The sequence below is a fragment of the Ranitomeya variabilis genome, chromosome 4 (assembly GCF_051348905.1).
Source record: "Ranitomeya variabilis isolate aRanVar5 chromosome 4, aRanVar5.hap1, whole genome shotgun sequence".
Classification (NCBI taxonomy): Eukaryota; Metazoa; Chordata; class Amphibia; order Anura; family Dendrobatidae; genus Ranitomeya; species Ranitomeya variabilis.
Window position 1 is genome coordinate 706,361,470 of NC_135235.1, and position 72,089 is coordinate 706,433,558.

Sequence of the window (72,089 nt, forward strand, 5' to 3'; positions counted from 1 at the left end):
TTGGAGAAGGGGCATATTTGCCCGTCGTCGTCACCATTGGGAGCAGGGTTCTTTTTTTGTGGCCAAGAAGGATGGTTCTCTGAGACCTTGTATAGATTACCGCCTTTTTAATAAAATCACGGTCAAATTTCAGTACCCTTTGCCTCTACTGTCTGATTTATTTGCTCGGATTAAGGGGGCTAGTTGGTTCACCAAGATAGATCTTCGAGGGGCGTATAATCTCGTGCGTATTAAACAGGGCGATGAATGGAAAACAGCATTTAATACGCCCGAGGGCCATTTTGAGTACCTGGTGATGCCATTCGGGCTTTCTAATGCTCCCTCTGTGTTTCAGTCCTTTATGCATGGCATCTTCCGAAAGTATCTGGATAGATTCATGATCGTATATTTGGATGATATTTTGGTCTTTTCGGATGATTGGGAGTCCTATGTGAAGCAGGTCAGAATGGTGTTCCAGGTCCTTCGTGCTAATTCCTTGTTTGTGAAGGGATCTAAATGTCTCTTTGGAGTTCAGAAGGTTTCCTTTTTGGGCTTCATTTTTTCCCCTTCTACTATCGAGATGGATCCTGTTAAAGTCCAGGCTATTTATGATTGGACTCGGCCTACATCTGTGAAGAGCCTTCAGAAATTTCTGGGCTTTGCCAATTTTTACCGTCGCTTCATCGCTAATTTTTCTAGTGTTGTTAAACCGTTGACTGATTTGACCAAGAAGGGTGCTGATGTGGTGAATTGGTCCTCTGCGGCCGTTGAGGCTTTTCAGGAGTTGAAACGTCGTTTCTCTTCGGCTCCTGTGTTGTGTCAGCCAGATGTTTCGCTCCCTTTTCAGGTCGAGGTTGATGCTTCGGAAATTGGAGCAGGGGCTGTTTTGTCTCAGAGAAGTTCTGATTGCTCTGTAATGAAGCCATGTGCTTTCTTTTCTAGAAAGTTTTCGCCTGCTGAGCGTAATTATGATGTTGGCAATCGGGAGTTGTTGGCTATGAAGTGGGCATTTGAGGAGTGGCGACATTGGCTTGAAGGAGCCAAGCATCGCGTGGTGGTCTTGACGGATCACAAGAATCTGACTTATCTCGAGTCTGCCAAGCGGTTGAATCCTAGACAGGCTCGATGGTCGCTATTTTTCTCCCGTTTCGATTTTGTGGTTTCATACCTTCCGGGTTCTAAGAATGTGAAGGCTGATGCCCTTTCAAGGAGTTTTGCCTGATTCTCCGGGAGTTCCTGAGCCGGCTGGTATTCTCAAAGAGGGGGTAATTTTGTCTGCCATCTCCCCTGATTTATGGCGGGTGCTACAGGAGTCTCAGGCTGATAGACCTGACCGTTGTCCAGCGGAGAGACTGTTTGTCCCTGATAGATGGACTAGTAGAGTTATCTCTGAGGTTCATTGTTCGGTGTTGGCTGGTCATCCTGGAATCTTTGGTACCAGGGATTTGGTGGCTAGGTCCTTTTGGTGGCCGTCCTTGTCACGGGATGTGCGTTCCTTTGTGCAGTCCTGTGGGACTTGTGCTCGGGCTAAGCCCTGCTGTTCTCGTGCCAGTGGGTTGCTTTTGCCCTTGCCAGTCCCGAAAAGGCCCTGGATGCATGTTTCCATGGATTTTATTTCAGATCTTCCTGTCTCTCAAAGGATGTCTGTCATCTGGGTGGTTTGTGATCGCTTTTCTAAGATGGTCCATTTGGTACCCTTGCCTAAATTGCCTTCCTCCTCTGATTTGGTTCCATTATTTTTCCAACATGTGGTTCGTTTGCATGGCATTCCGGAGAACATCGTGTCTGACAGAGGTTCCCAGTTTGTTTCAAGGTTTTGGCGGTCCTTTTGTGCTAAGATGGGCATTGATTTGCCTTTTTCTTCGGCTTTCCATCCTCAGACAAATGGCCAAACCGAACGAACCAATCAGTCTTTGGAAACTTATCTGAGATGTTTTGTTTCTGCGGATCAGGATGATTGGGTGACCTTCTTGCCATTGGCTGAGTTCGCCCTTAATAATCGGGCCAGTTCGGCCACTTTGGTTTCGCCTTTTTTTTGTAATTCTGGTTTTCATCCTCGTTTTTCTTCAGGGCAGGTTGAGCCTTCGGACTGTCCTGGTGTGGATTCTGTGGTGGACAGGTTGCAACAAATTTGGACTCATGTGGTGGACAATTTGACCTTGTCCCAAGAGAAGGCTCAATGTTTCGCTAACCGCCGTCGCCGTGTTGGTCCCCGACTTCGTGTTGGGGATTTGGTTTGGTTATCGTCTCGTTTTGTTCCTATGAAGGTTTCTTCTCCTAAGTTTAAGCCTCGTTTCATTGGTCCTTATAAGATTTCTGAAATTCTTAATCCTGTGTCATTTCGTTTGGCCCTTCCTGCTTCTTTTGCCATCCATAATGTGTTCCATAGGTCGTTGCTGCAGAGATACGTGGCGCCTATGGTTCCCTCCGTTGATCCTCCTGCTCCGGTGTTGGTCGAGGGGGAGTTGGAGTATGTGGTGGAGAAGATTTTGGATTCTCGTGTTTCGAGACGGAAACTTCAGTACTTGGTCAAATGGAAGGGCTATGGTCAGGAGGATAATTCCTGGGTTGTTGCCTCTGATGTCCATGCTGCCGATTTAGTTCGTGCCTTTCATTTGGCTCCTCCTGATCGGCCTGGGGGCTCTGGTGAGGGTTCGGTGACCCCTCCTCAAGGGGGGGGGGGTACTGTTGTGAATTCCGTTCTCGGACTCCCTCCTGTGGTCGTGAATGGTACTTCGGTGAGTTCTGTCTGTGGGCTCCCTCTGGTGGCTGTGTGTGGAGCTACTAGCCATTGAGGTTCGTTCCTCACCTGGTCTCGTTTACTGCTACTGACTTCTCTATTTAACTCCACTCAGATCGTTAGTGCATGCCAGCTGTCGATGTCCTTGCACTGGTTCAGATCTCTCTTGGACCTTTCTGAGGACCTGTCTACTTCAGCAGAAGCTAAGTTCCTGCTTGTTCATTTGTTGCATATTATTTTTCTTGCAAAGTTCTAGTCCAGCTTGCTATTATGAAATTGCCTGGCTAGCTGGAAGCTCTGGGGGTGCAGAGTGGCACCACCGCACCGTGAGTCGGTGCGGGGGTCTTTTTTTTGCACACTCTGCGTGGTTTTTGTAGTTTTTTGTGTTGACCGCAAAGATCCCTTTTCTATCCTCAATCTGTGTAGTTAGACTGGCCTCCTTTGCTAAAACCTATTTAATTCCTGTGTTTGTGATTTCCTCTTAACTCACAGTCAATACTTGTGGGGGGCTGCTTTTACCTTTGGGGAATTTCTCTGAGGCAAGTGAGGCTTGGTTTCCTTTCTTTAGGGGTAGTTAGCTCTTAGGCTGTGAAGAGGCGTCTAGGCAGAGTCAGGCACGCTCCACGGCTATTTCTAGTGTGTGTTGATAGGAGTAGTGTTTGCGGTCAGCAGAGTTCCCATTTCCCCAGAGCTTGTCCCGATTCCGTGTTTAACTATCAGGTCATTCCGGGTGCACCTAACCACCAGGTCCATAACACAACGGCCCATGAATGTTCCAGAGGATGATGGAGTGCTGTCTCGGGTACAAGAATTTCAAAACCATTTTGCTGTACCTGGACGATGTCATTGTCTTCTCCAAGACATAAGACCACCTGAAGCACCTAAATGTCACCTGTTGAAATCCAAGGTACAGTACCTGGGCCATGTGGTAAGCTCTGAAGGAGTGGCACCAGACCCTGACAAGGTCACCGTGATCAGAGACTGGCCAAAGCACAACAACATCCAGAAAGTCCGACAGTTCCTCGGGTTGGTAGGCTACTACAGAAGATTTATTAAAGACTTCACCAAGATAGCCGCACCACTGCAAGACCTGTTATTGGGCCAATCTAAGAAAACCAAGGTTAAGAATACCCCATTTGACTGGAACGACAGGCTGGAGGGATCCTTCGCTCGGTTGAAGATGGCTCTCACGGGAGATGAGGAACTGGCCTACCCAGAATATGACCAACCATTTGTGCTGCCCAGAATATGACCAACTGTTTGTGCTGTACACGGATGCCAGCAACGTGGGACTGGCAGGGGGAAGGGAAGGCCAAGATCCCCCCGACTATCTTCACTCTAGGAGCAACCTCTCACACAACCATCCCCTGTAGGGACAGGAAAAAACACTGGAGGGTGGAGAAGGGAGAGGCCTTTTAACCTCTCTGCAATCCTGTCCCAATACAGGGCAAGGAAGGACGTAATGGAAAGGTGTGTCTTATAGTCCAAGAAATATGGCAAGTTCTAAAGTGATTTCCCTTTCTCATTTAATAATAAGTCTGGCTGTTCTATGTTTTTGTACAATTTGTCAATAACGTATATTGCTTCTCAGAGTTATTTTTGATGGTCAACAAAATACGATTTTCCAGTAAATATTTCACACTCTAGGCATAACTCCTCTGTGTGGGATTTTGACTTCTAATTCCTCATGTTTGTTCCTCTTAAAATAAAAAAAACTTGTATAAACCTCCAGCAGTGTCAGCACTTACGTTTTGGGGGCTCAGGTTATTATATCACCTGAGCCCTGCGTCCAATTACCGCTGGCTTCACTGTTCTCCCCTTCAGACAAAATCCAACAATAAGAGGAAGTCAAAGAGAAGTCGCAGCCCTGGCTTCCTGTTGATGTTCAATATGTCTGAGGGCAGAGACAGTGAAGCTGGGGCTGATTGGGCATAGGGTTCATGCGATGTAACAGCCTCATATGAGCCCCAGGAACGCGATTGCCGAAACCGCTGGAACAGCACTGGCACAGAAGGTGAATATGATTTTTTTTTATATTTTAACAAGGCCACACATGATAACAACCCATTTTAGAAAAATACCATTTCAGTTTAAAGATTTCCCACATTAAGAACATGAAAAAGGCTTCTCCCCTGTGTGAATTCTCTGGTGCTTAAGCAAATATGATTTCTTGTTAAAACATTTCCCACATTCTGAACAGGAAAAAAGCTTCTCCTCTGTGTGGGTTCTGTGGTGGTAATCAAGAACCGATTTTCGGTTAAAACATTTACCACATTCTGAACAGGAAAAAGGTTTCTCCCCTGTATGAATTCTCTGGTGGTAATCAAGAACCGATTTTTGGATAAAACATTTCCCACATTCTGAACAGGAAAAAGGCTTCTCCCCTGAGTGAATTCTCTGGTGTATAGCAACATATGATTTCTGGCTAAAACATTTCCCACATTCTGAGCAGGAAAAAGGCTTCTCCCCTGTGTGAACTCTCTGGTGTTTAACAAAATCTGGTTTCTGGTTAAAACATTTCCCACATTCGGAACAGGAAAAAGGCTTCTCCCCTGTGTGAATTCTCTGGTGTCTAACAAGTTGTGATTGCTGGTTAAAACATTTTCCACATTCTGAACAGGAAAAAGGCTTCTCTCCTGTGTGAATTCTCTGGTGTCTAACAAAATCTGATTTCTGGTTAAAACATTTCCCACATTCTGAACAGGAAAAAGGCTTCTCCCCTGTGTGAATTCTCTGGTGTCTAACACAATCGGATTTCTGGTTAAAACATTTCCCACACTTGGAACAAGAAAATCTGTTGTCTGCTGTTGGAATGGTTTGATGTTTAACAAAAGACTTTTCAAGGGGAAAGCTATTTCCATATTCTGAAGTTGATTTAGGAGCAGTTTGTTTTTTAATGCTTATTTTACGAATTTGATTTTCCTTTGTAGTCGGTAATGAATCAGAAGACAGGACCCGTTTCAAAGGATCAGATGACAGATCTTTGCTGTGAAGGGATGATGGTATATCTGGAGTAATAGCATTCACTTCATTTGTATCCTGTGGGATCTCAAGATTATCTGATTTAAAAATTGAAGATGTTAGCTGTCCCTCTGATCTCCTGGTACAGTCATCTGCCAAAAATAAAACCAATTATTTTTCAATTAAATATCCTCAAACTTAATATTTTTGAACATTTCTATTAAAACTGTCAATAAAAATGGCAAGTTATGTAAAAAATTTTAATTATTCACCAAGAAAATGACAGTTCTCAGTTTAATAGAAAACCTCATTAGGATGAACCAGTAGAGCATGGTGATCAACTGTTTGTTCATTCTGCCTCCCAACTATGGAATAAAATAAAAAGCCACCAAGCAATGTTATGTAGAAAAAAATATACTAACAATAAAAAGTTCTAGAAAACAAGTTCCCACTCAGGTCCATCATCTGTCAAAGGAAAAACAGAAGTTTCTACATTATTAGTGGCTCAAAGGCTCTTGAAAAGCAACATTGCTTTCATAAACCAATTCAGCAAAATCCGCTCTCCCAAAGTCAAATTTCTCCCTCGCTTCTGAGTCTGCAGTGTGCCCAAACCACATTTAGAATCAATGTATTTGGTATTTTCAGTCAAGAAATGGGGTGCTTACTGTTGAATGGGTGTTCTGGAGTAAAAAGTCAATAGATATAAATGGTAGAACGCTGGCACAAGCTAAAAATCTAACGTTTTGTTGTGCTGAAACAAGAAAATCCACAATTTCAGATAATAGACCAATATGAATACAGAGGTGTTTAAATCATCATCATTTCGGTGCGAATCTGCCTTTCTCAAGATACATCTGGTTTTACAGGTTCAAGGTACCAGAGTGGTGGAGTAAGGTGTCCATGTGCAACGCCCGCCAGGGCAGTGGGGTATTCGGTACCGGGTCCGGTACTCACGGTGGCTGCGACCTGGTCCGTGGCCCTGGGTGCCCATGTTAAAGGGAATGTCCTTAAGGGAGTTTTAGGAATAAAGTTTGTTCGTGACACCACCTGTGGTATTCGATCAGTAGGGACAGACGCTGCTTAAAGGGTTCCTCTGGGGTGATGGTATGGCAGCTAGATGGTATAACTTCCCACAGGTGAAGTAGGTGCCCAGCACTCCCGTGTGTAGATGGAGGATGGTGAGTGGTGCAGTAAAGAACGGAGGACACAGGTTTGCAGTCTCTTTACCTGGTTTACTGTAGGCTTCAGGCAACCACAGTCCAGGGCACCAGATCACGGGTACAAGCAGGGTCCAGCCAGCTTGGAAGCAAATTCAGAGTACCCTTCACCAGGTGGAGTTAGAAGCCTTCCTATTAACACGGTGGCATTGTAGTCCTTACTGCCTATGGCTTCTGGCAAGGTCCTCACAGTTCTTTCTGTCCTCCATGGAGGTTAGGACACAAACCCGTATGGCAGGTGGCTCAAGCCTTTTTTATAGGGTCTCTATCACAACCCGGGCTCTATGTGCCACTGTGCCTCCTGGGTATTAGGTTGGACAGGTTACATGTAGTTCAGCTGTCCTGCCGGTTTCTACTGTGCCTCTTAGAGTCCGACACAACCTCGGTCTTCCGGCTATTGGTGTCTGCGCTCTGTCAGGGAGGCAGCCCAATCACAGCTGTCCTCCCCAGGTGTCACTCGCCAGTGCTTCGCTCTCCTGCTCGCTCACTAAACATTGTTCTTTGTTCAGTATCTCGCTATCCAGGAGCTGCAGCAACTCTGATTGCACGGGCCCTTCAGTCCTTCCGACATTCACCGTCTGACTGCTCTCTTATCTGTCCTCTGACAGACTAGCTGCTATCCCTTCAAGCCAGAATCTATTTATAGGGAAGTTCCCCTGAAAACCAGGTTCAGAGCTCACCCTTCTGGCCTGGAGTGTTAACATGTTGTGTGCTTTGTGGTTACCTGATAGAAGAGATCTTCCTTTGCTTCCAAGCGTGATATTACTCTCCCCGTGAGGAAAGCAATGCCACTGACAACCAGGACCCTGGGGCGTCACATATGTGCCTATGGTTCCACGTGGCACATGGACACCTTACACCATCACCTGGGGACCCTGAACATGTAAAAACAGATGTATCTTTAGAAAGGCAGATTTGCGCTGAAACGTTGAGGATTAAAACACATCTGTATTCATATGGTCTATTATTCAAAATTGTGGATTTCCTTGTTTCAGCACAATAAAATGTTAAAAATGTATCTATCGTGTGCCGCATTTCTACCATTTTAATGTATTTGGCATTACGATAGTGAGAAGAACCCACTTAATTTACGGTGAGTGTGTTTTCTGGAGCACAATCTGGGCACTATGTGTTGGTTATTAAAATGGTATATTTTCAATTTTTACTCTCCAGTATCGACTGCGCGCTAATTACCAGAAAGTGGCTGTGAAGTCAAAATTGTCACTACTGCTATAGATTAACTCTCTGAGGGTTAGATTGCCAAAAATGGAGTCACTTTATGAGCATTTTTACTGCTCTGATTTTCTGATGTTTTGTCATATTAGGGCTTTTACAAATGCTGTGTCCCATCTCCTCTGGGATATGACGTCTGCTTATTCATTCTGCAGGTGGCACTGGTAATTGAGGAGACATCAGAATCAGAATCTGGGGGGGTGCAGACTGTGCAGCCACTAAGAGTAAGGAGCCTGCGCCCTGTGGTGCCATCCATTCTGGCAGTTTGGGTGTGTACGCTGTCCAGTTAAAGTAATCTGCTCCCTACTTCAGCCAATTGGAAAGCGCCGCACCCTACTAAAGCTCGAGTCATATTGCTGGAAGCTGAGAGATACAGACTTGTTCTCCTCTGGTTCTGTCCTCTGTACTCAGCTCCCAGCATGTGCATTTGTTTCCTGTTGTGATCCTGGCCAGTTTACTGACTGCTCTTGAATCTTCTGATTTTATATTTTCTCTGCCCTCTCAGTTGTAGCCAGACTACCCGACTATTCTTCTTGTAATCTCATACTACAGAAAAGCAAGTTTCAACATAGCCCAAGCCTAGGGGTCTGTGTGCAAGTCCAGATGTAGAGGGGGTTAAAGAAGTTAAAGGATGATGGGCAAAACTGTGACTATAGACAATAACACATCTACTGAAATAATCAAGCTGAACAGTCTTTTTAAGTATTAAAAAAAATAATAATAATAATAACTGGTAAAACCTTTTCAGGGTTATTAGTGTGGGTCTCGGTGGCTCTTGGCAATGTAAACTGTCGTAAAGGCCAATATTTTCTGTTACATGAGTTTCAACAAGAAATATACTTTTAAATAGAACTATTTATAAATAGTGCAGAGCTGATGTGTGATAAATTTAGATCCTAAGCATGTGGAAGAGGCAATGGAGACCTTTTTTTAAGGACTACCACGGAGTAAAAGACTCAGATAACTGAGGCAGGGCGATTCCACCACAATCAAACTATCATACAGATGAACAGGTAAAGAAAATACATATTTTTTTATTCTAATACTTCACCAACAACAATGTATGTATGTATGAGGGGAGAGCTCCAACACTAAACCAGAGTTGCAATCATTTATGGTGGACCATTGGAGCTACTATGAGTCCTGACCAGAAGAGTAGAGAAAGTGTTTGTGCTCCCATTTTAGGAGAGATTGAGCAGTAATCTGAATTCCTTAGGATTAAAAACAAATGTAATTTATAACATGGAGTGAACCCATGAAACCAGGGCTTGAGCCATGCCAACACATCTCCTGCAGGTGTGAATAAATGTATATTACAGCCATCAGCCACATACAGCTTAGAGATAGATCATGGCACAGGTGTAATGTTTTTTTATGTAGTTTATCACAATCCTTCTTGAAGTTAGTCAGTTTTAAAAGAAATTGAAAAGTCAGGATAAAGGGAAAAGCCGGATTACTTACCGGTATTGCTCTTTTAATGAGTCCACGACAGCACCCACTAGAGAGAGGGGATCCGCCCATAGGAACAGGAAACCTACAGTAATAAAATGGGTGATCCACCCTTCCTCCTCAGTTGGATTTCAGAGTACCAGAGGAACCGCCCAGTATTAAGTACATACAATAGAAAGTTATATATTCAAGAATCCTATTTCGCTATCCAATTATCCATATTTTATTCAATTTTTTACATGCACTATTTACAACTAACTTAGGGAGGGAAGTGAGTGGGTGCTGTCGTGGACTCATTAAAAGAGCATTACCGGTAAGTAATCCGGCTTTTTACCCCTTGCCATGACAGCACCCACTAAAGAGATTTTAAGAGATCCATCACCTGGGAGGGACTACTGTGCTGAGTACGGCTCTGCCAAAGGCTAAGTCAGAAGAAGATGACAGATCAAGTCTGTAGTGATTATAGAAAGTAGACGGAGTCGACCATGTAGTAGCCTTACATATAGATTCAATTTGAACGTCTGCTCAAAGTCCAGGAAGATGCCATGGCTCGAGCTGAATGTGCCTTTATACCCTCTGGAGGATTTTCATTTTTTGCGGAGTATGCCAGGTAAATCGCATCCCTGATCCAACGAGATAAGGTATCCCTCGTGACTCCATAACCTTTTTTGCAGCTCTGAAAGGATATAAACAGAGTCTCCTGTCTCCAGGACAATGTCTCCAGTCCCTAAATCTATCTATGTATTTCATGACTGCTCTTTTCACATCTAAGGTATAAATTTTTCTTCTTCTGCAGTGGCGGGATTACTAAAGAAGGAGGGAAGAAAGATTTCTTGAAATCTATGAAATTTTGCTGCCACCTTAGGGAGATATGAGGGATCCGGTTTAAGTATTAAACTATCCTGGGATATTAATAAAAAAAGTGGGAGGCTGGATATCTTCTAGCTGATGTCAGTGCTACTAGACGGGCCGTCTTTAGAGATAAATATTTTAGTGGAACTGAGTCTAATGGTTCAAATAGTGATCTGTTGTGAATTCCGTTCTTGGGCTCCCTCCGGTGGTTGTAAATGGCACTTTTGTGAATTCTGCCCTTGGGCTCCCTCCGGTGGTTTTGAGTGGAACTGCTGCTTCTTGGGTTTAGCATTAGCAGCTGCTTCCACTGATCGTCTCTCCTGGTTCTGCTATTTAGCCTGGCTCTAGTCTTCAGCCAGTGCCAGCTGTCAATGTTTCTTGGTTGGATTCAGATCTCTCCTTGGATTTCTCTGGTGGCCTGTCCATTTCAGCAAAAGATAAGTCATTGCTTTTCTTTTGGTTGTCCACTTGCTGTGGACTTAATCGTTCAGCTCATGTTATGTTTTTTCTTGTCCAGCTTGTCAGTATGATATATTCAGCTTAGATGGAAGCTCTGGGGAAGCAGATTTGCCCCTCCACACCGTGAGTCGGTGTGGAGATTTTTTGTAAACTCTGTGTGGATTTTTAGCTTTTAATACTGACCGCACAGTATCCTTTTCTATCCTGTCTATCTAGTTTAGAATTGGCCTCCTTTGCTAAATCTTGTTTTCATTCTGTGTATGTCATTTCCCTCTCCACTCACAGTCAATATTTGTGGGGGGCTATCTTTCCTTTGGGGTTTTCTCTGAGGCAAGATAGCTTTCTGTTTCCATCTTTAGGGGTAGTTAGTTCTTAGGCTGTGACGAGGTGTCTAGGGAGTGACAGGAACATCCCACGGCTACTTCTAGTGTTGGTGTTAGGATCAGGAACTGCGGTCAGTACAGATACCACCTCCTCAGAGCTCGTCCCATGTTGCTCCTTAACCACCAGGTCATAACAGTACAGCTGGCCCACAATGTGTTGAATGCATCTCAAAAGAGGGGAAAAAAAAGTTCTGAGCCATTTTTTTTTTCTTTGCAGTCTGTTTTGTCTTTTTTTTCCCCCTTAATCTCTGGGTGGTTCAGGATTCTGGCGCTGACATGGATGTTCAGGGTTTGTTTTCTCGTGTGGATCAACTCGCTGCAAGGGTACAGAGTATCCAAGACTATGTTGTTCAGACTCCGGTTTTAGAGCCTAGAATTCCTACTCCTGAATTGTTTTTTGGGGATAGATCCAAATTTTTGAACTTTAAAAATAACTGCAGATTGTTTTTTGCTTTGAGACCCCGTTCCTTTGGTGACCCCATTCAGCAGGTGAAGATTGTCATTTCTCTGCTGCGTGGAGACCCTCAGGACTGGGCATTCTCCCTTGAGTCAGGGGATCCTGCATTGCTCAATGTAGACGCATTTTTTCAAGCGCTTGGTTTGCTGTATGACGAACCTAATTCTGTGGATCAGGCAGAAAAAACCTTGCTGGCTCTGTGTCAGGGTCAGGAAGCGGCAGAAGTATACTGCCAGAAATTTAGAAAGTGGTCTGTGCTCACAAAATGGAATGAGTATGCCCTGGCAGCAATTTTCAGAAAGGGTCTTTCTGAAGCACTTAAAGATGTTATGGTGGGGTTCCCCACGCCTGCTGGTTTGAACGAATCAATGTCTCTGGCCATTCAGATTGATCGGCACCTGCGCGAGCGCAAGGTGGTGCACCATATGGCAGTGTCCTTCGAGCAGTCCTGAGCCTATGCAATGTGATAGGATTTTGACTAGAGCAGAGCGGCAGGAATTCAGACGTCAGAATGGGCTGTGTTTTTACTGTGGTGATTCTGCTCATGCTATTTCTGATTGCCCTAAGCGTATTAAGAGGGTCGCTAGGTCTGTTACCATTAGTACTGTACAGCCTAAATTTCTCTTGTCTGTTACCCTGATTTGCTCATTATCGTCCTTTTCTGTTATGGCATTTGTGGATTCAGGCGCTGTCCTGAACTTAATGGACATAGAGTTCGCCAGACACTGGTTTTTCCTTGCAGCCTTTACAGAGCCCTATTCCCTTAAGGGGGATTGATGCTACACCATTGGCCAAGAATAAACCTCAGTACTGGACACAGTTGACCATGAACATGGCTCCAGCACATCAGGAAGATTGTCATTTTCTGGTGTTGCATAATTTGCATGATGTTGTTGTGCTGGGTTTTCCATGGTTACAGGTACATAATCCAGTGCTGGATTGGAAAGCTATGTCTGTGACTAGTTGGGGTTGTCAAGGGATACATAGTGATGTTCCTTTGATGTCAATTTCCTCTTCCCCCTCTTCTGAAGTTCCTGAGTTTTTGTCGGATTTCCAGGATGTATCTGATGAGCCCAAGTCCAGCTCCCTTCCTCCTCATAGGGACTGCGACTGTGCTATTAACTTGATTCCTGGCTGTAAGTTCCCTAAGGGCCGACTTTTCAATCTGTCTGTGCCAGAGCATGCCGCCATGCGGAGCTATGTTAAGGAGTCTTTGGAGAAAGGGCATATTCGCCCGTCTTCGTCACCGTTGGGAGCGGGATTCTTTTTTGTTGCCAAGAAGGATGGCTCCTTGAGACCCTGTATAGATTATCGCCTTCTCAATAAGATCACGGTCAAATTCCAATACCCTTTACCTTTGCTTTCTGATTTGTTTCCTCGGATTAAGGGGGCTAGTTGGTTTACTAAGATTGACCTTCGAGGGGCGTATAATCTTGTTCGTATTAAACAGGGTGACGAATGGAAAACAGCATTTAATACGCCCGAAGGCCATTTTGAATACCTTGTGATGCCATTCGGGCTCTCTAATGCTCCATCTGTGTTTCAGTCCTTTATGCATGATATCTTCCGGAATTATCTTGATAAATTCATGATTGTATATTTGGATGATATTTTGGTTTTTCCGATGATTGGGAGTCTCATGTGAAACAGGTCAGGATGGTATTTCAGATCCTTCGTGCTAACGCTTTGTTTGTGAAGGGGTCTAAGTGCCTTTTTGGAGTTCAGAAGGTTTCTTTTTTGGGTTTCATTTTTTCTCCCTCGGCTATTGAAATGGATCCTGTTAAGGTCCAGGCCATTCATGATTGGATTCAACCCACATCTGTGAAGAGCCTTCAGAAATTTTTGGGCTTTGCTAATTTTTATTGCCGTTTCATTGCTAACTTTTCCAGTGTGGTTAAGCCCCTGACCGATTTGACGAAGAAAGGCGAATTGGTCCTCTGCGGCTGTTGAGGCCTTTCAGGAGCTTAAACGTCGTTTTACTTCTGCCCCTGTGTTGCGTCAGCCAGATGTTTCTCTTCCTTTTCAGGTTGAGGTTGACGCTTCTGAGATTGGGGCAGGGGCCGTTTTGTCTCAGAGAAGTTCTGATGGTTCTTTGATGAAACCGTGTGCCTTCTTCTCCAGAACGTTTTCGCCCGCTGAGCGTAATTATGATGTCGGCAATCGGGAGTTGTTGGCTATGAAGTGGGCATTCGAGGAGTGGCGACATTGGCTTGAGGGAGCCAAGCATCGCGTTGTGGTCTTGACCGATCATAAGAATCTGATTTGCCTCGAGTCTGCCAAGCGGTTGAATCCTAGACAAGCTCGATGGTCCCTGTTTTTCTCCCGTTTTGATTTTGTGGTCTCGTATCTTCCGGGATCTAAGAATGTGAAGGCTGATGCCCTTTCTAGGAGTTTTTTGCCTGATTCTCCGGGAGTCCTTGAGCCGGTTGGTATTCTCAAGGAGGGGGTGATTCTTTCTGCCATCTCCCCTGATTTGCGGCGGGTGCTTCGGGAGTTTCAGGCTGATAAACCTGACCGCTGTCCAGTGGGGAAACTGTTTGTTCCTGATAGATGGACTAGTAAGGTAATTTCTGAGGTTCATTGTTCAGTGTTGGCTGGTCATCCTGGGATTTTTGGTACCAGAGATTTGGTTGCTAGGTCCTTTTGGTGGCCTTCCGTTGTCGCGGGATGTGCGTTCTTTTGTGCAGTCCTGTGGGACCTGTGCCCGGGCCAAGCCTTGCTGTTCCCGTGCTAGTGGGTTGCTTTTGCCTTTGCCAGTCCCTGAGAGGCCCTGGACGCATATTTCCATGGATTTTATTTCGGATCTTCCTGTTTCCCAGAGGATGTCTGTTATCTGGGTGGTTTGTGACCGGTTTTCTAAGATGGTCCATTTGGTACCTTTGCCTAAGTTGCCTTCCTCCTCTGATTTGGTTCCATTATTTTTTCAGCATGTGGTTTGTTTGCATGGCATTCCGGAGAATATTGTGTCTGACAGAGGTTCCCAGTTTGTTTCTAGGTTTTGGCGGTCCTTTTGTGCTAGAATGGGCATTGATTTGTCTTTTTCTTCAGCATTTCATCCTCAGACAAATGGACAAACTGAGCGAACCAATCAGACCTTGGAAACCTATTTGAGATGCTTTGTGTCTGCTGATCAGGATGATTGGGTGACCTTCTTGCCGTTGGCCAAGTTTGCCCTTAATAATCGGGCTAGTTCGGCTACCTTGGTTTCGCCTTTTTTTTGTAATTTTGGTTTTCATCCTCGTTTTTCTTCAGGGCAGGTTGAGCCTTCTGACTGTCCTGGTGTGGATTCTGTGGTGGACAGGTTACAGCAGATTTGGACTCATGTGGTGGACAATTTGACGTTGTCTCAGGAAAAGGCTCAACGTTTTGCTAACCGTCGTCGGTGTGTTGGTCCCCGGCTTCGTGTTGGGGATTTAGTCTGGTTATCTTCTCGTCATGTTCCTATGAAGGTTTCTTCCCCTAAGTTCAAGCCTCGCTTTATTGGTCCTTATAAGATTTCTGAAATTATCTATCCGGTATCTTTTCGTTTGGCCCTTCCAGTTTCTTTTTCCATCCATAATGTTTTCCATAGATCTTTGTTGCGGAGATATGTGGTGCCCGTGGTTCCCTCTGTTGATCCTCCTGCTCCGGTGTTGGTTGAGGGGGAGTTGGAATATGTGGTGGAGAAGATTTTGGATTCTCGTTTTTCGAGGCGGAAGCTTCAGTATCTGGTCAAGTGGAAGGGTTATGGCCAGGAGGATAATTCTTGGGTTGTTGCCTCCGATGTCCATGCTGCCGATTTGGTTCGTGCTTTTCACTTGGCTCGTCCTGATCGGCCTGGGGGCTCTGGTGAGGGTTCGGTGACCCCTCCTCAAGGGGGGGTACTGTTGTGAATTCCGTTCTTGGGCTCCCTCCGGTGTTGTAAATGGCACTTTTGTGAATTCTGCCCTTGGGCTCCCTCCGGTGGTTTTGAGTGGAACTGCTGCTTCTTGGGTTTAGCATTAGCAGCTGCTTCCACTGATCGTCTCTCCTGGTTCTGCTATTTAGCCTGGCTCTAGTCTTCAGCCAGTGCCAGCTGTCAATGTTTCTTGGTTGGATTCAGATCTCTCCTTGGATTTCTCTGGTGGCCTGTCCATTTCAGCAAAAGATAAGTCATTGCTTTTCTTTTGGTTGTTCACTTGCTGTGGACTTAATCGTTCAGCTCATGTTATGTTTTTTCTTGTCCAGCTTGTCAGTATGATATATTCAGCTTAGATGGAAGCTCTGGGGAAGCAGATTTGCCCCTCCACACCGTGAGTCGGTGTGGAGATTTTTTGTAAACTCTGTGTGGATTTTTAGCTTTTAATACTGACCGCACAGTATCCTTTTCTATCCTGTCTATCTAGTTTAGAATTGGCCTCCTTTGCTAAATCTTGTTTTCATTCTGTGTATGTCATTTCCCTCTCCACTCACAGTCAATATTTGTGGGGGGCTATCTTTCCTTTGGGGTTTTCTCTGAGGCAAGATAGCTTTGTTTCCATCTTTAGGGGTAGTTAGTTCTTAGGCTGTGACGAGGTGTCTAGGGAGTGACAGGAACATCCCACGGCTACTTCTAGTGTTGGTGTTAGGATTAGGAACTGCGGTCAGTACAGATACCACCTCCTCAGAGCTCGTACCATGTTGCTCCTTAACCACCAGGTCATAACAGTGATCCTGCCAGGGCCTCCAGGACTAAATTCAAGTCCCAGGGAGGAATACAAGCTATGTGGACCGGATTCATGCGTTCACATGCTTTGATGAACCGAGATATCCATCTATCTCCTGCTATATTATAACTGTAAAAATCTCCTAGAGCAGAAACCTGGACTTTTAATGTGTCAACAGATAGGCCTAAATCTCTACCTCTTTCCAAAAATTCTAAGATAGGTGTTATCGGAACATCTCTGGAGCAGGTATCTGTGTAGAAATCTAAGAATTTTTGCCATATATTGGTGTACATTTTTGTTGCTGAGTGTGTTCTGCTCTGTAGCAGCGTATTAATTAACCCTTCTGAGAACCCTCTTGATTTTAATAACTGTATCTCAAGTTCCAGGCCGTCAAGTGTAGACTGTCTACTTAAGGATGGAAGAATGGGCCTTCAGAGAGCAGATTGGGGACTGAAGGAAGGACCCAAGGGTCTGATATTGACATGGCCTGCAGACAGGAGAACCACGACCTCCTGGGCCAGAACAGTGTGATCAGGATTACTCTAGTTTTCTCCTCCCTGATTTTCCTGATGGCCAGCAGCAATAATATTATTGGTGGGGGGGTGTGGCCTAGAACTCGATGTGAGCAGGCAGCTCCTGTGACCTCTCAGCTGCATTGCTTCATTTATCCTTTTCAAAGTCCCTCCAAAGTGCTGATAATGATCTGTGCTGGTGGCGGTGGGGAGTGGAGGCAGACCCCGACACACGGTGCTGTGGAGACCTGAGGTCATGGTGAGGAGACGGCAGCAGGATGCGAGGACAGGAGCTGGGCTGAATATGGCGCCGAAAGTGTGGAGGCAACAGAGAAGGCAGACGCAGCAAATGCCTCCTACGCATGGAGACTGGAGATGGCAGACAAATTGGAGAAGTTTGCAAGGCTGGAAGGAGCAGCAAAGGTGGTGGCTGAAGGGGGAGAGGGGGAGACCAAGGAGAAGTAGAAAGAAGACTCAGACTGATTCGGTACAGGAGGGGTTAATGGGTGAGGATGAGCATTTGGAAAAGGAGAGTGTGGAGCAGGAAGATACAGAGGAACCTGTCATAGGGGAGCCCACATTGAAGGATGTATATGACTTGGTTAGATTTTATAAGACTGCAATAACAACCCTTACAAAAAGAGTTGATGGGTTTAAAGAAGAAATGTCCAGCATGAAGGCAAACAAATAAAGCTGATGCCAGTGTGGGGGGCAGGGGAGGAGAGAGTGAGTGTGCTGGAAGACCAACTTTCTAAAATGCAGAAGTCTCACACTCAATGTTTGCAGAGATGTGCTGCCCTGGCTGATAAAAATGATGACTTGGAAAACCGCTCAAGGCGGAATAATGTGAGATTAGTGGGCATCCCCGAGAAAGTGGAAGGAACCGATCCTACAGCGTTTATTGAAGACTAGCTCCGCTCTAAAATTGGCGCCGATAACTTGACCAAACTTTATGGGGTGGAGAGAGCTCACCGCGTTCCCATGAGACCCCTCCCACCGTGATTCCCCCCCCCATACTATCATTGCTAGGATCCTTAACTATACAGATAGAGACATTATACTAAGGAAAGCAAGAGCGGCCAACGATCTGTGCTTTAATGGCCAAAAAAATTCCATTTATCATGATTACTCGGCCGAGGTGCAAAAGCAGAGGATGCAATATGGCGCAGTAAAGAAAAGACTAAGAGACTTGGCTTTGGCTTACTCTACCTTATATCCGGCAAATCGCAGGGTTGTGGCCCTGGAAACAGTGCATTTTTTCCAAACAGCGGAGGAGGCCGCAAAATGGCTTGACTTAAACAACAAGCGGCTGCAGGCGGATAAGGACAGAGGGAAGTGAGCGGAGTGAAATGACACGCTGTGTCATGTCATTTTTTGACAAGGGGAAACTAAAAGATGGTGCTGTTATATGGAGGTTTCTGGTTCCTGCATATTAATTGATTTGAACTATGTAGGGACTGATTGTAATAATATTGTCTATATGCATATGCGGAGGAGGTGTGGGGGAGTTTTAGATAGATAGTGGTTCACAGGTAATGTTTATAGGGTAGCTAGACGTTGGGAGTACCCAATGTCTGACAAGAGAGGGAAAAATACAACGGGAGAACTGTTATGGTTTGCTGGGTTACTGTAAATGGGGGGAGGAGGGGGGGAGAAGTTAATTGTTTAGGGAAGAGTTTTACTGCATACAGAGAGCTGCAAGATATTTTCAAGGGTCGGGAACTTGCATGCATAGAATTGTATGATGGGTGATAGAATTAAAATCCTTAGTTGGAATGTAAGAGGACTGTCAGAAGGAACACGAAGAACGGTGATCATGGAATGTGCTAGGAAGAGGAGACTGGATGTTCTATGCCTCCAAGAGACTCATTTACTACAGGAAAAGGTGGAGGTGTTGAAGAGCAGGTGGATTGGGAGAGCATATCGTTCCACATATTCTTCATATGCTAGAGGGGTCTCTTTATTGATAAGAGCGTCTACGCAATTTGAAGAAATTGAAAGCCAAGTTTATAGTGAAGAACAGTATATTTTTGTTGTTTGTAAGACTTATGGGCAAGCATCATGTATAGTAGCTATGTACATACCACCACCATATAGCGGGAAAAGTTATGTGAGGTTATGGAATTATTTAAGCTGGGTACGGGATTGCCATTACTGATCATTGGTGATTTCAAAAATGTTATAAATGAGGAGTGGGATAGACAAACAGAGCGCGGTGTAATAATTATAGGGGATAACTCAGGAGACTCTTTGCGTGGAACAAGACAACTACAGGACACAGTTTTATAAGTGGTAAAGTCTATATTATCACACGGTGATTCAAACAGGTGCAGAGAGAAACTCAAGTCCACAACACTTGGTGCAAATAATAAACGCAGCTTAGCAGTCTATAGGAAACTTCAGAGGAAAATGCAATCAAGCAGAAAGTCTATGAAGCACAGTTATTCTTGAGGATACTTGACACGAATAAATCCTTGTCTTAGTCCAAACACAGATAGATAAGCTTATAAGGCAGTTCAAACCATATCTTAGCTCAACCAGGGAGGCCTGGTTAATAGTCTCAGGTTTTAGCAGAGCAGCAAAGCTTACATGTCCAGCAAATGCAGATGGAAGTAAATACGAGCAGCAGATGAAGGAGGATTACTGGAAAATGGTGTATGCAGCAGGAACTCAAGAGCAGAGTAGCAGGATCACCACAGGTTCACAGGAGCAGGTATATAGCCAGGGAGTAATCAGAGGTCAGGAGCTGGATGCAAGGCAGAATACTCTAGCACAGACTGAAGGCTGGGGTGAAGTTTAATAGCAGGAAGACAGTGCACATGAGACCAAAGACACCATCTTGGAAAAGGGCAGTAATGCACAAAAGGTAAAAAATGTTCAGAGTCCTGACAAGCAGGTAAAAGTATTAGGAAATTGTTGGCATTTGGGAATTATATTAAGGAGATTGGAATGATGGACCTGTGGAGAGTGAGGAGTGAGAATGCGGTGTGCTACTCTTGTTATTCTGCAACGCATGGGTCTCTCTCACAAATAGATATGTCGTTGGGAAATTAGCTAATGACACAACTGGTCTGTAGAGTAGAATACCTCCCAAGGGTGATTTCAGACCATAAGTCCATAGAATTGACTATTAGACGGATGGGGGGAAGATTGGGAAGGGAGTTGGGTGGAAGTTGAATCCGGCATGGCTGGAATATATCAATATGAATACTATAAAGGAAGAATTGGAGGAGCATTGGCGGATTAATGAAGGGAGTGCTGATAGTCAGTTGGTGTGGGACGCTATGAGAGTGGTCCTAAGTGGTCTCTTGATTTGAGAGATTTCCAGGTGCAGGTCGAAATCTAAGCTAGAATTTAGGGAAATAATAGAAACCTTGGAGAGGGATATGTGTTATGACCCCAATGGCAGAGGGTCTCAGGAATAAATACCAAGTCTGCAAACACAAAAAACCAGCTCATAGGGCAGTGGTAACTGGGCTGACCATATATCTAATCCTAGCACCACAAATAGCAGTAGCCGGGGAACGTGCCTACGTTGGTTCTAGACGTCTCGCGCCAGCCGGAGACCTAACTAACCCTAGAAGGGAAAAGAAAGACCTTTCTTGCCTCCAGAGAAAAGACCCCAAAAGTTGGATACAAGCCCCCAACAAATAATAACGGTGAGGTAAGAGGAAAAGACAAACATAAGAATGAGCTAGGTATTTAGCAAAGAGAGGCCCACTAGCTAATAGCAGAATATTGTAAGATGACTTATATGGTCAGCAAAAACCCTATTAAAATATCCACGCTGGATATTCAAGAACCCCCGAACCGACTAACGGCCGGGGGGAGAACACCAGCCCCCTAGAGCTTCCAGCAAGGTCAGAACTCACATTTAGTACAAGCTGGACAAAAATAGAAGCAAAGCAAATAACCCAAAAAACAAAGAAGCAAGACTTAGCTTAATTTTGCAAGAACCAGGACCAGCAGACAGGAGCAACAGAAGGATCTGATTACAACGATGCCAGGCACTGGACTAAGGATCCAGGAAGTTTATATAGCGACACCCCTGGACTAACGACCCAGGTGAGTGCCAAACTGAAGAAAGACAATCCCAGAGTCATATCACTAGTGACCACAAGAGGGAGCCAAAAAGTATAATTCACAACAGATATGGTACTAGACCCGTCAACAGAAAATCAGAGTAGGCTAAGGTTAATAAGGTGTATTTGAGGAAAGCGGAGATGTAGAAGGCCTTTCAGAAAACACAATTTTATGATGAAGGTGAAAAAGTGGGACATCTGTTGTCAGTGGTGGTAGCAGTGCAGAGGGAATCGTCTTATGTATATAAATTGAAGACTGATGAAGGAAGGGAGGTGGGGAACACAGTGTATTTTGGGGGAATTTAGACTGTTTTATAATCAGTTATATTCTTTGGGATTGGGGGACTCATTGGGAGACATAGAGGGTTTTCTTGAGGAAGCAGGACTCCCGAGTATTAAAGAAAGTGATAGGGGGAGATTGGAGGTGCCCATAACAGAAAGAGATTGAAATAGCTATTATAATTATGGCAAATAATAAGGCATTGTGGGCAGATGGTATCCCGAGAGAAATTTATAAACAATTAATTGAGATGGCAACACCCAGATTGCAAAAGGTTTTTGAAGAGGCCCTACGCGAGGGTGAATTACCGGCATCCATGAGGGAGATGGTGGTCATTCCGAAAGAGGGAAGGGATCCGGGGTTGGCGGAATCTTACAGGCCCATCTCGTTGCTGATGGTGGATGTAAAGATTTTGGCTAAAATTTTGGCTAGCCGTTTGGCGAGTGTGGTTCAGGATCTTGTTCATCCTGACAAATCCGGATTTATGCCAAATAAATCTACGGCGATTAATTTGCATAGACTTTTTCTGAATTTGCAGCTGCCATTGGACAACAGGGGCAGTAGGGTTGTGGTATCATTGGACGCTCGTAAAGCGTTTGATAGTGTTGAGTGGCAGTATCTTTGGAGGGTAATGGAACGCTTTGGTTTTGGGCCAATCTTTATTTCATGGATACGGTTGCTATATACTTCCCGACCGCTAGGGTTAGAGTTAATGGGCAAGTGTCTGGGAGTTTTGCGCTTCATAGGGGGACTAAGCAGGAGTGTCTGCTGTCCCCGCTACTTTTTGCTTTGGCAGTGGAGCCCTTTGAGCAGGCAATTAGGAGGACGGCCTCGGTTAAAGGGTTTAGATATGGCTTGGTAGAAGAAAAAGTATCCCTGTATGCAGATGATGTGTTGCTTTTTTTGGAGGATTCCGGAGAGTCGTTGTTGAGAGCAATGGATATTACTAAAACATTTGGGTCTATATCGGGACTAGAAATTAACTGGGAAAAATCCACTATCATGGTTGTAGATGATTGTGTTGTTGATTTGCCAGTGTCTGGGGAGGGTAGTAGGTTGGCGGTGATCCGACAGTTTAATTACCTGGGCATTCACGTGGCACTTCCAATTTCGAGCTATATACAGTACAGAGCAAAATTTGGGACTCACCTCATTTAAAGATTTTTCTGTATTTTCATGACTATGAAAATTGCAAATTCACACTGAAGGCATCAAAACTATGAATTAACACATGTGGAATTATATACTTAACAAAAAAGTGTGAAACAACTGAAAATATGTCATATTCTAGGTTATTCAAAGTAGCCACCTTTTGCTTTGATGACTGCTTTGCACACTCTTGGCATTCTCTTGATGAGCTTCAAGAGGTAGTCACCGGAAATGGTCTTCCAACAATCCTGAAGGAGTTCCCAGAGATGCTTAGCACTTGTTGGCCCTTTTGCCTTCACTCTGCGGTCCAGCTCACCCCAAACAATCTCGATTGGGTTCAGGTCTGGTGACTTTGGAGGCCATATCATCTGGCATAGCACCACCCCATCACTCTCCTTCTTGGTCAAATAGCCCTTACACAACCTGGAGGTGTGTTTGGGGTCATTGTCCTGCTGAAAAATAAATGCTGATCCAACTAAACGCAAACCGGATGGAATAGCATGCCGCTGCAAGATCCTGCGGTAGGCATGCTGGTTCAGTATGCATTCAATTTTGAATAAATTCCCAACAGTGTCACTAGCAAAGCACCCCCACACCATCACACCTCCTCCTCCATGCTTCACGGTGGGAATCAGGCATGTAGAGTCCATCCATTCACCTTTTCTGGGTCGCACAAAGACACGGTGGTTGGAACCAAAGATCTAAAATTTGGACTCATCAGACCAAAGCACAGATTTCCACTGGTCTAATGTCTATTCCTTGTGTTCTTTAGTCCAAACAAGTCTCTTCTGCTTGTTGCCTGTCCTTAGCAATGGTTTCCTAGGAGCTATTTTACCATGAAGGCCTGCTGCACAAAGTCTTCTCTTAACAGTTGTTGTAGAGATGTGTCTGCTGCTAGAACTCTGTGTGGTATTGACCTGGTCTCTAATCTGAGCTGCTGTTAATCTGCGATTTCTGAGGCTGGTGACTCGGATAAACTTATCCTCAGAAGCAGAGGTGACTCTTGGTCTTCCTTTCCTGGGGCGGTCCTCGTGTGAACCAGTTTCTTTGTAGTGGTTGATGGTTTTTGCAACTGCACTTGGGGACACTTTTAAAGTTTTCCCAATTTTTCAGACTGACTGACCTTCATTTCTTAAAGTAATGACGGTCACTCGTTTTTCTTTTCTTAGCTGCTTTTTTCTTGCCATAGTACAAACTCTAATAGTCTATTCAGTAGGACTATCAGCTGTGTATCCACCAGACTTCTGCACAACACAACTGATGGTCCCAACCCCATTTAAAAAGGCAAGAAATCCCACTTAATAAACCTGACAGGGAACACCTGTGAGGTGAAAACCATTTCCGGTAACTACCTCTTGAAGCTCATCAAGAGAATGCCAAGAGTGTGCAAAGCAGTCATGAAAGCAAAAGATGGCTACTTTGAAGAACCTAGAATATAAAACATTTTCAGTTGTTTCACGCTTTTTTGTTAAGTATATAATTCCACATGTGTGAATTCATACTTTTGATGCCTTCAGTGTGAATTTACAATTTTCATAGTCATGAAAATACAGAAAAATCTTTAAATGAGAAGGTGTGTCCAAACTTTTCCTCTGTACTGTAGATTTGAATCTGATTCCACTGCTGAGTAAAGGTACCGTCACATTAAGCGACGCTGCAGCGATATCGACAACGATGCCGATCGCTGCATCGTCGCTGTGTGGTCGCTGGAGAGCTGTCACAAAGACAGCTCTCCAGCGACCAACGATGCCGAAGTCCCCTGGTAACCAGGGTAAACATCGGGTTACTAAGCGCAGTGTAAATGTACACTGTGTTCCAAATTATTATGCAAATTGGATTTAAGTGTCATAAAGATTTAATTGTTTTGTTTTTCAAATAAACTCGTGGATGGTATTGTGTCTCAGGGCTCAATGAATCACTGAAATCAATCTTAAACACATGTGATAATTAGTTTTCCAGGTGATTCTAATTAAAGGAAAACTACTCAAAAATGATGTTCCACATTATTATGCAGGTCACAGGTTTCAAGCAATATGGGAAATAAAAAGGATCTCTCTGCTGCTGAAAAGCGTTAAATAGTGCAATGCCTTGGACAAGGTATGAAAAAATTTGATATTTCACGAAAACTTAAGAGTGATCATCTAACTCTGATGAGATTTGTGACTGAAACAGAGCACAGACAGAGTTCATGCAAATAAAGGCATAATGAGGAAGTTTTCTGCCAGACAAATTCATTGGATTAAGAGAGCAGCTGCCAAAATACCATTACAAAGCAGCAAACAGTTATTTGAAGCTGCTGGTGCGTCTGGAGTCCCTCGAACCTCAAGGTGTAGGATCCTTCAAAGGCTTGCTGTGGTGCATAAACCTACTATTCGGCCACTCCTAAACAGTGTTCACAAGCAGAAACGGTTGCAGTGAGCCCAGACATACATGAAGACTAATTTTCAAACGTCTTGTTTACTGATGAGTGTCGAGCAACCCTGGACGGTCCAGATGGATGGAGTAGTGGATGGTTGGTGGATGGCTACCATGTCCCAACAAGGCCGCGACGTCAGCAAGGAGGTGGAGGAGTCATGTTTTGGGCTGGAATCATGGGGAACCAGCTGGTAGAGCCCTTTAAGGTTCCTGAAGGTGTGAAAATGACCTCAGCAAAGTAAATAGAGTTTCTGACTGACAACTTTCTTCCATGGTCTAAAAAGCAGAAACGTGCCTTCAGGAACAAAATCATCTTCATGCATGACAATGAATACCTCTGAGTAATTGGCTGCTATGGGCATAAAAGGAGATAAACTCATGGTGTGGCCACCATCTTCCCCTGACCTCAACCCTATAGAGAACCTTTGGAGTATCCTCAAACAAAAGATCTATGAGGGTGGGAGGCAGTTCACATCAAAACAGCAGCTCTGGGAGGCTATTCTGACTTCATGCAAAGAAATACAAGCAGAAACTCTCCATAAACTCACAGGTTCAATAGATGCAAGAATTGTGAAGGTGATATCAATGAAGGGCTCCTATGTTAACATGTAACTTGGCCTGTTAGGATGTTTTGGAGTTAAATAGCTTTTTTGTTCAGTGAATGTGACCTCCTAATGCTGCAAATTCCACAAATGAGCATTTTCAGTTCTTTAAAACATATCAAATGTTTAGAAATTCTACTGTGCCTAATAATTTGGAACAGTGCATTTTGAGTTTTTATTCATTTTGGAGATTATACTGTTATCATTGGGAGGTTTCTTCAATAAAATTCGATGTATACTCTAACGGATGATGACTTTTATTAGACTGACTGTCATTTACACTGACCATTTAGGAAAATCCGAGAAAAATGTCATTTGCATAATAATTTGGAACATAGTATAAAAAAAACAAACACTACATACTTACATTCCGGTGCCTGTCGCGTCCACTTCCCTGCACTGTGTGAGCGCCGGCCCTAAAGCTGTGCTTTGCCTTACGGCCGGCACTGACACATTCAGTGCAGGAAGCTCTGAGCAGCAGCGCAGACGCCGGGGGACGTGACAGACATCAGAGGGTGAGTATGTACTGTTTTTTTTTTTTACTTTTACAATGGTAACCAGGGTAAATATCGGGTTACTAAGCGCGGCCCTGCGCTTAGTAACCCGATATTTACCCTGGCTACCATTGTAAAACATTGCTGGCATCGTTGCTTTTGCTGTCCAACACGACGATACACGCCGATCTGACGACCAAATAAAGTTCTGGACTTTCAGCAACGACCAGCGATATCACAGCAGGATCCAGATAGCTGCTGCGTGTCAAACACAACGATATCGCTATCCAGGACGCTGCAACGTCACGGATCGTTGTCGTCCTCATTGTAAAGTCGCTCAGTGTGACGGTACCTTAAGTCTAGTAAAGTAGGGGCGTGGCGTAAACTGTATCTTTCAGTAGTGGGAAGAATTTATTTGATTAAGATGATCGTGATGCCCCAACTGCTGTACGTCTTGCACAATGCCCCTATATGGTTCCCAAGGCGGTTGGTTCGTATTATTGACTCTCTATTCAGGGATCTTGTGTGGGGAAAAAAAGCAGCCTAGGATCAGACTTGAGATATTGCAGAGGCCCAAGGGTGGAGGGAGATTGATGCTTCGGAACCCTTGGATTTATTACTTAGATGCTCAGGGCCAACAGATGAGGGGTTGGGGGGATGTGTCTGGGGCTGGTTTAATACAAAGGGTCTTGGTCCACTTAATGGGGAAGGATCCTTTGGTTCAGGGGTTGGAGGCAGGAAGTTTTAGGAAGATGGGTTTGATGTATCCTACTTTAGCATTGATATATAAAGTCTGGGAGGCAATTAAAAAAATTAGGGGGTTTGGAGTACTTGACACATTTTTCCCCCGATATGGCAAAATGAAACTCTACCGGAATTTGTTAAAATGAGAGAATTTAAAAATTGGATGAGACTGGGAATACAGTACATAGTTCAGATTCAGGACATTCAGGGATTGGTGCCCTTTGGAAAATTGTAGGAGGACTATGGGCTACCGGAGGTCTGCAGATTTCAATATGGGCTGTTTAGGCATGCTTAGGTCATGCAGAGTAGGACGATGAATATGGAGATTAACAAGGATATATTGCTTCATTATGTCTGTGCAGAGGGGAGACAAAAGGGGTAGTGTCGGGTATTTATAAGGATCTAATGCATACTTTTCTAGATAATTAGTAGTTTTGAGTGAATATACTCGTTACTCGAGATTTCTCGAGCATGCCCTGGGGTCCGAGTATTTTTTAGTGCTCAGCGTTTTAGTTTTTCTTGCCGCAGCTGAATGATTTACATCTGTTAGCCAGCATAAGTACATATGGGGATTCCCTAGCAACCAGGCAACCCCCGCATGTACTTATGCTGGCTTACAGATGTAAATCATTCAGCTGCTGCCAGAAAAACTAAATCTCCGAGCACTAAAAAATACTCGGAGGACCCCCGAGCATGCTCGAGAAATCTCAAGTAACGAGTATATTCGCTCATCACTAATAATTATCCTATTAGAGCACAGGAGAAATGTGAGAAGGATTTGGGTAGGATAGAGGAAGATAAATGGGAAGTGATTATGGAATACATACCCCAGTTATCGCTGAGTGAACCGGGCAGACTCTCGCAGATATATGTACTCCATAGAGTATATAGGACTCATGAGCGACTGTATAGAGCGGGTCCGAGACAGATTTCCGAGTGTCCTCGGTGCCGAATGGAGGGGGCTGGAATTCTCCATATGTTATGGCAGTGTCCAAATCTGAACCCATATTGGACAGCAGTGCTTAATGCCAGAGGAGGAGCATATGGTTGTAGGACTGAGAGGGACCCTGTGGTGTGTATTCTGGGATATGTGGAGGAGGTCCAGGTACATACTAAAAATAAGGTGTCAATAGCTAGATTATTATATATTGCGCGTAAACTAATCGCCAGATACTGGATAAATGAAGATCCGCCGACGTTTAGGGAATTTCTCAGTCTGACTATTGTGAATATGGAAAAAAGCATTTTTGTTAACAGAAAAGGCATAAGAACATTTGAGACATCTTGGGTGGAGAGAAAATGACCCTGAACTTAGGTTGTACCATGCATCATTTGCTGCTCTTGTATGTAATGGGGGGGGGGAATTTCTGAAACTAATGACCATTTTTAACCCCTTTCTGACATTAGACGTACTATCCCGTCGAGGTGGGTTGGGCCCGTATGACCACCGACAGGATAGTACGTCATATGCGATCGGCCGCGCTCACGGGGGGAGCGCGGCCGTGTGTCAGCTGACTATCGCAGCTGACATCCGGCACTATGTGCCAGGAGCGGTCATGGGCCGCCCCCGGCACATTAACCCCCGGCACACTGCGATCAAACATGATCGCAGTGTTCTGGCGGTATAGGGAAGCATCGCGCAGGGAGGGGGGCTCCCTGCATGCTTCCCTGAGACCCCCGGAGCAACGCGGTGTGATCGCGTTGCTCTGAGGTCTCTTACCTCCTCCTCCCTGCAGCAGGCCCGGATCCAAAATGGCCGCGGGGCTGCATCTGGGTCCTGCAGGGAGGTGGCTTCACAGCGCCTGCTCAGAGCAGGCCCTGGGAAGCCTCCAGGATCTGTGCACTTCAGATCGATGATCTGACACAGTGCACAGCAAAGTGTCAGATCAGCGATCTTACACTATAACATTATGCCCCCCCCCGGGGCAATGTTATTGTGTAAAAAAAAAAATATTCACATGTATAAAAAAATAATAATAATAATGTTCCTATAAATACATTTCTTTGTCTAAATAAAAAAACAAACAATAAAGTACACATATTTAGTATCGCCGCGTCCGTAACAACCCAACCTATAAAACTGTCCCACTAGTTAACCCCTTCAGTGAACACCGTATATACCGTGGATATCGCGGCGGCCATTTTCCTGAAGCCGCGGCCAGCAGAGCGCCGCTTCTGCGCACGCGCGGCCAAAAAAAGATGGCCGCGCCCACCGATCACCAATGAAATAACGAACAGCGCGCTCTTTTAAATCCCCTGGCAGAGGATTCGGGACCTTGGGCATGCGCACACCACTACGCCACCAACGGAAAACTACGCAAAATCTGGGGGAAGACAACACGCCCTTTTGACCAGACCAGCCTGATTGACAGGCGAAAACGGAGACTTTGCAAAGGTATTTCGGCAACTTAGGTGGGTAATAAACGCATAACAAACACACTAATGTAACGCCCACCTCTGCCCCTATTTAACGCTATTTTTATCCCATCTTCCAAAAACGTGGTGACAGGTTCCCTTTAATGGGTCAAAGTGCTCACCACACATCTAGATAAGTTCCTTAGGGGGTTTACTTTCCAAAATGGTGTCACTTGTGGGGGGGTTTCAATGTTTAGGCACATCAGGGGCTCTCCAAACGCAACATGGCGTCCCATCTCAATTCCAGTCAATTTTGCATTGAAAAGTCAAATGGCGCTCTTCGCTTCCGAGCTCTGCCATGCGCCCAAACAGTGGTTTACCCCCACATATGGGGTATCGGCATACTCAGGACGAATTGTACAACAACTTTTGGGGTCCACTTCTCCTGTTACCCTTGGTAAAATAAAATAAACTGGAGCTGAAGTAAATTTTTTGTGAAAAAAGTTAAATGTTCATTTTTATTTAAACATTCAAAAAATTCCTGTGAAACACCTGAAGGGTTAATAAACTTCTTGAATGTGGTTTTGAGCACCTTGAGGGGTGCAGTTTTTAGAATGGTGTCACACTTGGTTATTTTCTATCATATAGACCCCTCAAAATGACTTCAAATGAGATGTGGTCCCTAAAAAAAAAAAAAAAAAAAAATGGTCTTGTAAAAATGAGAAATTGCTGGTCAACTTTTAACCCTTATAACTCCCTAACAAAAAAAAAAATTTTGGTTCCAAAATTGTGCTGATGTTAAGTAGACATGTGGGAAAGGTTACTTATTAACTATTTTGTGTGACATATCTCTGATTTAATTGCATAAAAATTCAAATTTGGAAAATTGTGAAATTTTCAAAATTTTCGCCTAATTTCTGTTTTTTTTCACAAATAAACACAGGTAATATCAAAGAAATTTTACCACTACCATGAAGTACAATATGTCACGAGAAAACAACGTCAGAATCACCGGGATCCGTTGAAGCGTCCCAGAGTTATAACCACGCTTGGGGGTAAAGGGGTTAATGATGTTTCCATTGTGATTTTTTATTGCTCTGTACCTTGAATTTGGTTAAATAAAAATGTATCGGATTTAAAAAAAAAAAAAAAAAAATTATATATATATATATATATATATATATATATATATATATATATATATTTATTATTGGTGGAAAGGCATACGCTAGTTTGAAATGCCATGGAGTTTGAAGAGCATCCACTATTTTGTACTTGCTTGTTGTTTCTTGTGGCAAAAAGATCTGTTTGAGGAAGACCCCACATGTCCACGATCTTTCTGAATATTTGGTGGTTCAGACACCATTCTCCTTGCCTCAACGTATGGCTGCTTAGAAAATCTGCTTTTAGATTGTCCTTGCCCTTGATATGAACAGCAGAGAGGGTTAGTAAATGACCTTCGGCCAGATCGAAAACTTCTTCTGTGGAAGACATCAGGCTTTCTGATCTGGTTCCCGCCTGCCTGTTCACATAGGTGACTGCTGTGGTGTTGTCCGACATGATTCCTTGAAGCTGTGGGAGATAATGGTGCAGAGCATAACTAACTGCATTTAATTCCTTTAGGTTTGATGACCTTTGTAATTCTATTCCATTCCATTGACCCTGTGTGACATTGTTTCCCATATGGGCCCCCATCCCATAGGGCTAGGGTCCGTAGTGATTATACATGAAGGTTTCACCACCCAAGGGATGCCGCTAGATAGATGTGTATTATCTAACCACCAAACCAGAGAGGATAAGACTTCAGCGTATAGAGTTATTATTCCTCCAAGGTGACCCTGCAAACATCTCTCCTCAAGAAGGATCTGATGCTGCAGCTTTTGAGTATGATATTGGGCCCATTGGACTGCTGGGATACAAAAGGAAAGGGAACCTAGTAGGGACATCGCCTCCCTTAGAGACATCCGGGGTCTGTCCATTGCTGCCCTAATTTTTTCTTTAATGCGTAATTTCTTTACCTCTGGAAGTAGGCACCTCTGACTAGTTGAATCTAGGTGAAGACCCAAAAAGGACTGGAGGGTTTGTGGTATGAGCCTGGACTTTTCGAAATTGATGATCCACGCTAATGCCTGTAAGGACGAAATTGTATCAGCTAGATGATCTTTACATTGGGTGGCCAAATTTCCTACGATGGGGAAGTCATCAAGATATGGAATAATTAATGTGTCCTTCTGACGTAAGAAAGCCATAACCTCCAACATCACCGTTGTGAACACTCGGGGTGCCATAGAGAGACCAAAGGGCATCGCTGTGAACTGGAAGTGGTGGTTCCCTCCTGCGAAGGACACCACCACTCAGGTACTTCTGATGTTTGCCACGTATGGGTAGATGATAATATGCATCTCTCAGATCTAGGCCAGCCATCGTACATCTAGGGAACAGAAGTTTTATGGTGGATTTAATTGATTCCATTTTAAATTTATGATTGCGGATAAATGTGTTTAATTTTCTTAAATTAATGATTGTCCTAAACAAGCCATCTGGTTTAGAGACCAGTAATAAAAGGGGAATAAAATTCCCTTCCTTCCTGGTCCTCCAGAACCTTTTTTAGAACTCCCTTAGACAAGAGGCTGCAAATTTCTGACTCAAGAGCCGCCTGATGTAATGGCGACTTGAGAGATGTCACAATAAAGGATTCCCGAGGAATCTGATGGAATTCTAATCTCAGTCCTTCTTTAACTATGTTCAAGATCCAGGTACTCGCTGTTACTGTTTCCCATTTTTGGGAAACATTTTTTAGTCTTCCTTCTACTGGAGGATCAGGATTATCAGTATCCGCCACCTTTCCGGAAGGAAGATCGTTTAAATATGGTACCTTTTTGCTTGTCTTCCCTTGTAGTCCAATGGCTCTGTCTTTCTGACGTCCCCCTTCTATTAAATGGATGTCTCCTAAATGTTCTCCTATAGAATGGGAGAGATGGATTAGGGAAACCTTTCATTCTTTCTTTTGCCTTGGTGAGAATTTCATCTAGGACATTTCCAAAGAGAAACTCACCCTGACACGGGATAGCGCAGAGTTTTGATTTAGACTGCGTGTCCCCCTTCCACCTTTTGAGCCATAGAGCGCGTCTTGCATTATTAATCAGGCCCGCCGACCTGGCTGCCAGGCATAAAGAGTCACCCGAAGCATCGGCTATAAATGCTGCAGCCCCTCTGATTAAAGGAATGCAAGATAGCAATTGGTCTCTAGACACATTCTGCTGAATTTTCTGCTCCAGCTGATCAATCCATATCAGCATGGACCTAGCCATATACAGTACAGACCAAAAGTTTGGCACACCTTCTCATTTAAAGATTTTTCTGCATTTTTATGACTATGAAAATTGTACATTCACACTGAAGGCATCAAAACTATGAAGTAACACATGTGGAATTATATACATAAAATAGTGTGAAACAACTGAAAATAAGTCTTATATAGAGTTGAGCGACTTTTACTCTTTTCGGATCGAGTCGGGTTTCGCGAAACCCGACTTTGTCAAAAGTCGGGTCGGGTAAAATCGGACAATTATTGTGAAAAGTCGGGGGCCGACTGAAACACGAAACCCAAAGCAAGTCAATGGGAAATCAAAGTCGGCAGTGAGTGGAGGATAGGAAAACACCTACAGTGCCCATTTTAATGCCAAAAACATCAATTCTTATTACTTAAGCTTGTCAATCTTAATTTACTTTATAATAATAGTTAGGCATTGAAAACTGGGGGTCATTTGGCTAAAGTTGTGGGGGGGGGTAGGGCTGGCTCAAGATTTTCGTGGGCCCAGGAAACGCGGAATACGTCACGGCGGTGGAGCAGGGAGAGGTAGGTATTTCAACTTTGCAAGTGCTGTGATCCTGAGCAAGCAGGGGGGGCCCACTCGTTGCCACTGGCACAGGGCCCCTCATAGTACGGCGGTGTGTTTGACGGCGGGTGGCGTCTCCCACTGGCAGAGACACTTTTGCGTACTATGAGGGGCCCTGTGCCAGTGACGTCGCCAACGAGTATGCCCCCCCCTCACCTGATGAAGGAACCTGCACTTTCATCTGCACCTTCCTCTTTGTCCCCGTGTAAGGTGGTATAGTATGCGGGAACGGGAACCTGACTTTCAGCAGGGTCAGATTCTGGCTGTGTAGAGTGCAAGGGGAATGTAGTGGTCTGGGTCAATGTACCAGCAGACTCATCTAGCAGTGGCTGGGCAATGGCAGGATGAGGAGGAAACACAGATATAGGCCCAAATAATAAAATAGGCTAAATGTAGTTCAAAATTGGTAACAGGACTAAACAGGCGGCATTGCTTTGTTCAGTGGAGGAAAACTGTAATGAGTGGCAGACACAGTTAGTAGGCCCAAATAATAAAGTGGGCTAAATGTTTGCCAAAAAATTGTTCATAAATAAACAGGTGGCATAGCTAGGTACAGGTGTGGGCTCCTCTGCTGAGTAGCAGACAGTGGTAGTAGGCGCAAAGTATTAACTGGTCTAAATGGAGGCAAGGGCCCCTGTATATTTTAACTCTCATCTATCATTTCAACAAATTTTTATTGGCAGTGCCATTGAAGGATTTAACAGCACAGACTACACAGTGGTGGAGCAGGGAGAGGTAAGTATTGCAAGTGGTAGAGCACTGTTCGGACTGGGGGGGGGGAAACACTCTCGTGGGTGGTGGTACTGGCACAGGGCCCCTCATATTACGACGGTGTGTCTGACGTTGGTTGTGCACCACCACCGTCAGAGACACTTCATTGTACTATGAGGGACCCTGTGCCAGTGTCAGAGGCTGAGTCAGCAAGGAAAGCCAAAACTTTTTCCTTCTGCTCCAGCTTTAAAAGCTGTTTTCCTACTCCCGGATAAGGGAGCCTTCGAGGCCTTGTGTAGCCAGACGATGACGCTGGCTCAACACCTCCAGCCTTAGGTGCTATTGTGCTTTTGCCACTACCACCAGATGCACCACCACCATCAGTAACCAGCTGGCAACCACCGCCCACGCCCACGGGCTCTTCCACCAGAATTCCTCATTTTTTGGAAAATCTAACCAAAATAACAACCGTTATATGGTACTGTAAAACAAGGTAGAAGGTGTACATAAACTTGTTGAGAATTTAAATCTCCCTTTCTTTGGGGGGAGACTGAACCAAAACTCAAGCCCTGTGCATAAAACAACACAATGTAAGTGTCAGAAAGTGGCTGGAAGATATATGAAAAAATACAAGGACTGTAGTACAATTTCAATCTCCCTACAATGATCTCAGGACAAGTATGGCAGCAATAAAAAGGACTGCTGCACACAAAAGTGTGGACAAATAAACAAGATAACTGTGCAGAAAGGAGCAACAGGATTTTTGCTTTTAAAAAAGCAGTTGGTTTGCACAGCAGCGTGCAAACAGCAATGCAGCTATCAGGGAGCCTTATAAAGCAGCCTAATAAGCTACAGAGCTGATGCACAAAAATATAGCCTCCACTGTCCCTGCAAAAAAAGGTGGTGTTGGACAGTGGAAATCGCTACAGCACAAGCAGTTTGGGGGTTAATCTTCCCTCCCTAACTATATCCCTTCTTCTGATGAAGCTGCAGCAAACTCTCCCTATGCCAAGATCGGCAGAAGTAAGATGGCGGTCGGCGTGCACGCCCCTTTATAGCCCCTGTGACGCCGCAGAAAGCAAGCCAATCACGGTCATGCCCTTCTCTACGATGGTGGGGACCGAGAACTATGTCATCACGCTGCCCACACTCTGCGTCCTCCTTCATTGGCTGAAAAATGGCGCTGAAAGCATCATACGAAACGTGACTTTTGCGCGCAGATCGCCGACCTCAGGGCCGATCCCACACTAGGATCGGGTCGGGTTTCATGGAACCTGACTTTGCCGAAAGTCAGCGATTTTTGAATTTGTCCAATCTGTTTCGCTCAACCCTAGTCTTATATTCTAGGTTCTTCAAAGTAGCCACCTTTTGCTTGTGACTCTGTTGGGGATTTATTCAAAATTGAAGACATACTGAGCCAGCATGGCTACCACAGCATCTTGCAGCAGCATGCTATTTCATCCGGTTTGCGTTTAGTTGGACCATCATTTATTTTTCAACAGGAGAATGACCCCAAACACACCTCCAGGCTGTGTAAGGGCTATTTGACCAAGAAAGAGTGATGGGGTGCTACGCCAGATGACCTGGCCTCCACAGTCACCAGACCTGAACCCAATTGAGATGGTTGGGGGTGAGCTTGACCGCAGAGTGAAGGCAAACTCCTTCAAGATTGCTATAAGACCATTCCCGGTGACTACCTCTTGAAGCTCATCAAGAGAATGCCAAGAGTGTGCAAAGCAGTCATCAAAGCAAAAGGTGGCTACTTTGAAGAACCTAGAATATAAGGCATAATTTCAGTTGTTTCACACTTTTGTGTTAAGTATATAATTCCACATGTGTTAATTCATAGTTTTGATGCCTTCAGTGTGAATTTGCAATTTTCATAGTCATGAAAATACAGAAAAATCATTAAATGAGAAGGTGTGTCCAAACTTTTGGTCTGTACTGTATGTTCTGGCTATGGCTGGTTTAAATACTCCTGTAGTGGCTTTCCACGACCTTTTAAGTGAAGATACTGCTTTGCGATCAAGTGGATTTGCCAACATGCCTGCATCTTCTACTGGTAGAACCGACTGCTTGGAAGTAGAGGCTACAGCTGCGTCTACCTTAGGGACCTTAGACCAGTTCAGTAGCTCCTCATCACTAAACGGATGCTTCCTCTTAGACGCTGAGGGAAGGAAGCCCTGCTGATTCCGTTTGTCCCATTCCCTGTTTGTCCCATTCCCTTTTAACCCCTTAAGCCCGTATGACGTACTATCCCGTCGAGGTGGGGTGGGCCTTAATTCCCGGTGACGGGATAGTACGTCATACGCGATCGGCCACGCTCACGGGGGGAGCGCGGCCGATCGCGGCCGGGTGTCGGCTGCATATCGCAGCTGACATCCAGCACTATGTGCCAGGAGCGGTCACGGACCGCCCCCGGCACATTAACCCCCGGCACACCGCGATCAAACATGATCGCGGTGTACCGGCGGTACAGGGAAGCATCGCGCAGGGAGGGGGCTCCCTGCGTGCTTCCCTGAGACGATCGGTACAAGGTGATGTACTCACCTCGTACCGAACGTCTTCTCCCTGCAGGCCCCGGATCCAAAATGGCCGAGGGGCTGTATCCGGGTCCTGCAGGGAGCACTTCCGGGTCGGAGCAGGCTGCAGATGAAAGCTGCAGCCTGCTCCGATGAAAGTATGATCGCAGATCTAATAGAGTGCTGTGCACACTATCAGATCTGCGATCTGTGATGTCCCCCCCTGGGACAAAGTAAAAAAGTAAAAAAAAAAATTTCCACATGTGTAAAAAAAAAAAATAATAATTCCTAAATAAATAATAATAAAAAAAAAAATATTATTCCCATAAATACATTTCTTTATCTAAAAAAAACAAACAAAAACAATAAAAGTACACATATTTAGTATCGCCGCGTCCGTAACGACCCAACCTATAAAACTGGCCCACTAGTTAACCCCTTCAGTAAACACCGTAAGAAAAAAAAAAAAAAAAACGAGGCAAAAAACAACGCTTTATTACCATACCGCCGAACAAAAAGTGGAATAACACGCGATCAAAAAGACGGATATAAATAACCATGGTACCACTGAAAACGTCATCTTGTCCCGCAAAAAACGAGCCGCCATACAGCATCATCAGCAAAAAAATTAAAAAGTTATAGTCCTCAGAATAAAGCGATGCCAAAATAATTATTTTTTCTATAAAATAGTTTTTATCGTATAAAAGCGTCAAAACATAAAAAAATGATATAAATGAGGTATCGCTGTAATCGTACTGACCCGAAGAATAAAACTGCTTTATCAATTTTACCAAACGCGGAACGGTATAAACGCCTCCCCCAAAAGAAATTCATGAATAGCTGGTTTTTGGTCTTTCTGCCTCACAAAAATCGGAATAAAAAGCGATCAAAAACTGTCACGTGTCCGAAAATGTTACCAATAAAAACGTCAACTCGTCCCGCAAAAAACAAGACCTCACATGACTCTGTGGACCAAAATGTGGAAAAATTATAGGTCTCAAAATGTGGAGACGCAAAAACTTTTTTGCTATAAAAAGCGTCTTTTAGTCTGGTTTCACACTTGCGTTTTTATCTGCATGCGTTTTTTAAAAAAACCGCATGTGTGAAAAAATGCATGTAAACGCGGTAAAACGCATGCGTTTTTATAGAAAAACACAAGAAAACAAGAAAAAAACAAAAAACCCTAACCCTACCCCTAACCCTACCCCTAACCTGAAATACGTGGCACTGAAATACGTGGCACTGAAATATACGTTTATATACGTATATACGTATATAAGTGCCACGATATTTCAGTGGCCACGTATATAAGTGCCACGTATTTCAGTGCCACGTATTTCAGTGCCACGTATTTCAGTGCCACGTATTTCAGTGCCACTTATTTCAGTGCCACTTATTTCAGTGCCACGTATTTCAGTGCCACGTATTTCAGTGCCACGTATTTCAGTGCCACGTATTTACGTGCCACGTATTTACGTGCCACGTATTTACGTGCCACGTATTTTTCAGTGCCTGAAATACGTGGCACTGAAATTCGTGGCACTGAAATTCGTGGCACTGAAATATCGTGGCACTGAAATATCGTGGCACTGAAGTATTTACGTGCCACGTATTTTTCAGTGCCTGAAATACGTGGCACTGAAATACGTGGCACTGAAATACGTGGCACTGAAATATCGTGGCACTGAAATACGTGGCACTGAAATACGTGGCACTGAAATACGTGGCACTGAAATACGTGGCTCTTAAATACGTGGCACTTATATACGTGGCACTTATGACTGTCAGAAAATGTTCAGTAAACGGTTAGGGGTGAGGTTAGGGGTAGGGTTTCAGGTAGAATTGGGGAGCTTCCACTGTTCAGGCACATCAGGGGCTCTCCAAACGCGACATGGCGTCCAATCTCAATTCCAGCCAATTCTGCGTTGAAAAAGTAAAACAGTGCTCCTTCCCTTCCGAGCTCTCCCGTGCGTCCAAAAAGGGGTATCAGCGTACTAGGGACAAATTGAACAACAACTTCTGGGGTCCAAGTTCTCTTGTTATCCTTGGGAAAATAAAAATTTGGGGGGCTAAAAATCATTTTTGTGGGAAAAAAAATATGTTTTATTTTCACGGCTCTGCGTTGTAAACTGTAGTGAAACACTTGGGGGTTCAAAGTTCTCACAACACATCTAGATAAGTTCCTTGGGAGGTCTACTTTCCAATATGGGGTCACTTGTGGGGGGTTTGTACTGTTTGGGTACATCAGGGGCTCTGCAAATGCAACGTGACGCCTGCAGACCAATCCATTTAAGTCTGCATTCCAAATGGCGCTCCTTCCCTTCCGAGCTCTGTCATGCGCCCAAACAGTGGTTCCCCCCCACATAGGGGGTATCAGCGTACTCAGGACAAATTGGACAACAACTTTTAGGGTCCAATTTATCCTGATACCCTTGTGAAAATACAAAACTGGGGGCTAAATTTCATTTTTGTGAAAAAAAAAAAATATTATTTTCACGGCTCTGCGTTATAAACTGTAGTGAAACACTTGGGGGTTCAAAGTTCTCACAACACATCTAGATAAGTTCCTTGGGGGGTCTAGTTTCCAATATGGGGTCACTTGTGGAGGGTTTGTACTGTTTGGGTACATCAGGGGCTCTGCAAATGCAACGTGACGCCTGCAGACCAATCCATTTAAGTCTGCATTCCAAATGGCGCTCCTTCACTTCCGAGCTCTGTCATGCGCCCAAACAGTGGTCCCCCCCCACAAATGGGGTATCAGCGTACTCCAGACAAATTGGACAACAACTTTTGGGGTCCAATTTATCCTGATACCCTTGTGAAAATACAAAACTTGGGGGCTAAAAAATCATTTTTGTGAAAAAAAAAAATATTTTTATTTTCACGGCTCTGCGTTATAAACTGTAGTGAAACACTTGGGGGTTCAAAGCTCTCAAAACACATCTAGATAAGTTCCTTAGGGGGTCTACTTTCCAAAATGGTGTCACTTGTGGGGGGGTTTAATGTTTAGGCACATCAGGGGCTCTCCAAACGCAACATGGCATCCCATCTTAATTCCAGTCAATTTTGCATTGAAAAGTAAAATAGCGCTTCTTCCCTTCTGAGCTCTGCTATGCACCCAAACAATGGTTTACACCCACATATTGGGTATCAGCGTACTCAGGACAAATTGTACAACAACTTTTGTGGTCTAATTTCTTCTCTTACCCTTGGGAAAATAAAAAATTGGGGGTGAAAAGATCATTTTTGTGAAAAAATATGATTTTTTATTTTTACGGCTCTGCATTATAAACTTCTGTAAAGCACTTGTTGGGTCAAAGTGCTCACCACACATCTAGATAAGTTCCTTAGGGGGTCTACTTTCCAAAATGGTGTCACTTGTTAGGGGTTTCAATGTTTAGGCACATCAAGGGCTCTCTAAATGCAACATGGCGTCCCATCTCAATTCCAGTCAATTTTGCATTGAAAAGTCAAATGGCGCTCCTTCCCTTCCGAGCTCTGCCCTGCGCCCAAACAATGGTTTACACCCACATATGGGGTATCAGCGTACTCAGGACAAATTGCACAACAATTTTTGGGGTCCAATTTCTTCTCTCACCCTTGGGAAAATAAAAAATTGGGGGTGAAAAGATCATTTTTGTGAAAAAATATGATTTTTTATTTTTACGGCTTTGCATTATAAACTTCTGTAAAGCACTTGTTGGGTCAAAGTGCTCACCACACATCTAGATAAGTTCCTTAGGGGGTCTACTTTCCAAAATGGTGTCACTTGTTAGGGGTTTCAATGTTTAGGCACATCAGGGGCTCTCCAAATGCAACATGGCGTCCCATCTCAATTCCAGTCAATTTTGCATTGAAAAGTCAAATGGCGCTCCTTTGCTTCCAAGCTCTGCCATGCGCCCAAACTGTGGTTTACCCCCACATATGGGGTATCAGCGTACTCAGGACAAATTGTACAACAACTTTTGGGGTCTATTTTCTCCTGTTACCCTTGGTAAAATAAAACAAATTGGAGCTGAAATAAATTTTGTGTGAAAAAAAGTTAAATGTTCATTTTTATTTAAACATTCCAAAAATTCCTGTGAAACACCTGAAGGGTTAATAAACTTCTTGAAAGTGGTTTTGAGTACCTTGAGGGGTGCAGTTTTTAGAATGGTGTCACACTTGGGTATTTTCTATCATATAGACCCGTCAAAATGACTTCAAATGAGATGTGGTCCCTAAAAAAAAATGGTGTTGTAAAAATGAGAAATTGCTGGTCAACTTTTAACCCTTATAACTCCGTCACAAAAAAAAATTTTGGTTCCAAAATTGTGCTGATGTAAAGTAGACATGTGGAAAATGTTATTTATTAAGTATTTTGTGTGACATATGTCTGTGATTTAAGGGCATAAAAATTCAAAGTTGGAAAATTGCGAAATTTTCCAAATTTTCGCCAAATATTCGTTTTTTTCACAAATAAACGCAAGTTATATCGAAGAAATTTTACCACTAACATGAAGTACAATATGTCACGAGAAAACAATGTCAGAATCGCCAAGATCCGTTGAAGCGTTCCAGAGTTATAACCTCATAAAGGGACAGTGGTCAGAATTGTAAAAATTGGCCTGGTCATTAACGTGCAAACCACCCTCGGGGCTTAAGGGGTTAATTAGGGATTTTACTGCTGGGATTAAGGGAAAGGCTTTTTACTTTCTGCTAGTCCTGCAAACATTATTTCTTGCGGTGTTTGGGCCTCCTTGGTATTTGTGCACCCTATAGTATTCCTAACCGATCTAACTAGATTGTTGATACTGTCTAAAGGAAAGCATGAGCGTCCTTCTATGTCTGATAAGAGAGATGACAAAGATGAAAGTGAGGAGTTGGAGGCTTCCTTAATGTCACTGTCGGAATCCGAACTGAGGATGAGGGATATTTCCTTCTTCTTGCTCCTGTGCCTCACGGGTATACTGGTCTGGTTCAGTGCCTGCAGCTCTTCCATTATAATCATGCGGATGTCTACTAATGACACCACCGCCTCCTCCTGCATTGTTTTACTAATACAATCCTGACACAATCTCTTGGGGTAGGAGTCAGGGAGGGGCTGGGTACATAGGGCACAATCTTTATGTTTTGTTTTCTGTCTCTTCTTAGTATGAAAGAAGAGATTTATAGCAAGAGGGAAAAAGTCAGCCTAACAGGTAGAGTTCTATACACTCACCCAATGAAGCTTATACAAAACCGGTTCTGGAGGATGAGGTACAGTCCGAGTCCTAGGTGCATCTGCCATATCACCTTTCCGACTCCTGCCAGCGGAACCTTTGCTGGACTGCCTGGATCCAGCACTCTGCGCCTGAGGGTCCATCTCGGGTGGGTGCACGTTCTCCTGTGGGGACGACATCCTAGCACACCATTCTCCCATGTTTTCGTTCTTATATTTGAATTTGGCGTGGTTCCTGCTGGCTAACCCTGTCTCTTCCCGGCATAATGCTGCTAGTTCCCTGGCCGCCCTGCTCACTCCATGGATCCGATACTAGCGGAGGCGGCCGTAATCTGGACCGGATGCTCCCCGCAGTGTTGAGCGTGTCGGGGCGGCCTCACCCGGACCCCGACCACGCGCCGCGTATCCACGTGGTACCAGGCGTCCTTCCCCAGACCCAGTACACACGGACTCCTTACCAGACGAGAAGGGAGGCTGATAGAGCTACCCAGATGCAGCTTCTGGACCGCAGCCCTGCCGTTCCCACGGAAACCGCACAGGAGGCGTGAATTGGCCAAGATATCTCTTCTTTCTTCCATAGGTGTCCATGCTTCGGTTCCCATAGGAACAGGAAACCAACTGAGGAGGAGAGGTTGACCGCCCTTTCTATTTCTGTAGGTTTCCTGTTACTATGGGTGGATCCCCTTTCTCTAGTGGGTGCTGTCATGACGAGGGGTAAAACATTGTAGTGATTGTACAGAGATTCACACTTGGCCTCACTTCACATTTAATGTTGTCGATCATAAAAGTGAAGTTTGACCTGAAAGACTGGACCTGGTCTTGTAGGGACCATATGAGCACATTCAGCAGCACAGAAGGGAGAGAAGGGAGATTCATCCAATAAGATATCAGGGATCTAGGAAGCCAACAGCATCATTACCCTGCGCATTCTCTTACAGGCCCATCATAATATTTTTCTTCAAGTGATTTTCTAACTTGTCAGCACATTCTACGTACGCTGACAATTGGCTTTGTAGTTTACAGATCTTGGCAGGTAAGAGTCAGTGTCTCCTAAACCAAGGGGAGTAGGTGGATCCTCCAGGCTATACGTTCTATAGAAAAGGGCTTTTTTTGTGTGGAAGAGAATGTGATGGTCTAGAGGCAAAATGGTGATCACAAAATTGTGATACTGCCGGACTACACCACCGATAAAGCAGTCACAGCCGGAAACTGAGAAGAATCTGTGACTTCTCAACATTTAGTGTTTACTACTCACCTGGGTAGCCATATGTAGGAATCTCCTCTTTACACCGCTCATCACCCCTCACATATGTCTCCGTCGTATTAATATGGGTCAGATCTTCACCCTGAAACAAATATTGTAAAAGTCACAGACAGATGGAGAAGTCCCATCTATGATCAGCTCTAATCCTGCCATCTCCACCATTCTCATTACACAAGTATAAAACATATAATACTGGAGGATAAAACAAGACTGAGCACAAGACCTTCAAAGTCTACACATGATATTGGAGATCTCATGACACCTTTTCTCCATCTACCTGATGATCCTGAGCAACATTGGGATCTTCCTGTTTACAGTCCTGTGGAAGAAGACAGGGACATCTCTCTGGTGTTGTCCTCTTACTGGATAGATCTGGAGGAAACACATACAGGGACTGAATTCATTCCTTACATACAGATAATTATAGTCCGTGTGTATTTAGTCCTGTCTATTACCTGGTGATGTGAGGGGCTGGGGATCCTCCATCATGACGTCATTGTACTGATCTTTGTGTCCTTCTAAATACTCCCACTCCTCCACGGAGAAATAGACAGCGACATCCTGACACCTTACAGGAACCTGACACATACAATGATACCGTTATCTCCCTGAACCCTTCATAGTGTTACTGTATAATGTCCCAGCATTCCCAGCAGTGTCACCTCTCCAGTCAGCAGCTCAATCATCTTGTAGGTGAGTTCTAAGATCTTCTGGCCATTGATGTCCTCATGTATCAGGGGGTGAGATGGAGGCCCTTTGATTGGGCTCAAGGGTCTTCTCCATCCCTCAGACACAGGGTCCTGACAGCGCTCACTAGAGGTCTTTTTCACTACTGTGTAATCCTGGTTATGGAAAGACACTTTAATAAATCTCACTACAGACATTTCCAGAGTCCTCACCTCTCCAGTTCTGTCCATCTGTTATTCCCACAGATAAGAATGATGAAATGTGACATCATCAGAATCTCTCACCTCTCCAGTAAGCCGGAAGAGGATCTCTAGGGTGAGGTGTAATATCCTCTCCGCCATCTTGTCTCTGTCCATATCCATCTTTGATGGGTAAATCAGAAAAATTCTTTTATATAGAAGATCTTCACTGAGACGATCAGATATTGTAGGGACCTGAATGAGAAGAAGATGAGCCGATGTAACATCATAAGAATCCTGTGTAATAATACAATTACTGGAGATAATAAGGGAAACATATGAGATTTATTATTTTACAGTATTTAGTTTTCTTCTTTACATCTACTAATAAAACCTACATATTTAGGCCACAGACAACAAGCAGTTTCTCCCTCGGAGTCGGCAGCTGAATACGTTTCTCATAGACTCATCTTCCATAACGCTAATTCTCGTCTCATTTACCGACCCTGGAATCGGCATTAGTAATACTGCAGGAGATATTCATTACACGTGACAGGAGAAATAACTACTTCATGATGAGGACGACATCTCCATCTTCTACTGCGGCTCTAGAAACAGATCTGTCCAGAGTCTGTCACTGACTCCATCACCACCGGCCTCTATATGGAGGTTTCCCGTCTTCCCCGCACTGTAATCTTCTATCACGTTAGATCTCATGTCTGATTCACACACAGAAGTTTGAGGCTTTTATAAAAGATGATTTGTAAGAACAACAAAACAGGAGTTATCTAGTGCCAATATTTTCATGTACAGTGTTTTTTCTGAATAGGTGTTTTTTTTTTTAACATTTTTGCTCTGGATTCCATATAACGTATATACTCGAGTATAAGCTGAGGCACCTACTTTTGACACAAAAAACTGGATAAGCTTATTGACTTGAGTATAAGCCAGGTATACATTGTTCCTTCATCCCTATTGTGGTGTGCATGGCTCCCCAGTCCCTATCCTGGTGTGCATGGCTCCCCAGTTCCTGTCCTGGTGTGCATGCCTCTCCAGTCCCTGTCCTGGTATGCATAGCTCCCCAGTCCCTGTCCTGGTATGCATAGCTCCCCAGTTCCTGTCCTGGTATGCATAGCTCCCCAGTTCCTGTCCTGATGTGAATGGCTCCCCAGCCCCTGTCCTGGTATGCATGGCTCCTTATCCCCATGCATGGTTCCTGTTTAAAAAAAACCCAAAACAAACAAAAAAAAAAAAAGAAAAAAAAACACACATCCCACTCACCTGCCTGCATCGTTCCGGCCACCGGAGCCTGGAGCTCTTCCTGTACTGAGCGATCACGTGGCCCTACTCATTAAGGGTATGTGTCCACGTTCAGGATTGCATCAGGATTTGGTCAGGATTTTTCATCAGTATTTGTAAGCCAAAACCAGGAGTGGGTGATAAATGCAAAAGTGGAGCATATGTTTCTATTATACTTTTCCTCTAATTGTTCCACTCCTGGTTTTGGCTCACAAATACTGATGAAAAATCCTGACCAAATTCTGATGCAATCCTGAACGTGGACACATACCCCAAGGCAATGATTATGCTCCCACACCTATAGGAGTGGAAAGGCATGCATAGTCATTATCTTAGTGAGCGGTGCCACGTGATCGCTCGGCAGGAAGAGCTCCAGGCGTAGGCGGCTGGCATGAGATGCAGTGTCAGCACCGAGGGCACGCCGGTAGATGAATATGATATGTGGCTGAAAGCCAGTGGCTGCGGCTGGCACTGTGAGCTATTACAGCAGCGGCACAGGCTTTAGCCACAGTTGCCAGCTCCTGCCTCTGTGACCCGCTGCTCCGCCGCTCCCCCTCCGGCTTTCTGGGACCACGATTCGTGTATAAGGCGAGGGGGGCATTTTCAGCACAAAAAAATGTGCTGAAAAACTCGTCTTATACACGAGTATATATATGGTATTACATGAAAGACACAAAAAATAAAATAAAATTGAGCATGGATGTACTGGGGGAACTAAAAGTGGCATTGTAAGGCATCAAGAATGAGGATAAGGGAGGATTTAGTACCTAGTAGTTTGGGTAGTAGCAGATTGTGTGGGGCTTCTTGTACCATCATAATGTGTGGAGGATACTTGGGGAACATTATACTGTGTGGAGGCCAATAAAGGGGCCCCGTACTATGAGAGTAATACATGTTTCCTTGGTTCCAGTCTTTCAGAGGCACTTTTTCGTGTTTGTCAGAACTGTCCAAGGATTATTAGAGGGGATAGTTTCCCAATTAGAAGGGACACCTTTGGAAATTGGGGTGTTTACCTGCTACAGTGGTGTGGAGCCTCCACCTGCAGAGCCGCACTCCACATAGAGAATAATGGAGCCTCCAGCACCGACCTCCACCCGCAGAGCCGCACTCCACATAGAGAATAATGGAGCCTCCAGCACCGACCTCCACCCACAGAGCTGCACTCCACAGAGAATAATGGAGCCTCCAGCACCGACCTCCACCGGCAGAGCCGCACTCTACATAGAGAATAATGGAGCTGGAGCGCCCCCAAGGGCCATGGGTTACTTGATCCAGGTTGAACAGTTCTTAAAGAGGATGTGTCACGGCAGCGGTGACCCGGTTCGTGGCCCTGGGTGTTCAATTAAAGGGGTGACATTGTAATTAAAGGGAAAAATAAAGTTTATGGGATAAAAGCATAGTTACTTACCGATAACGGCATTTCTCAGACCCCAGGATAGCACCACGGAGAGAGGGGATCCGCCCTTCAGGGACAGGGAACCTACAGATTAAAAGGGCGGTACCTCTCCCTGGCATCAGTTAGTTTACAGAGCATCGGAGGACCTCCAGGTTAATAACAGAAATATATACACATTATAATGTTGCTCATCAGAAGAAACACCGTGCCTATATAAATCACGCTATGAACAGTAAAACATGCTCACCGCACACGTGATGGGAGGGAATAACTGGGTGCTGTGATGGGCTCTGAGAAATACTACTATCGGTAAGTAACTATGCTTTTCTCAGTCTCCCATGACAGCATCACGGAGAGAATTACAGAGATTTTGTAGTTTAGGGAGGGACCACAGCCTGAAGAACCCTTCTTCCGAAGGTTAAGTCAGATGCGGAGGTTAGATCTAGGCGATAGTGTTTAAAAAAGTTTGAAGGTGATGACCAGGTGGCCGCTTTACAGATTTGTTCTATTGATACCTCAGACCTCTCTGCCCATGAGGTCGCCATGGCCCTTGTGGAATGAGCTTTCAGTCCCTCTGGAACGATATTCCCACTGGATGAATATGCCAAGGCTATCGCATCTCTTATCCACCTTGCTAAAGTACTCTTAGACGCCTTGAGTCCCTTTCTAGGTCCCTGGAAACACACAAAAAGAGAGCCTTCCTTCCTACATCTCTGGGTGGACTCTAGGTACTGAACCAGACATCTCTTAAAGTCTAAAGTGTGAAATCTTTCCTCTTCCATATTCTTAGGATTTGAGCAAAAGGAAGGAAGGACTACCTCTTGGGACCTATGGAATCGAGATACGACCTTTGTAAGGTAGGCTGGGTCAGGCTTTAGTATAATTCTATCATCTAGAATTTTCATAAAGGAGGACCCGCAGATAGGGCCTGAATATCACTCACTCTGGGGTTCGATGTTAGAGCTACCAGTAGGACAGTTTTATAGGATAATATCCTGAGAGGGGCTGCATCTATGGATTCAAATGGGGCACCTGTTAGTGCCAAAAGTAACAAATTTTGATCCCAGGAAGGTAGTTTTTGGCTAACTACAGGCCTGGATCTTGCTGGGGCTTTAATGAACTGCACTACCCAAGGGTCACCTGCAATGTGTTGATTGTATAATGCCGCCAAGGCTGACACTTGTACCTTCAAAGTACTGACTGCCATGCCTTGCTCCTTTTCGTAGAAATTCAAGGATTTCCACAATTGGGATCCCATCCTGAACTTTTACTTTAGAGGTGGATAGGAATTTTTTCCAGACTTTACCATAAGCCTTTGTAGTCACCAGTTTTCTACTTCTTAATAGAGTAGAAACTAAGATCTCCGAAAACCACCTATCTCTCAGCAGCACCCCTTCAACATCCATGCTGTTAAATGAAGGTTCGCCACCTGCGGATGTAACACTGGGCCTTGAGATAGAAGGTCTGGAACAACCGGTAGAATCCAGAGGTCGGAGATCGATAGCATCATCAGCCAGGAGAACCAAGTTCTTCCTGGCAAGAAAGGGACTATAAGTATCATCCTTGATTTGTCTTCCCTGACATTCCGTACAACTGCTGGAATGAGTATGAACGGGGGAAAGGCATATGTTAAGGTGTGGGTCCATGGAAGTGTGAAGGCATCTAGGGCCAGAGGATTCCCCTTGGGGTTCAGGGAGCAAAATGCCTCTACTTTTTTGTTGTTGAAATCAGCAAATAAATCTATCTCCGGGGTTCCCCACATCTTCACAATCTGATCGAAAATGGACTGATTTAAAACCCAATCGCCTTGTCTTAACTGAGTGTGGCTCAGAAAATCTGCCATTTGATTTTCCACCACCCGAATATGTAGTGCCAAAAGGGATAGAAGGTTTTCCTCTGCAAAGATGAGGATTCTGGCGGAAGTGTCCATTAGAGCTTGGGATCTGGTTCCCCTGATGGTTTATGTAAGCCACTGTTACCTGGTTGTCCGAAAATATGCGGATGTGATGTCCCCGTATAAAGGGAAGAAAGTTTGAAAGAGAGTGACCTACAGCCCAGAGTTCTTTCTGGTTCGAGGAAGCTGCTAATTCCTGGCTCTCCTACTCTCCCCCCCCCTTCCCGAGTCATCCGTATGTCCATGTGGGCCCCCATCCCGTAGGGCTTGAGTCGGTAGTAATTATGTGGGATGGTGTTATTACCCAGGGGCTCCCTCTGGATAGATTGCTGATATCCTCCCACCATAGTAGTAGAATTTACAGTTATATGACCTTCTAAATGACCTCTTAGTATCTAGATTTAGAAGCCAACCCATGCTCTACTCTTAGCAGTGTTGGGCCAAGTCGCTCACTATTAGAAAATCGCCCAAATAGGGAATTATAAGGATGTCTTGTTCCCTCAGATGAGCCATCATTTCTGCTACTAGCTTTGTGAACACACGGGGGGGGGGGGGGGGGGGCTATAGAGATTCCTAAAGGAAGGGCCCTGCATTGGAATTCTCTTATCTCCCCTTTTATGGAAACTGCTAGTATGAGGAATTTCCGAGACTGTTCGTGGATGGGAACATGATAGTACGCGTCGCTGAAATCCAAGACGGTCATAAAACAGTTTGGGAATAGTATTTTGATGGTGGATTTTATTAACTCCATCTTAAATTTTTTATTTTTGACATATTCTTTCAGTTTCCGTAAATTTATTTTTGTCCGATAAGTGCCATTTGGTTTCGATACTAGAAATAATGGGGAGTAGAAACCCTTTCCCATCTCTTGAGGGGGAACTTTCTGAAGGACTCATTTCTCTACTAGGTTCTAGACTTTGAATTCTAGGGTCTTTTGTTCCTCTACAGAAGATATTAGGGGAGTCACCATATAGTTTTGAGGGGGGAGAGAACGGAAGTCTATCCATAAGCCTGATTTGATTTGATTTAATATCCAAGGGTTGCCTGAAATTTTTTCCCAGGCCAGAAGGAAAAGGGTTAATCTTCCCCTCACCCTGGGCAGACTGTCACTTTGAAGATTTTTTTTTGTCTTGGGAAGAACTGCCAAAGAGGTACCCTCTGTTTTTCCTTCTTATCTCATCCCATCTATTCTGACCTCCCGAGGTTTCCTACGAAAAAACTTTTTGCTCCGAAAGGACCGTTTAAATGACACAGGCCCTAGGTTCAGGAATCCCTTTTTATTGTCCCCGGCTTTTTGGAGGATATCATCCAAAGTTTCTCCTAATAAATATTGGCACTCACATGGGATCGAGCACAATTTAAGTTTAGTTTGTAGGTCCCATGGCCAACATTTAAGCCATAAGGTTCTCCGGGGCTGCATTCGAGAGGGCTGCAGATTTAGATGTTAAACGGACAGAGTCAGCCGATGAATCTGCTAAAAAGGCCGCTGCACCTCTTATCATGGGAATGGATTCCAAGATTTTATTTCTGAGTGCCCCTTCCCTTAGTTGTTTTTCCAGCTGGTCTACCCATACCATTAGTGATCTGGAAGTACATGTCACTGCTATAGCTGGCCTCAGGTTTCCCCCTGCTGACTCCCAGGCCCCTTTAAGAAATGTGTCAGCTTTTTTATCTAAGGGGTCTGTAAGTGTACCCATGTCCTCAATGGGGAGGGCACATTTTTTTGAGGCTTTAACTACAGCAACGTCCAGCCTAGGTGCTTTGTCCCAAGATGTCGATGCCTCCTCTTCAAAGGAATATTTTCTTCTAAGGGAAGGTACCGAGGAATTTTTCGTATCTGGCTTCTCCCATTCTTTTTTGATTAGTGCCTGGATACTTTCATTAAGAGGGAACACTTTGGGTTTCTTTTGCCCTAATCCAAAAAACATGATATCTTGTACTGATTTATCAGGACGAAGGTCCACCACCCCCATAGTAGATTTCACTGCCTGTCACCTCCCTCCCCATCAGTTGGGGAGCGTCTCTGGGCATGCACCCACCGGGGCCTGGAAAGACCTCATTACATCCGGGTTGGTGGCCATCTTGGTTCACCCACACTCCACTGCGCGTTCGCCCACCCGAACCCGGAAGTTCTTTATTTCCGGTGCGGCGGCCACCTTGCCACACCAACAGGTTCCACACTATCCGTGTGTACACCTGTCGTGAACCTGGAGCCCCTGCATCCTTTCCGGAATGGCGGCCACACACCCCCTCCCCCCAGCTCACCCTGCAGAGCCCCCCAGTCCCAGCGATGGCGGCTTCAGGTATCGCACCAGCCGTGGCAGGGGCTTCCCCACTGCCAGAACCCAAACTGGTCGGCCCTGGATCATTCAGATCTTCATCAGACGGCATCCTACAATTAAAGTACCACGAAACTGAAGGTTCCCCTTCAGGGACAGGAAACCAACTGATGCGAGGGAGAGGTACCACCCTTTTAATCTGTAGGTTCCCTGACCCTGAAGGGCTGATCCCCTCTCTCTGTGGTGCAGTCATGGGAGACTGAGAAAATGCTTGTGACAACAACTGTGGTGTTCGGCAATAAAGGTGTTAGCCGACGCTGCAGTCATATCCTCTGGGGTGATGGTAGCGCAGCAAGGATGGTGTGGCTCCCCAAGGATAGAGCTAACCCCTGGGCAGATGTAGTGATGATTAAGATGATGGTGGTTGTGTTAGGCTGGGCAGGTGTTGCAGAAATAAAGCAAAGGACACAATAAGGTGCAGTTTCCACTTTTACTCACAGTTCTCCAGTCCACAAACACCAGCCGGATGCTGTGTTCTCCGGGTCAGCGGTCCAGCAAACTCCCAGGTAGATTGGGATGCACCTTTCCAGGACTCCTTTTGTATGCCTTTCTCTGGCCGTCTCACTACGCTGGCTTCCACTTCTCCTGCCCAGAGCCTAATCCACAGTGTCCCAAGCCAGCAGCCACGAAACTGGTCGGGCAAAGTCTTCTCAGTCCACTGGATTCTATACAGCTGCCTTTTTGGCGAAGTATGGGTTGATGTGACTGACTCTTGCAAAGCCACAGCCTCCGGTTTCTTAGCTGAACTTGAAGTATTCCACTAAGTTGGGACCGGTCCCCTAACTGCAACCTGGTCCCTCCATGTCTGGATACGGGCCCCACGGGAGGCTTCTGCACTTCCAGTGCCCACAGGACCCCTTCTGTCCTCCCGGGAGCTTCCTTTTGTCTCTCCCTTTCAATTCTCTCTTCTGCTCTGTTCTCAACCCGCACTCTGTTCTCTACTCCTTCGGTCTCCTAGGACCAACTGCTGCTCTAGTGCACTGTTCTTCCCACCTAGTAAGCTCCTCCCCTTTTTTCCTACCTACCCCACGCACTCCCACCACCCATTCCTATACAGCCTGGGATAAGGCCATCCTCCCTCAGGGTATGCCCAGGTACCCCGACTGAACTGGGGTGTGTTGGATGTGAGTGTAAGGGCTTGTTTCCACTTGCGAGATATACGTCTGTGTCTCGCATGTGAAAGCCAAGCTGTGGCGCCGGCACTCTAGACCGGAGCGTGCGGCTGCATAGCAACACATGGAGCTGCACGCTCCGCTCAAAAGTGCCGGCGCCAGAACTTGGTTTCCACATGCGAGACACGGATGTGTTTCTCGCAAGTGGAAATGAGCCCTTAGAGTCCTGGGTAGTGCTCACTCCTTACCTGAGAGTGGGATACCACACCTCTGGACTGGACCCCAGGGGCACACAGAGCCTCCAGCACCTACCTCCACCCGCAGAGCCACACTCCACAGAGAATAATGGAGCCTCCAGCACCTATGTGGAATGAGGCTCTGCGGGTGGAGATAGAGAATAATGGAGCCTCCTTAGCAGGGACGCCACAGAAAAGGATGTTGTCATAGTCAAGGCAGGAAATGATGAAGGCATGCACAAGCATATTAATAGATTGACGGTTGAGGAAAGGATGGATTCTGGAGATATTTTTGAGCTGGAGGCGACAGGAGGTGGAAAGAGCTTGGATCTGCAGTTTGAAGGACAGGGCAGAGTCAAGGGTCTTCCGTTATGGGGGAAAGCGTGATGTCATTAATTGCGATAGGTCAGGTATGGAAGATCTATGAGATGGAGGAAAGATGAGGAGTTTAGATTTGTCCACATTGAGCTTGAGGAAGCGAGAGGAGAAGAAGGAGGATAAGGCTGATAGACACTCCGGGATTCTGGACAGCAGAGAGGTGACATCTGGGCCAGAAAGGTAGATCTGAGTGTCATCAGCATAAAGGTGGTACTGGAATCCATGGGACTTTATGAGTTGTCCCAGGCCAAGTGTGTAGATTGAGAAGAGTAGGGGTCCTAGAACAGAGCCTTGGGGAACTCCAACAGAGAGAGGATGGCATGAGGAGGTAGTGTGGGAGTGGGAGACGCTGAATGTGCCATTGGAAAGTTATGAGGAGATCCAGGATAGGGCGAGGTCTTTGATGCCAAAGGAGAGCATCTGTAGTAGGAGGCAGTGGTCAACTGTATCAAAAGCAGGGGACAGGTCTAGAAGGAGTACAGAGTATTGTCTGTTAGCTTTGGCTGTAAGTAGGTCATTAGTGATTTTGGTCAGGGCGGTCTCAGTTGAGTGATGGGGGCGGAAACCAGATTGTAGATTGTCAAAGAGCAAGTTAGATGAGAGGTGGGAGGAAAGTTCAGCATGGACGTGCTGCTCCAGGTGTTTGGAAGCGAATGGGAGCAGTGATATTGGGCGACAGCTGGACATAGCTGTTGGGTCAAGGGTTGGCTTTTTAAGGATAGGTGTGATTGTGGCATGTTTGAAAGCAGAAGGCAAGGTGCCAGAAGTTAGTGATAGGTTGAAGAGGTGGGTTAGGGATGGGATAAGTGTGGTGGTGAGGTTGGGGAGGACGTGGGATGGGATGGGGTCGAGCGCACAGGTAGTGAGGTGCGATTTGGAGTGGAGACAATTAAGCCCCCCTTCAGTGATCTTGGAGAGGGAGGTTATGGGGTTTGGGCAGATCTGGTATACAAAGGGGTTGTGGTGGTTGAACAATGAAGACTTGCCTTGTTTGGTTGATCTTTTTTTAAAGTGTGTGGCAAAGTCCTCGCAAAGTCCTCAGCAGAGATGAGGGAGGTTGGAGGGGGCAGTGGGGGGTGGAGGAGGGAGTTAAAGGTTTTGAATAATTTTAGGGTTGTAGGATAGGGAGGATACAAGGGTTGTGAGGTAGGCCTGTTTAGCAGAGGTGAGAGCAGATTTAAAAGCGAGTGTGGCCTGTTTGAATGCAGTGAAGTCGTCTTGCGAATCTGTTTTCTTCCAATGCCACTCTGCAACCCTGGACAGTTGCCGGAGCTTTTTAGTGGTGTTATTGTGCCAGGGTTGTCTATTGATACGTCACACTCTGCCATGAACAAGAGGGGCAACTGTGTCAATAGCTGATGCGAGAGTGGCATTGTAGAAAGCAGTGTCTGTGTTGTGGAGTGAGGATATGGATGCCAGTGGTAGGATAGCGTCAGAGAGCGTGTGGGAGTCTAGATGTGCAAGGTTTCTGCAAGTGTGCGCATGTTGCTGGACATGGGTGACCGGTGAGGAGGACAAGGATGAGAAAGTGAGCAGACGGTGGTTGGATAGAGGGAGAGGGGAGTTGGTGGAGTTAGATAGAGAGCAAAGACGAGTGAAGACCAGGTCTAGGGTATGTCCGTCTATGTGGGTGGCTGCGGAGGAGCACTGAGTAAGTCCAAAAGATGAAGTAAGGGTCAGAAGTTTGGAGGCTGTTGACTGAGGTGTATCAGTGGGGATGTTGAAGTCACCCATGATGATGGTGGGAATGTCAGCAGAGAGAAAGTGAAGAAGCCAGGTGGAGAATTGTTCAACAAAGGAAGAGGCTGGGCCTGGAGGTCGGTATATGAGGCCACTTGGAGGTTGGAGGGAGAGTAGATGCGGACAGAGTGGACTTCAAAACAGGGTAGGATAAGGGGGGTAGAGGTGGGATTGGGTTAAAGGTGCAGTTAGAAGAAAGGAGAAGACCCACTCCTCCACCATGTCTGTTGCCAGGACGAGGGGTGTGGGTGAAGTGGAAGCCGCCGTAACACAGATCAGCAGGGGAGGCGGTGTCAGAGGGTGTTAGCCATGTTTCTGTGAGGCCAAGGAAGGAAAGCTTGTGAGAGAGAAAAAGGTCGTGAATCACATGAAGCATATTGCAGATTGAGCAGGAATTCCAGAGTGCCCCAGAGATAGCAGGGGGGTGGGTGTCAGGGGCACGGGCTTTATGTTGGAAAGATTGCGGTAGTTCGTTTTAGATAGGGAGCGATAGGATGGGGTAGTCATGGGAGGTATGAGCTGTGGGGGTCCAGGGTTAGGAGATATGTCGCCAGCAGTGAGAAGCAGAGAAAGGGAGAGCAGGTGGGAGAAAGAGAGTGGGCGACTTGTTTTATTAGGACAGATTTGAGGTTGGAGCAGGTCAGTAGAGGAGGACAGGTGGGGAGGTAAGAGTGCAGTGGAGATGATTATTTGGTTAGAGGGTGCTGGGGTTTGTGGATAGCGAAGGAGAGAGAGGATTAGTGGAGCAAGCACTGCAAAGGCATATGTAAACATTATGGAGTAAGATGGGTTAATAGAAAAGCTAGGTCCAAGTAATAAGAAGTGCTTATTCAGCAGACATACTCAAAAGAGAGATAAATAGAGTGGAGTTCTGACTCCTGCCGTTGAAATAACTGTGGCGTTGCTATGCTTAGCTGCCGTGATGCTTTGCTGCAGGGATGCGCGTGCTTGACCCCACATGCGTGCACCCCTTAAGATGCTACTAAATTTATAGGACTCAGTAAAGGATCAGGTGATAGGGATTGTGGGACCTGATTGGAAATAAATTAGCAATTGGCCAACACCCCAGGGGAGGTTACATGATCAAAGGCACTGAGCTACAACCATATGCTCTAACACTTCCTTGCACAAGATAATATCTCCATTGAAGGGAATGGAGCCTCCAGCACTGACCTCCACCCGCAGAGCCGCACTCCACATAGAGAATAATGGAGGGTCCGGCACCGACCTCCACCCGCAGAGTCGCACAACACACAGAGAATAATGGAGCCTCCACCCGCAGAGCCGCACTCCACATAGAGAATAATGGAGCCTCCAGCACAGACCTCCACCCACAGAGTCGCACTCCACATAGAGAATAATGGAGGGTCCGGCACCGACCTCCACCCGCAGAGTCGCACAACACACAGAGAATAATGGAGCCTCCACCCGCAGAGCCGCACTCCACATAGAGAATAATGGAGCCTCCAGCACAGACCTCCACCCACAGAGCCGCACTCCACATAGAGAATAATGGAGCCTCCAGCACCGACCTCCACATAGAGAATAATGGAGCCTCCAGCACCGACCTCCACCCGCAGAGCCACACTCTACATAGAGAATGGAGCCTCCAGTACCGACCTCCACCCACAGAGTCGCACTCCACATAGAGAATAATGGAGGGTCCGGCACCGACCTCCACCCGCAGAGCCGCACTCCACATAGAGAATAATGGAGCCTCCAGCACCGACCTCCACCCGCAGAGCCGCACTCCACATAGACAATAATGGAGCCTCCAGCACTGACCTCCACCCGCAGAGCCGCACTCCACACAGAGAATAATGGAGCCTCCGGCACCGACCTCCACCCGCAGAGCCGCACTCCACACAGAGAATAATGGAGCCTCCAGCACCGACCTCCACCCGCACTCCACACAGAGAATAATGGGGCCTCCAGCACCGACCTCCACCCGCACTCCACATAGAGAATAATGGAGCCTCCAGCACCGACCTCCACCCGCACTCCACATAGAGAATAATGGAGCCTCCGGCACCGACCTCCACCCGCAGAGCCGCACTCAACATAGAGAATAATGGGGCCTCCAGCACCGACCTCCACCCGCAGAGCCGCACTCCACATAGAGAATAATGGAGCCTCCAGCACCGACCTCCACCCGCAGAGCCGCACTCCACATAGAGAATAATGGAGCCTCCAGCACCGACCTCCACCCGCAGAGCCGCACTCCACATAGAGAATAATGGGGCCTCCAGCACCGACCTCCACCCGCAGAGCCGCACTCCACATAGAGAATAATGGAGCCTCCAGCACCGACCTCCACCCGCAGAGCCGCACTCCACATAGAGAATAATGGAGCCTCCAGCACCGACCTCCACCCGCAGAGCCGCACTCCACATAGAGAATAATGGAGCCTCCAGCACCGACCTCCACCCGCAGAGCAGCACTCCACATAGAGAATAATGGAGCCTCCAGCACCGACCTCCACCTGCAGAGCCGCACTCCACATAGAGAATAATGGGGCCTCCAGCACCGACCTCCACCAGCAGAGCCGCACTCCACATAGAGAATAATGGAGCCTCCAGCACCGACCTCCACCCGCAGAGCCGCACTCCACATAGAGAATAATGGGGCCTCCAGCACCGACCTCTACCCGCAGAGCCGCACTCCACATAGAGAATAATGGAGCCTCCAGCACCGACCTCCACCCGCAGAGCCGCACTCCACATAGAGAATAATGGAGCCTCCAGCACCGACCTCCACCCGCAGAGCCGCACTCCACATAGAGAATAATGGAGCCTCCAGCACCGACCTCCACCCACAGAGCCGCACTCCACATAGAGAATAATGGAGCCTCCAGCACCGACCTCCACCTGCAGAGTCGCACTCCACATAGAGAATAATGGGGCCTCCAGCACCGACCTCCACCCGCAGAGCCGCACTCCACATAGAGAATAATGAGGCCTCCAGCACCGACCTCCACCCGCAGAGCCGCACTCACATAGAGAATAATGGGGCCTCCAGCACCGACCTCCACCTGCAGAGTCGCACTCCACATAGAGAATAATGGAGCCTCCAGCACCGACCTCCACCTGCAGAGCCGCACTCCACATAGAGAATAATGGAGCCTCCAGCACCGACCTCCACCCGCAGAGCCGCACTCCACATAGAGAATAATGGAGCCTCCAGCACCGACCTCCACCCGCAGAGCCGCACTCCACATAGAGAATAATGGGGCCTCCAGCACCGACCTCCACCCGCAGAGCCGCACTCCACATAGAGAATAATGGAGCCTCCAGCACCGACCTCCACCCGCAGAGCCGCACTCCACATAGAGAATAATGGAGCCTCCAGCACCGACCTCCACCCGCAGAGCCGCACTCCACATAGAGAATAATGGAGCCTCCAGCACCGACCTCCACCCGCAGAGCAGCACTCCACATAGAGAATAATGGAGCCTCCAGCACCGACCTCCACCTGCAGAGCCGCACTCCACATAGAGAATAATGGGGCCTCCAGCACCGACCTCCACCAGCAGAGCCGCACTCCACATAGAGAATAATGGAGCCTCCAGCACCGACCTCCACCCGCAGAGCCGCACTCCACATAGAGAATAATGGGGCCTCCAGCACCGACCTCTACCCGCAGAGCCGCACTCCACATAGAGAATAATGGAGCCTCCAGCACCGACCTCCACCCGCAGAGCCGCACTCCACATAGAGAATAATGGAGCCTCCAGCACCGACCTCCACCCGCAGAGCCGCACTCCACATAGAGAATAATGGAGCCTCCAGCACCGACCTCCACCCACAGAGCCGCACTCCACATAGAGAATAATGGAGCCTCCAGCACCGACCTCCACCTGCAGAGTCGCACTCCACATAGAGAATAATGGGGCCTCCAGCACCGACCTCCACCCGCAGAGCCGCACTCCACATAGAGAATAATGAGGCCTCCAGCACCGACCTCCACCCGCAGAGCCGCACTCACATAGAGAATAATGGGGCCTCCAGCACCGACCTCCACCCGCAGAGCCGCACTCCACATAGAGAATAATGAGGCCTCCAGCACCGACCTCCACCCGCAGAGCCGCACTCACATAGAGAATAATGGAGCCTCCAGCACCGACCTCCACCTGCAGAGTCGCACTCCACATAGAGAATAATGGGGCCTCCAGCACCGACCTCCACCCGCAGAGCCGCACTCCACATAGAGAATAATGGAGCCTCCAGCACCGACCTCCACCCGCAGAGCCGCACTCCACATAGAGAATAATGGAGCCTCCAGCACCTACCTCCACCCGCCCGCAGAGCCGCACTCCACATAGAGAATAATGGAGCCTCCAGCACCGACCTCCACCCGCAGAGCCGCACTCCACATAGAGAATAATGGAGCCTCCAGCACCGACCTCCACCCGCAGAGCCACACTCCACATAGAGAATAATGGGGCCTCCAGCACCGACCTCCACCCGCACTCCACATAGAGAATAATGGAGCCTCCAGCACCGACCTCCACCCGCAGAGCCGCACTCCACATAGAGAATAATGGGGCCTCCAGCACCGACCTCCACCCGCAGAGCCGCACTCACATAGAGAATAATGGGGCCTCCAGCACCGACCTCCACCCGCACTCCACATAGAGAATAATGGAGCCTCCAGCACCGACCTCCACCCGCAGAGCCGCACTCCACATAGAGAATAATGGGGCCTCCAGCACCGACCTCCACCCGCAGAGCCGCACTCACATAGAGAATAATGGGGCCTCCAGCACCGACCTCCACCCGCACTCCACATAGAGAATAATGGAGCCTCCAGCACCGACCTCCACCCGCAGAGCCGCACTCCACATAGAGAATAATGGGGCCTCCAGCACCGACCTCCACCCGCAGAGCCGCACTCACATAGAGAATAATGGAGCCTCCAGCACCGACCTCCACCTGCAGAGTCGCACTCCACATAGAGAATAATGGAGCCTCCAGCACCGACCTCCACCCGCAGAGCCGCACTCCACATAGAGAATAATGGAGCCTCCAGCACCGACCTCCACCTGCAGAGCCGCACTCCACATAGAGAATAATAGGGCCTCCAGCACCGACCTCCACCTGCAGAGCCGCACTCCACATAGAGAATAATGGAGCCTCCAGCACCGACCTCCACCCGCAGAGCCGCACTCCACATATACGGCTGCTCTGTGCACACAGGACCTGTGATGAGGTCACAGGAGGGGAGGAGTCAGGGATCACATGATCAGGGCCTCAGTGTATGCAGGACTCTGCTGTGCTGGTTGTCATGGTGCTGGATGAGGGGAAGTTTATGTGTGGGGTCAGGAGGGGTTTACAGTGTGGATGTAGCAGAGCCGTGTGTGTACGAGGTGTACGGAGCAGAGCAGATGAGTGGAAAACGGCGTTTAAACTGAGGATTATTCGTAAATCTCATCCTCCATTCGGATTCTCCATTGCTCCAACAGGATCTCACAACTTTCTGAATGATATTTTCTCTGATTACATTGGAAGATTTGTTGTGCTGTTATTTCTGCTCCTGTTATAATCCAACCCGATCTCTAAGGGCCATTCATTGTGGAGGTGAATCCTTCGAAGGTTGGGGTTGGGGCTGTTTTATCTCAGGGTTCCAAAACTCTGACCAATTTGTGATCATTTACATTTTTCTCAAGAAAATTTTCATCTGCTGAAAGAACGGACATTTTCTGGAGGGGGCAGTTCATCAAATCACTGTGGTCACTGACCACAGAAATTTAGCGTATATTGATCAGGTAAAGGGCCAACTCCTAGACGGGCAAGATGGCCCTTATTTCTCTCTAGATTCAATTTTTCTATGAATTTCAGGCCGGGTCGAAGAATGTGAAGGGGGATGCATGATATCCATGATCACGCAGTCTTGGTTCAGTTTCTCCTCCAGAACCTCCATCCTCCATTCTCACTAAGGGCATTGTGATTTCGGTAAATCCTCAGAATTTGAAGCTGAAAGCCATAAAGTCCAGTTATTGGCTCCTTCCGCCACTCTTGGGTCCAAATTATAATATATTATGTAGATGTGTACCTTAGATTGTGTCTGTTACAGAAGTTTCATGATTCCATCTTGAGTGGGGTCACATCCATGCAGAAAGCTATTACTGGGCTTTTTTGGTGGTCATCTATGAATATTGATATTAAAGATTTTGTATCCGCTTTAGAAGTTTGTGCACGTGTTAAAGTTTGTCATAAGTTTGCCTTTGCCAATTCCAGAAAGACAATAAACTTATCTGTCCATGTATTTCCCCCATGTCTGGTGGGAAGACTGTTATTCGGGGGTGATTCAGTGCAGAGGCTCAGTGTGTTCCTTTGTCAGGGTTACCTAATGCTGACACTCTCCAGGTTGTTTCTCATGGTGTGAGATTACATGGAATTCCTCTTAACATTGCGTCTGATAACGGAATACAATTTGTCTCCAAATTCCGGAGAGCGTTTTATAAAAAACTGGGGAAAGACTTGTCATTGCCTACACCCTGAAACCAACAGTCAGACAGAAAGGACAAATCAATCTTTGGGACACATTTTAAGGTGTTTTGCTGGAGCTCAGCAGGACAACTGCTCTTCTTTCTTACCTCTTGCTCAGGTCGCTTTCAACAGTCGGATCGATCAGTTCATTATCATTATTTTTTTAATTTTAATTAATTATTTTTTTTCCCCAATTTGTGAATTTTTTATGGTAGATTCTGAATGTCCTGGGGTGGAGGTCGCCATACAGAAACATGGATGTTGCAAAAGTTGTAGGTCCATCAAGTTCAACCATCAAGTTCACCCTTTCTCCACCAATTATACATTGTTGTCACTAAATTATCTATAACCCATAATTTTGTGTACTGAGGAAATCATCCAGCCCTCTTTTTAAAGATAGTGTCGGCCATTACTATTTCTTGTGGTTGGCGTTCCGCAGTCTGACGGCTCTAGCTGTAAAGAACCCTTGAAGGGAAGGTGCCTTGATTTTTTATTTTGTATATAAAAAAATTTGTTTTTTTAACCTAAGCTTGACTATATATATACATTTTTAATGCAACAACTGGTGGCTGCCATTTTATATTGCAGATCTGTAAGGGTCGCTGTGACTGCACACTATACTGGTGGGAGATACGAAATTTGTGGGCCAACTAAAAGTTGGGAGATAGTGAGTATCGCCTGGTATAGAGGCAATGGGACGATTGGCCCCGGGGAGGAACTCTTGTAGTTTGTGGACAATGTATTTCGGCCATCTACCTGGACCTGTGTTAAAACCATGGATGTAAGGAGTAAAAAAATAGTAGCATCGTTAACCTTCATAAGTGATTATTACAACCCACAACCTCAGATCCTCACAGCATATGATGGGGAGACACAGGAGAAACGAGAGGCTAGCACACGACTTCTAGTTGGTTTGATGGTGCTAGTGAACGGAACCAATGATCCCATAATTAGTAAAGTCTGTAATCACTGCACTCATACAAATGAAGGTGTTTGCTTCAAGTGAATGGTTTATTAAGAGGTGATGAGTGACAGGCAATATAGCGTTTTGGCCACAGTATGGCCTTGATCACAATGTGGCTGTAAAAGATGAAAAAAAATATATATATATATGTAATATACACATTATATACAGTGAATCCTTACGCATAATATATTTACATAAAATCGAAAAACATGTCAGTGTGAAGGAAGTTATTACCTATCCCGCCGCTGTATAAAGAGCTGGCCGGTCAGGGGACCGGAGGTGACGTAAACCGCCGGCGCATGCGCAGTGAGGAAGAAATTCCTCCTGGTGGTGCGTACCTTCTGTGTGGGATGTTTATGTGTTGCTATAGGGACGCAAGAGCATGAAACCGCAGATGTAGCGTGATGTTAAGGCAGAGAAGGGGGCAGTGTATATGGAATGACCAGATCGCAATACTGTGTATTAAATGACCAGATCGCAATGCTGCAGTGTGTAGTAATATTGAGACATGAAACACAGATAATACAATGTAAAATTGCAAAATTAATGAGGATGAATTAGAGGCATTTTTTATAACATGGATCAATATATAAATAAATAAATAGACAAAATGAATCTTTTGTAACATAAAACAGAAAAATAAACATAATCAAAATAAATAATAAATGATAATAGAAACAAAACTAGTAGTGTATAATCGGGACCTTTCGTCAAACTCAATTTGACAGGTGGACACGCCCCTATCAAGATGTATCAAAGTGTGTAACCCCTCCCCTCCCCCTGTCTTCTAACAGCAGCTGTGTGGCAGCTCCCCCTCCCTTTTTTATATAGTTTAATTTGTTAATACAGGGAATATTATGCCAGTAATTGTTTTATATTAGAGTTTTATATTTATAGGGGATTTATAATGCTCGCATTATGTATGCGGGCATGTTACAACATGAATGTTATCCCCGGGGCATGTTACAACATGAATGTTATCCCCGGGGCATGTTACAACATGAATGTTATCCCCGTAATTGTTTTATATTAGAGTTTTTATATTTATAGGTGATTTATAATGGGCGCATTATGTGTGCACCCATATTACAACAAGCACAAGGTATGAATCGTGGGTGTTTTATACGTTTATAAAAAAGCAAAATACAGGGTATTGTAAAAGTAAAAGATATTTATTGTAAATAAACACATCTCAGTATAAAAGCACTCGCGTTAAATAGCACGTTTGGTTATACAGCAACAAACTCTTACCGAATAATGTGATTATTTATCCACTGTAAGTTGTGATTCATTATCACTGAACACATTCTAACTGCAGAAACTCTGGCTGTCTAGTTAATGGCCAGGGCATTTAAGTAAGGAATACTGTCTCCTACTTAATTACCCTAACAGCTGCGATCACGGTGCTTGGAAAATGACTGCGTATGATTCAAACCATTGTTTGTGGGGCTCCCCACAGCTGTTTCTCCGGTACCCCAAATAACGGCGCAAGCAGAGTTTGGCTAAAAATAGTTTACTGTGTGAAGTAAGGTGTGCTAGAATTCTCACTAGCTGAGAAAACACAGAATTTGCTAGCAGCTGTCACACAAAGCAACTGTCACCTTGAACGTCCTCTAAGAATTTAAACAACTAGTTAGATCACCGAAGACAAGTGCAGTTTTGATTAAACTGATAATTGCAATTAGAACGAGTTAAGTTTGAAAATGTTGTCGAAATAAACGTTGTTACGATTCTTTCGTTTCTTCGTACGGCATTTGTGAAATGTTGTAAAACATTCTTGAATGGTAATCCGCGCGCTAAATGATGTAAAACATATACGCAGTAATGGCCGCACGTTTGTGTATACAGGTCTTGGATTTGCGCGTTCTGGTAACAATAATCGTCACAATTCTTATTCAGGAAAGTCACAAATTCGCGTGGGAAGATAATATTTTCAGGGCTGAGACCGTAACTATCAAAAAACACACCCGTCTTATCATCACAGAGTACGATTAATACCCAGTGTCGCCCGGGTTGATTCGCCGGGTCTGTATTCACGATATATGCCGCGGGTCTCTGAGTCACCCTTTCTTCCGGAAGCAAATCACACGGAAACACACCGACGAATATGCGGGCTGTAAAATTATTCGACTTCAGCATCGTTGTAAGCTGCAGACTGTCCATCGTTACTTAATTAAAATCGTACAAGATCTCTCGCCTATTATTAATTTCCAGAATGGTGTGATTGACTGCAAAAACAATCATATTTATCGTGTGGGGTGTCGCTAGCGCAAAGCGGACTTCAGCACGTAGGTTACCTGTTTTAACGAGCGAGAAATGTCCTCCAGGCTCTTGATCAGGCGATAAATCAAAAGCAATTAGAGTGAATCCATCCATAAATTCTTCACGGTCTATCGCCATGGCACAATCAGCCTTTTGCTTGCCGGATATATGGGCAAGCGCCATATACTCTCTGATGGCTAAACCATCATTAAAATTAGGGTTATAAGGCCTCGCGGGTATCTGCTGGCCGTCCAGATATAAAGCGGCGTGATTGATGTGATAGTGATGGAAGTTCATTGGATTTTTTGCATAAACGCCACTGAACGATTCATTATCCACAAAAGCTAATATAACGGTCTTTGGTATCTGACCTAGGAAGAGGTTCTCGTGGTTCGTGATCCGTGTCCCCGCGGCGATGCTGTACACTTTCAGACATGTTCGGTCAATAGCGTACTTGGCGGTCGCGGATAGGAGGGCCTGGCTATGACCGATTCGGACAGCCGGAGACACCTGCACTCTTTTCACATAGAGAGCCGCTTGCGAGATTTGCACCTTCAGCGGCTCGACTTCTGCGGACATGAGGCAGAAAGCATCCTTATTTCTTGTTAGCTTAACCTTAAGGTCAAGACCGTTCAATATTAGCTTTGGCTGATTAAATATATCCCCAAAGATGGGGCCCAAGAGGTCGATGGGCCTTGAGCGAGAAGCTGCATGGGCTCTTTTGATAAATCCCGCATTTGCGCCATCCAAGCGCCGATCATTATGATGGCCCGCAGTGTCTTTATAGAACAAACCGGCTGTAAATTGCGACGCCAGCGTCTGCGAGCTGTAATTTAAAAGGGTCTCTATGTACGCTCTATAGCTGTAGAGATTGTCCGATTGCGAGATAAGTCGGTCTCCCAGAGTAATATCGACCTGGTTAAAAAGGGTGGCTAGAGGATAATTTATGAGGGCAACACGGGCATCATCGGCGATAGCCGTATTATCTTGCTTCACGATGCGGCAGCTTACGTACAACAGAGTATTGTTCAGATCATAATAATAATCGCCGCTCCCGGATATGAAAAACTCCAACGGCGCATTGTCCGACAGAGCCGCAACCGGTTGTACTTCCACAAATAGAGATTTCTCTATACTTGTTTGTGTCGGGGGCACGTCAAAAATATCCAGCTCAGATTTTGCGCACTCTACAGAAGCGTCATGCAGGAAAGCCATGATAACCGATTAGAAGATGTCGTCCGCAGAGCGCCTCACCCGTTTCTGGCGGCGACGTCTCTTGGCGGTAGTTTTATTCATGAGCATCGGCGGTAAAGGCGGGCAAGCGCGCCTCTTTCTTTTTTGCGCTTTTTTAGCGACATAAACTAATCCAGATCCGTCTTGCTGCGGTTGTGTATTTAACCGCTTCATGAGGGCCGTTGAGGCGGTTGTGACGGCGTCCGTCGCTATGTTCCGGACAGCCGTCTTTATGTGCGGTTTTACTAATTCTAGGCCTCTTCTGAAAAGCGGCACGGCGCGACGAAATAAGCCTTTAAATATCCCGGCCAGGCCGGAGCCATACATGTACTCACTCCCGCGGAATCCCTCTAGCCCGTGCCCCGACTGGGCAGTATAGTAGCGGGCATAAACAGCGGGGTCTCCATACACCCTTTGAGACACCATTTTATCGTGTCAATACTGACGCGGTCTGAAATGTAATCGCACTATACACTTCCCGTATCTGAATTTAACAGGCGTAGCCTGGTCCGACATGACTGTAATGTTTATGGAGTCAAAGTGCTGTTTGCACAGCGGTATGTAATCGGGGCGCGTGTAGCGCACCGTGACAATATCATTATCATCGCCGCTAACCTCTACGGTTCGTAACAGTTGAACGTAACTGTCGCCTACAAGCTGGTGCTGTATTATATCGGTGTATACAAAAAGCGAATAAAAACCAGCCTTTGAATCGGGGTAAAAGCGGCGATTCCACGGCATTAAAGCAACGGGGGAGTCCTCGACGGTCTGTAGGCCGAAAATAAATTTTAGCTTAGTACCCAGAGCAAACTGTATAGGGGCCGGGTCGGGCAGGATCACCTCTCGGCGTAGCTCATCATACCGTATTCTGTAGGCCGGCGCAGATAAATTCAGACCTTCTATTCGGGTATTGACCGTGGCAACCAGCTTATGAATGTTCGAGTAAAACCCTGATTTTATGTGATAATGTTCTAACGGATCGCCGTGTTTCGCGGCGTAGAAGTTCCCTTCAAAAGCCTCAAACATGTTCCACGTATGGGGGTACTGTATTTCCGTTAACGCCACTTCATAAGCTTCTGAAAGATGAACGGCCCTCGCTAACTTGGTATTGTAATTCGATATGGTGTTATCGGGGTAGATATTAATTGAAGAATTACTGGGAAGAGTCACAAAAAAGGATCGCGCTTCCATAGCTATATATCTGTCAACTCCGAAGCCGGGATCCAACTATTGAATTTTTCGGGGTACCCCAGCCATTTGACGAGGCAGTGACTTACACCCCCGACACGTTTTTTTCTCAAAATCTTTTCCACTCTGTAGACGCGATTCTCATCCGCGGGTATTTTTTGCAGTTCTTCCTTATAAAATGACCCCTCTACAGGATCGCCGGCTAAATCAGCAATTTTATAAAGAGGTTTGTGAAATTTAACGGAGACCCCGGTAATTAAAAAAATCTCTTCGCTGTACGTTTTCTCATACCCCTTACAGAACGTATTTTTATAGACCGATATTCTCACGTGATCACCGACCTTTAAAGTCGGTTTAATCGGTTTATTAGCAATAGTAGAACTGTAAATATTGCGCCAGATTTGCATAGCGTTTTTCTCTGTCACTTCAGCGGGGGTACATCGTATGGTAGAATGATACGTGTGATTGTAGCTATGCACCAAATCCGGTAAAATATCAATATACCTAAAGGTATTATGCTTCGTGAGATAGCGCCACATACGAGTTTTTAATGTGCGATTAAAGCGCTCTACCATAGCGGCTTTCACGGCGTTGTTGGTAAAAAAGTGGTGAATATTGTGTAAATTACACAGCCGCTTGACTGACGAATTTATAAATTCTTTGCCGCGATCCGTCTGCAATTTCTTCGGTATGCGCTTATCATTTTGAAATATTAATTCGAACGATCTAGCCACGCTAGCCCCCGTTTTGGACGACAAAGCAACACACCACGCGTATCTCGATAGAGTATCAATCACCGTCAGGATGTATTTGACATTATCATTTTCTCTTGAATAGTCGATTAAACTTACGAGATCGGCCTGCCATTGCTCATCAACATTAGAAACATAAATTTTATTTGTAAGAAAATGCTTTCTGACGGGCTTGTGCAGGGAATACGCGGCTTGTCTGCTCAGCCACTCAGACACGGCAGATTTCTTTATTCCGCGGTCTCTCGTCGCTCTAAATAATTTGTCAATTCCGCCGAACGATCCCGAATTGCCTGCTGTGAAATACTGCTTTTCTAATATGCGATCCCGGGTATTAGAATCCATGACTGAATAAATGCCTGTGCTTAATCAACAGGCGCCTGCCTCTTCAGTTGTATAAAATTTCGTATCAAACGCTGTATTTATCCCAAATACAGCACTCCAAGATAACTCGCTTAGTTTTTACACAACAGGTGCGAGTCACTAGTGTAATCCGATACTGACTGCTTGAAAACAGCGGGGAGTCGCCCACAGCCTTTGTTCGTTATTTCTTTAAATACTGGGTCAGAGAGCGACAGTGAAGACACTGAAGACAACAACGCCACAGAAGCCGGCACTTCTACGACTCTGAATAGCTGATATTTTAAAAGGTAAGTGCCAACTGATTTATTTGCGCTCCAGCATTATAATCCATGTACAGTATGTAATTGTTATATAGGTCCGTAGAAAGTAAGGCCGCAAGGCCTGGGTCCACTCTGTACCAGCCTCTCGCTGTAAACTTGGTTACTGTAAACGATATTTATAACACCACGCATGCAGCACCTTTCTCATGTACAGCACCGTGGTATTAATGGTGATATATAAATAATAATAGTTAAAAACTGAATCTTTCTAATTCATATATAGTATTATTTATACTTCTGATTGGTTATGTTTAGTTATACCTAACATTCAGATATAAGGCTGACACGGGGGCTTCTAAAGAGTCTAAGTTTCCTTCTGCGGTATCACACTGCCATCTAGTGGTCAACTCTTTAACTTCAGTATTTTTACCAACCTTTGCAATGCAGCAATTATTATACCCACATTTGTGTCATTATAGAATCTATTAACATCAATACCGAAGCCATTTTGATGTGATGGCGCTGTCGTGTATATATTTATACTTCTGATTGGCTATTTTTAGTTATACCCTCAGTACTTTTTTACTTTTATTTACTAAGGCGTCGCCACATACCGTGTATTTTTGTCGACACTAATTCATATATAGTACATATATATATATATATATATATTTGTTATATAGTTAAAATCTGTATTTATCGCCGGTATAAAGACTTGTGACAGGGGCGTAACCGGGTTGTGTTTCTGGGCGTTAACACCCGCTTTGCTTTCTGACCAGCAGAATAAATACCGCTGTCTGTGTCTGTACACACGCCAGAAGCCAGGCGCTGTCTAATCTCTGACCTATTCGGAAATGTAAGTATATAAGACAGTTGTCTTATTATTCGCAAATGCTTAATTATGTTTTAGAGACGCATAGTTAAATATATTTATTATTATGACATGATTTGTGTAATGCAGTAGTTAATGTCCGTTAATACAGGATAACTAGCGTATTCAGCGTGTTGTTATTACCTATCTTGTTTAGTATAAATAATATTTGCGGTGTGAAATTAATATAGACGGTGCAAAAATTTACACGAGTAATTTATGTTTAGATGGAATCCCAAAATTTTTTGGATTTTCCCGATCAAGTTGAGGATTCGGTATTAGGTATGTTTCAAGCTTTATATAAATGCAACTGCTAGTGTACCATTCTATGTAAGCGCTGTTATGTATATTATATTTATATTCTTTCTTGATTAAGATGAATTTATCAGGGGCCTTCCGGAGTCTGTTTTTAACACATGCAGCGCACCTACTGTGGACGGCGTACCGAGCCTGGGGTGCGATACAGCCGGAGCTGAGTTTAATATCGCTGATGAGGCTGATGCCTGGTCGTTTAATATCGCCGATGAGGCTGGTGCCTGGACTTTTAATATCGCTGATGAGGCTGATGCACGGGATTCTGTCCAGGACATCATAGGTGGGTTGTGTGTATATATCTTTTAAGTATTTAGACGCGTAATCATATATTAATTCTTTACAGGAGGGGACATGAATCTCTTTTAAGTATTTAGACGTGTAAATATATATTCATTCTTTACATGTGGCGACATGAATCTCTTTTAAGTATTTAGTCGTGTAAATATATATTCACTCTCTACAGATGTCGACCTGATTCCAGAACCAGATACCCCGGAACACAATCAGATGCTCGTTGAAGACCCGACGTACCAGGCCCCTACACCGAGAAACAGTCCTGTTTCTAGAGCCCCTAAAAAACCGAGAGGGCCTGCGAGCAAGAAAGGAAAAGGTAGCGATCGTATGAAAACGCGTTTTTTGCACAACCGCTCTGAGAAAAGCCCCTCGTCACTACTAAGGCCTATATCTTTATTTATAGCTTGTAAACTGAAGCCTAGAAGGGTTTTCACAAAAGAGAATATACACCTGCTAGTGGAGAACCCCACAGAAGCTCCAGAAGCCGCCACGGCAGTCATCCGCCCCATATCGCTAGACCGTAAGTGTATGCTTTGATATACGTGCACACTCTCTGTACAGTTAATGATGCCCATGCTTCTCCAATGAGATCCTGATCACACACACATATCTGGCACATATCTGACACATATCTGACGCATGTATAATCTTTCCTGCAGCTAAAAGCAATGTCCTGAGAAAAATACCTCCAGCACCTCTACAGCCGCTACAGCTCTCCGAGAATGGCGCAGTACCGGGGTGGCCGGCAATACAGTCATCGGTCACCCGTGTGAATGACCCCACGCTACTATATCCAGAAGTGGTAGAGGTACCCCGAAAACATAACCGAAAAACAAAACATATTGCAGATCCAGTAAACACAACAAGCGCCGGGGGTTCCGCAGCAGCGATGCCTCGTGAAGAACTTGATCGTGAGATTGATCAGCTCGCTGATGGTAAGCGATCAGCCGCGGAGCCGATCATTATACGTATGTCACACACTATGCAGCCGCCAGCGGCATATCTAACTGTACCTGCTAACACCTCTGGCGCTGCCCCCACAGGCGCCTCTAATTTGTGTAGTACATCTCATTATTGTGTATCTAACTCTGTTAATGCTAAGAAACGGTTAAGGTGCTCATTACCAGCGAGTGTTAAGTTGTGTAAAAAGCAGAGGATTCAAGCGCCATCTACAAATCTGCCGCATGAATCCAGCTGTTGGGGGCTCGCTGAAATGTCTGTGTTTCAGGAGCTGTTCACGCGCTACTTACGCTACAAACTCTGGGGCCCCAACATAATGTTTTTTTGTGATACTTTTGAAAAATTATTATCAACACAAACCCCAACACACGCTAATAAGGTCGAACTATATGCACTCCGGAGTCTGCAGCTGGATGGCGAGACAGCAGCTGCCGCTACCCCATTATGACTGAATATGGTCGGCAGCGGTATGCATAAACCACCTAAATCGTCAACACCAGGCTATAATAGGTCTAGAGTTATAAAGAGGGCTCTAAAATTGTTGGTCAGCGCCAGACGCGCTATGCGCTAGGAGGCGTCGTGGTGGATTGTGTCCTGCAGTACCTCTACAGACGGCACAGTTGCAACCACACGCGGCAGAGCCGCATTCACATAGCCGTGACCACTCTGCAGATGCCATGCACGCATCTACACAAAATTCACAAGCCTCAGACGTTGACACAGCCTGTGGTGGTGATGCGTTGTACAACGATCATTCAGTGTTTTTACAACGCATCTATCACCATCATAGACCTCTCCGCAATTTCAACGGGCATATACATACAAATCATTTTAGATTTGTAAATTTGGAGCGTGTACGATCATTTGTAGAGGGTGTGAATATTGTTCATGACGGCATTCAGGCATTACTGGATAGAATCATCAGGGACATTGAACCTGGTGACTTTGTACAGTTAAGGCTTGAAGGTGACGATACTCTAGACCCTATTTTCGCTACAAAACAGACCAGGGAAGATTTTAATGCCGAATCTTTTTTAAAAGCCGTTGCCCGTACACTTCAGAGTAACGCTGAATGCATAGCAACCAATTCGCTAAAGCTAGTCGTCACCATCATTAAAAACCGCCGCGGTGGTGTAAAACAAAGGCGCTTGAAATCTATAGCGAGTAGTCAGATCATTACACAAAAGAGGCAGTGGCTGTATGATTTTAACAACTACACGACAAACCTGTGTTTGGCTGCTAGTGTGTGCGCCCTGATGGCCGACACGGATCTCGCTGATGCCGATTTGCTGAGCCGCTCTAAAAACATACACACAGCACTGGGCATCCCTGATGGTCAGTTAGTGAGCTTTAGCGACATCCCTGCATTTGAAAAATATTTGGGGGTCACCATTAAAGTGCTGTACTATAGTCAGGGTGACTGGCGCTACTTTCAGAGCGGCAATACAGCTAATGGTAAAACCGTATTCATATTGTTCCATGATCACCACTACTACGGTATCAAAAATATGAAGGGTTTTATCGGCGCTGATTACTTTTGTGAGCTCTGCAATTCAGTGTTTCACCACAAGAACAACCATTCCTGTCAGTATTTTTGTAAAGCCTGTCAGAGAGAGGATTGTGTAGAAAGCAGTGCCGCCCAACAACCCAGGTGCCCTGTTTGTAGAGTTTATTGTCGCTCGAGCGAGTGCTTAGATTATCACAAACAGCTGGCTGTAGGCGACCCAGCATTCTGCAGGCTTAAAACATTTTGTGATAAATGCAACCATTTTGTTCTCAGAAATAACGAAACAGAGCATAAATGTAATGGTTTGCGCTGTCCTGTATGTCGCAGACATATAAATAAATTCGATGCCCATCTTTGTTACATGCGGAGGTATGTAGCGCAGGATGAGACGGATTGTTATATCTTTTATGATTTTGAATGTATGCAGGAGACAGGCACACACATACCGAATTACATTTATGCTACGACGCTGTGTGGTCACCCCTCCTGGGAGTTTCAGGGTGATACCTGTACACATGACTTTGTACAGTTCTTTACAAGCGGCAAATTTTCAGATCACACATTTATTGCCCACAATGGTGGAAGATACGATTCATACTTTATTGTTAAGGAACTGATTTCTGAAAAACTAGATGTACAGTTGATAACCCAAGGTGGCCGTCTCTTGTGTGTGACGCTGCCCGATCTGTCTATAAGGTTCATAGACTCTCTAAATTTTATCCCCATGAAACTCAGTAAATTACCACAGG

General features: G+C 45.5%; 1 protein-coding gene across 2 annotated transcripts; it reads right to left on the reverse strand.

The window, feature by feature from the left end:
- Positions 1–4,228: 4,228 nt before the first annotated feature.
- Positions 4,229–59,044, reverse strand: LOC143766529 (uncharacterized). Of its 2 annotated transcripts, none has more exons than XM_077254293.1 (7): positions 58,779–59,044; positions 43,595–43,744; positions 43,286–43,465; positions 43,079–43,202; positions 42,901–42,995; positions 42,615–42,705; positions 4,229–5,832 (listed from the first exon to the last, which is right to left on the reverse strand). In XM_077254293.1, the coding sequence occupies exons 1-7, from the start codon at positions 58,998–59,000 to the stop codon at positions 4,826–4,828; spliced, it is 1,869 nt and encodes a 622-aa protein (XP_077110408.1). In that variant the 5' UTR covers positions 59,001–59,044; the 3' UTR covers positions 4,229–4,825. The 2 variants fall into 2 exon arrangements, with proteins under 2 accessions (XP_077110408.1, XP_077110409.1); XM_077254294.1 differs by having other exon boundaries at positions 58,700–58,799.
- Positions 59,045–72,089: the final 13,045 nt, after the last annotated feature.

Bases quoted from the DNA above. Each gene is read 5' to 3' on its own strand.
- LOC143766529 (XM_077254293.1), bottom strand. From the start codon at position 59,000: ATGTGGAGTGCGGCTCTGCAGGTGGAGGTCGGTGCTGGAGGCCCTATT. The intron at 43,466-43,594 runs GTGAGAGATTCT...TTCCATAACCAG, and splicing joins TCTTCCGGCTTACTGGAGAG to GATTACACAGTAGTGAAAAA. The intron at 43,203-43,285 runs GTGACACTGCTG...TGTATGTGTCAG, and splicing joins TTGAGCTGCTGACTGGAGAG to GTTCCTGTAAGGTGTCAGGA.